The sequence below is a fragment of the Heterodontus francisci genome, chromosome 18, assembly GCF_036365525.1.
Source record: "Heterodontus francisci isolate sHetFra1 chromosome 18, sHetFra1.hap1, whole genome shotgun sequence".
In the NCBI taxonomy this organism is placed as follows: Eukaryota; Metazoa; Chordata; class Chondrichthyes; order Heterodontiformes; family Heterodontidae; genus Heterodontus; species Heterodontus francisci.
The window spans coordinates 52,505,961-52,578,049 of record NC_090388.1 but is presented as its reverse complement, the minus strand read 5'-3'; the positions used below and the strand labels follow the sequence as shown (position 1 = coordinate 52,578,049).

The 72,089-nt window shown below is 44.1% G+C and overlaps 1 protein-coding gene across 2 annotated transcripts; it reads left to right on the top strand.

The window, feature by feature from the left end:
• The first annotated feature begins 12,083 nt into the window (after nt 1-12,083).
• Nucleotides 12,084-71,414, top strand: il17ra1a (interleukin 17 receptor A1a). Of its 2 annotated transcripts, none has more exons than XM_068050765.1 (13): nt 12,084-12,440; nt 29,190-29,214; nt 34,191-34,337; nt 35,804-35,928; nt 43,509-43,635; nt 44,793-44,840; nt 47,453-47,610; nt 48,726-48,800; nt 60,001-60,085; nt 61,377-61,403; nt 64,912-65,016; nt 66,720-66,752; nt 68,792-71,414. In XM_068050765.1, the coding sequence occupies exons 1-13, from the start codon at nt 12,339-12,341 to the stop codon at nt 70,243-70,245; spliced, it is 2,511 nt and encodes an 836-aa protein (XP_067906866.1). In that variant the 5' UTR covers nt 12,084-12,338; the 3' UTR covers nt 70,246-71,414. The 2 variants fall into 2 exon arrangements, with proteins under 2 accessions (XP_067906866.1, XP_067906865.1); XM_068050764.1 differs by having other exon boundaries at nt 60,001-60,091.
• Nucleotides 71,415-72,089: the final 675 nt, after the last annotated feature.

The window sequence follows — 72,089 nt, the reverse complement described above, 5'->3', positions numbered from 1 at the left end:
ATGAGAAAGTATCTTGAGCATCAGAAAGGTTTTCTCATAGTGGCCTGTATTACAGGAAGTGCTGTAGCATGTCATTACAAAACATAAGTAAATGCAATATAATAAAAGCAAAATACTGCAGATGCCGGAAATTTGAAATAAAAACAAGAAATGCTGGAAATAATCAGCAGGTCAGGCAGCATCTGTGGAGAGAGAAGCAGAGTTGACGTTTCAGGTCAGTGACCTTTCATCAGAACTTATATAAGTAAATGCAACTTTATTACACTGCAATGACTAAACTTTGCACCCACAAACACACAATGCAGCAGGCATCATTGGATTGTGATTAGGAGGAGAAACTTGATTTACTGTTTGATTAGACCATTTTACTGATTTTCTCCTCTTCCTCTCCTGAAGGCAGTAATTTCTACTTGGCTATAGTTCCTTGGAGCTGTCACTGTTCTGGTACTCCTGCCCAAGTTGTTATTTATGTGTGAGTCACAGACTATTTAACCAAAGCTAATCTTGATCCTGTACTAATATTGGTGTAACTCTGTATTCACTGTCAAATACAGAATGATCCCTGATTATTCCCTCTGACCTTATATGATTGGCAGCTGCATGAATTTCTTTACTGTTGCTTCTCTCCTCTCTGCCCTTCCCCTTTATTCCACTCCCTCTCCATTAACTTCCCCTCTGCATCTCTTTACTACCTTCCTTCCGTCGACCTTCGTATCCCTTTCTTGTTGCCCCATCTTTCTCCCATCCCTCTCAGCTCCCTCATTCCTATCCCTTGCTTCCTTGTCCCCTTCTCCCTCACTCTCCTGTCCCACACCCTTTCTCCTTCCTCTCCCCTCTTGCATATTCTCCCTCTTCTTCCCCACCTCCATCAGCCTCCTCTCCCTTCCCACAGCCTAATTCAATTACCTCTTTCTGACTAATCCTGCTTCATTTGAAAAGTTCTATTGTTCTTAATTCCCCACTAATTGGGCAGAATTTTGTGCAAGTGTTTAAAGCATGGGGACACAGAATTGCGTCGGAAGCATCCGCCCGGAAATCCAGCATCGTGACGCCGGTTCCAGATTTTGTTAGCAGTAAGAAAGCAACAAGGCAGAATTGACACCCCAACGCGACAGGAACGCATTTTAAATTGTAGAACACTTACATTAAATACATAAGCATCTCATTTGTCACGATTTAATGGGGGGCTTGGGATTAAGTGGACAGCAGGCGGCACTCACATGCCTTTGGGTTCACAACGGTTGAAAGCTGGTAGTACCGAGGAGGCTTCATTGCCACGATGGATAAGTAGCTGTGACCAGCACTGTATGGGGGGAGAGGGTGTTGCAGGGGCCATTTTTGGACTGCAGTGCTGAGCGCTCTGCGGGGATTGGGGGGGTGGAGTTTGGGGTCTTGGGGTCTCTGCAAGGAGATTCGGGGTCTCGGAAGCTCTCCAAGGGAGTGTCGAGATAGCAGAATCACAGTCGCCTTTACATGGGTGGGGAGAGAGAATCAGGATCATCTCTCTTACATGATGCCACATGATACAAACTTTATTCAATGTAGACTTTTTGAAATTGACTTTTCCTTTAAAAAAGCAGACAATGTGCTGCAACATGGCCGCCAAAGGTCAGATGAACTGGCCTGTTTTCAAACACTGCTTCACAGTCTCAAAAGGACAAAAGGATACATTTCAGACTTAAAGGTGTCGACCACCCATCCTGAAACCATCAAGGGACATTCCTGAATTGAATGGAATTTTTCTGAGACACAGAAAGTGTGAAGTGGACACATCATAACAGAATGATACTCATCGAGACATCAATAGATAACCATGGATTCCACATCCTGGCCGATTGTGTGGTCACACAATGAGAAGGCCATGTGTCAACTAACAAAGATTCTAATTTGATGGATTTGTGACCTTAAAAGTTAACCCTCTGGACAGAGAGTGAGATCACAGTAAAGCAGTCCAGCCAAGGGCTGTGGAAAGATCCCGCCTAAAGAACAAGAAGCCCTGCTGCTAATTCTACATTTCAACTTCGTGTAGCGCAGAACTGAAGGTGACCGCCACCTCCAGTCTGAAATATTAACCACCAGAAATCAACAACACCTCAAAAAGTTCAAGACGACAAACACCCAGGCCTGCACCTTTAAAAGAGACTGTCCTACTTAGAAGATTCAACAGGTTTATCAGAAACCACGAACACCTATCACAACTTGAACTCTTACGCTTTACCTTCTATCTATCTTCCCTTGACAGTGCATGTGAGAGTGAATGCATCCTTGAGTGGTGCTGCGAACATTTCAGGAATGATTATTGTTCAATAAATACTTAATATTCTGTTTTAAACCTACAAGAAAACCTGTCACTGTCTGTTTGTTTGGCAAGCAAAACACTCAGGAGCTAACTCATCATTTTAAACAAAACACAATTGTGGTCAGTTTTTTTTTCATTTGTTTCTATGATGTGGGCATCGCTGGCTAGGCCAGCATTTATTGCCCATCCCGAATTGCCCTTGAGAAGGTGGTTCTTGAACCGCTGCAGTCCTTGTGGGGTAGGTATACCCACAGTGTTGTTGGGAAGGGAGATACAGGATTTTGAAATAGCAACAGTGAAGGAACGGCGATTTAGTTCCAAGTCAGGATGGTGTGTGACTTGGAGGGGAACTTGCAGGTGGTGGTGTTCCCATGCATCTGCTGCTCTTGTCCTCCTGGGTGGTAGAAGTCGCGGGTTTGGAAGCTGCTGTCTAAGGAGCCTTGCTGCATGTTGTAGATGGTGTACACTGCTGCCACTGTGCATCGGTGGTGGAGGGAGTGAATGTTTGTGGATGGGGTGTCAGTCAAACGGGCTGCTTTGACCTGGATGGTGTCAAGCTTCCTGAGTGTTGTTGGAGCTGCACCCATCCAGGCAAGTGGAGAGTATTCCATCACACTCCTGACTTGTGCGTTGTGGATGGTGATTTTGGGGAGTCAGGAGGTGGGTTACTCGCCTCAGGATTCCAAAGGTCATTGATGAAGGAAGGTCATTGATGAAGCAGCTGAAGATGGTTGGGCCTAGAACACTACCCTGAGGAACTCCTGCAGTGATGTCCTGGAGCTGAAATGATTGACCTCCAACAACCACAACCATTTTCCTTTGCACTCGGTATGACTCCAACCAGTGGAGAATTTTCCCCTTGATTCCCATTGACCTAGTTTTGCTAGGGCTCCTTGATGCCTTACTCAGTCAAATGCTGCCTTGATGTCAAGGGCACTCACTTCACCTCTTCAGTTCAGCTCTTTTGTCCATATTTGGACAAAGGCTGTAATGAGGTCAGGAGCTGAGTGGCCCTGGCAGAACCCAAACTGAGCGTCAGTGAGCAGGTTATTGCTAAGCAAGTGCCGCTTGATAGCACTGTCGACAACACCTTCCATCACTTTACTGATGATTGAGAGTAATTGACTGGGTTGGACTTGTCCTGCTTTTTGTGTACAGGACATACCTGGGCAATTTTCCACATTGCCGGGTAGATGCCAGTGTTGTAGCTGTACTGGAACAGTTTGGCTAGGGGTGCGGTACTTTCTGGTGCTCAGGTCTTCAGTACTATTGCCAGAATATTGCCAGGGCTCATAGCTTTGCAGTATCCAGTGCCTTCAGTACTTCCTTGATATCACGCAGAGTGAATCGAATTGGCTGAAGTCGGGCATCTGTGATGCTGGGGACTTCAGGAGGAGGCTAAATGGATCATCAACTCGGCACTTCTGGCTGAAGATTGTTGCAAATGCTTCAGCCTTATCTTTTGCACTGCTGTGCTGGGCTGCCCCATCGTTGAGGATGGGGATATTTGTGGAGCCATCTCCTCCAGTTAGTTGTTTAATTGTCCACCACCATTCATGACTGGATGTGGCAGGACTGCAGAGCTTAGATCTGATCCGTTGGTTATGGGATCGCTTAGCTCTATCACATGCTGCTTATGCTGTTTGGCGTGCATGTAGTCCTGGGTTGTATTTTCACCAGGTTGACACCTCATTTTGAGGTATGCCTGGTGCTGCTCCTGGCATGCCCCCCCCCCCCAACCCGGCACTCTTCATTAAACGAGGGTTGGTCCCCCAACTTGATGGTAATGGTAGAGTGGGGAATATGCCAGGCCATGAGCTTACCAGATTGTGGTTGAGTACAATTCTGCTGCTGCTGATGGCCCACAACGCCTCATGGATGTCCGGTTTTGCACTGCTAGATCTGTTCGAAATCCATCCCATTTAGTACAGTGGTAGTGCCACACAACGCGATGGACGGTATCCTCAGTGTGAAGGCGGGACTTCGTCTCCACAAGGACTGTGCGGCGGTCACTCCTACCAGTACTGCCATGGACCGATGCATCTGCAGCAGGTAGATTGGTGAGGACAAGGTCAAGTATATTTTTCCCTATTGTTGGTTCCCTCACCACCTGCCGCAGACCCAGTCTAGCAGCTATGTCCTTTAGGACACTGCCAGCTCGGTCAGTAGTGGTGCTACTGAGCCACTCTTGGTGATGGACATTGAAGTCCCCGACCCAGAGTACATTCTGCGCCCTTGCCACCTTCAGTGCTTCCTCTAAGTGCTGTTCAACATGGAGGACTACTGATTCATCAGCTGAGGGGGAGGGGGCAGTAGGTGGTAATCAGCAGGAGGTTTCCTTGCCCATGTTTGACCTGATGCCATGAGACTTCTTGGGGTCTGTAGTCGATGTTGAGGACTCCCAGGGCAATTCCTGCCCGACTGTATACCACTGTGCCACCACCTCTGCTTGATCTGCCCTGGCCGTGGGACAGGACGTACCCGGGAATGGTGATGGCAGTGTCTGGGTCATTGTTTGGAAGCTATTCAGTGAGTATGACTGACTATGTTAGGCTGTTGCTTGACTAGTCTGTGGGACAACTTTCCCAACTTTGGCACAAGCCCCCAGATGTTAGTAAGGAGGACTTTGCAGGGTCGACAGGGCTGGGTTTGCTGTTGTCATTTCCGATGCCTAGGTCGATGCCGGGTGGTCGTCCGGTTTCATTTCTTATTGACTTTGTAGCCAGCCACTGAGCTACATGAGCCACCATTGAGCAGGAGATCGGCATGTTGAAAAAGCGCCTCCAATGACTGGATGGATAGGTTGATGCCCTGTACTATGACAGAAAAGGCCAGATCCTTTGTTTGCTGCTCTGCACAACGACGCACCCAATAGGGACCAGGCCTGGCATGATGAGGAGAGACGTCAACAGGATTCCTCCTCAGACTATAAGGACGCTGAGGACCGACAACATGAAAGACACATGGGAGGGCCGATGGCACCCAGGCTCTGCACGTAAAGGCCTGCTCAGGTCAGGAAAAAGAACCCAACCCGAACCACAGCGGACCTGAGCCCCACCCGGCCCGAGTCCCTCCGATTTTCCCCTGAGCCTGACCCCGACTAGATCTGACCCGAGCCCGACCCCACCATCCCTTTACTTACCTTCCTGACACGGACCTGCAGAAAACTGCAGTGCATGCGTAATGACGTCATAGTGATATCACTCGCTCACTGTGCAGACTCAGTTCTGTCACGGACTCCCAGCTCAGGTAAGTTTTTTAATTTCAATACTTGCCGACAGAACATTTACCATGTGTGTCCAGCCCAACCCGACCTGGCCTGACCCGACCCGGGTCCGGCCCGACCTGACCCAAACCCAACACATGTCATCGGGTCCCGTCGGGTTCAGGTCGGGTAGCAGGCCTTTATCTGCACGCAGGTTTAGCAGTGAGCAAGGGATGTACAGAAGTGGTTTATCAGACAAAGGCTGTCTGCTCCATAGGAACTGGCATGAGCTCTGCAAGCCACACGTCACCCTCGCTCACCTGCTGCGCACCAGTCCACATCTGCAGCATCCCTGTGTAAACCATTACAGGCAGCAGGTGACTGAGCCAATGTCCATGGCACTGCATCTGTGGAGATGCTCATGTGCAATGGTGGCATGGCAATGATATTGTATACGTTGGCTCACCTGAAGGGCCAACGCTGCAAAGGGGTGTGACATTGGCGCCACATGCTTGCACACATCATTCGCACAGAGAAAAGGACACACACATTGGTGAGGAACATTTAGTGAAAGACGTATTTATATTGCTGTGAGACCCGTGCATTCCCATTTATGTCAGCGTGTTCTCTGTAAACCTCTGTAATACCTTTTATGGTCTATTTGAGTCTCACATCCTGGAATGTGCAAATTTAAGATTATTCACCCAGCTGTGGCACGCCAACAAGAAGGAATGTGTCACTTGAATGGAAGAAGAGGATCGCAACTTCACAGGACTCTGGGACACAGCAGGGTAAGTATGTGGCAGCAAAGCGGAAAGTGCTGGGGTCATTCAGCAGGTCAGGCAGCATCTGTGGAGAGAGAAGCAGAGTTAACATTCAACTCTCCACAGATGCTGCCTGACCTGCTGGATTTCTGCAGCACTTTCTGCTTTGCTGCCAGATTGACAGCAGCCCCACTCTTCAGCAATCAGGTAAGTATTCTTTGACAGCTGTCAGGCGCTTAAAATAGGGCCCCAGCGCCTGCTGCACAACTGTCAAAAACTCTCTCACTGTGCCAAATGCCCCGCCTCTCCCCACAAAATATGGGGAGGGCGGCTTGGCGCCGTCATTCTAATGAATCCCTGCGTGTAATATTGACCGCCCCGCTGAGTTGAGTTAAAATTCAGCCCCAGGTAGGAACAGCAGATTTCCTTCCCTCAAGGATGTTTGTGAACCAGATGAATTTTACAACAATCGACAATGGTTTCACGGCCATCATTTTTAAAAATTCTACATTTTTATTAATTGAATTCAAATTCCACCTTCTGCCATGGTGGGATTCGAACCCATGTCCCCAGAGCAAACCCTGAGTCTCTGGATTATTAGTCGAATGACAATGTCACTATGCTACCGCCTCCCCCAGGGAGGTGAACAGTGGGAACCACCCACAGCACTTACCACCTGTCCATAACAACGGGGTTTCAAGATTATCGTCCCCTTTACAGAGGGGTTTCAGGATTACCATCCGCTTTACACGGGGTTCAGGATTACCATCCTGCTCAAACAAGGGGTTCAGGATTACCATTCGCCTCACACAGGGGGATCAGAATCAGTGTCTCCTTTACAGAGAAGAGGGGGAATCAGGATCATAGACTCCTTTGCACAGGGGGATCAGGGATTAAAATCCCCTTTACATAGGTGGGTCAGGATCACTGTCTCCTTTACACAGGGGGAATCAGTATTATTGCTCCTTTTACACAGAGGAACAGGATCACTGTCCCCTTTACACAAGGGCATCTGGATTAATGACCCTTTCACACAGGGTATCAGGATTACAGTCAGTTTTACACAGGGGGATCAGGATCACCTTCCCCTTTACACAGAGGGATCAGTATTACCATCCCTTTTACACAGGGGTGCAGGATTACTGTCCGCATTTGATAATTGTCCCTTTTACACAGGGGGATCAGGATCACTGTCTCTTTTACACAGGGTGATCACGATTCCTGCCCCCCTTCACATAGGGAGAATCAGGATCACTCTCCTTTACACAGGGGCATCAGTATTACTGTTCCTATTACACAGGGAGATCAGGATTGTTGTCCCCTTTACACAGGGATATCAAGACCCCTGTCCACTTTACACGGGGTACCTGGATCATTGTCCCCTTTACACAGGGGTACCTGGGTCACTGTCCCCTTTACACAGGGGTACCTGGGTCACTGTCCCCTTTGCACAAGGGTTTCTGGATTACTGTCCCTGTTACACAGGGAGATCAGAATTACTGTCCCCTTTACATGGGGAAATCAGGATTACTGTCACCAGAGAGAGAGAGAGAGAGAGAGAGAAAACACAGCGGGAGCAGAGCCAGGGGAAAATCGAAAAGTGACATCAGAATGACGTCACAATCAACAGAGCGATCAGGGAAACAGAGAGCTGTCGGGGTGATTATACAGGTAAGCTGGGTTAGTAACTAAAGTAAAGAGAAAGGTAAGGTCTACAGGTTTTTTATATAGCAAGTAGTGTTTTTCAGGGAATCAATGTCCCTAGTGTAAATAATCTCTAATGTATGAGTAATTTAAGGGAGTAGGTTAAGGGTAAGTCATGGCAGGGCCGCTTGGCAGCATGCAGTGCTCCTCCTGTGCAATGTGGGAAGTCAGGGCAAACGGATGTGTAGGAAGTATCTCCAGCTGCAGCTACTCGAAATCTGCGTTTCGGATCTGGAGCGGCGGCTGAGGACACTGTGGAGCATCCGCGAGGCCGAAATCATCCTGGATAGCACGTACAGGGAGGTGGTCACACCGCAGGTAAAGACTGCTCAGGCAGAAGGGAATGGGTGACCACTAGGCAGATGGTGCAGGAATCCCCTGGGTCCATCTCCCTCTCTAACAGATTTTCCGCTTTGGATACTGTTGGGGGAGATAGCTTCTCGGGGGAATACAGCAAGAGCCAAGTCTGTGGCACCACAGGTGGCTCAGCTGCACAACAGGGGAGAAAAAAGAGTGGGAGAGCTATAGTGATAGGGGATTCTGCAATAAGGGGTTCAGATAGGCGTTTCTGTGGCCACAAAGGTGACTCCAGGATGGTATGTTGCCTCCCTTGTGCCAGGGTCAAGGATGTCATGGAGCTGCTGCAGGACATTCTGAAGGGGGAGGGTGAATAGTCAGAGGTCGTGGTTCACATTGGTACCAACGACATAGGTAGAAAGAGGGATGAGGTCCTGCAACAAGAATTTAAGGAACTAGGTAGCAGATTAAAAAGCAGGACCTCAATGGTTGTAATCTCTGGATTACTCCCGGTGCCACGTGACTATATGAATATGAGGCTAGAACAGATTAATTCGTGGATGAAGAGATGGTGCAGGAGGGAGGGCTTTAGTTTCCTGGATCACTGGGTCTGTTTCTGGCGAAGCTGAGACTTGTACAAGTTGGACGGGTTGCACCTCAACCGGAATGGGACCAAGATCCTTGCAGGGACGTTTGCTCGTTCTGTTGGAGGGGGGGGGGTTTAAACTAATGTGGTAGGGGGGTGGGATACAGAGTGGAGGTACAGTAGGGGGTGATGCACAGCCAAATATAGAAGAGAAATTAAGTCAGTCCGGAAGGCTGAGCAAATATAGACCTGTTAAGGCAAAAGCGAATAATGCAAGGCTAAATTGCATCTATTTAAATACAAGGAGACTTACAAGTAAGGCAGATGAATTGAGGGCATTGATTAACACATGGGATTATGATATTATTGCTATTAATGAGACATACTTGAGGGAAGGGAAGGACTGGCAGCTCAATATTCTAGGGTATAGAATCTTCAGGCGTGACGGGGTGAGGGGGGGAGGGTGGTGTAAAAGAGGAGGTGAAATTGCACTATCGATCAAGGAGTCAATTACTTCAGTAAGGAGGGATGATATCGTAGAAGGTTTCTCAAATGAGGCCATATGGATAGAACTTAAAAACAAAAATGGGGCAATCACTTTGCTGGGAGTGTACTACAGGCCTCCAAACAGTCAGGAAGAGATACAGGAGCAGATATGTAGGCAAATCTCAGAGAGGTGTAAAAATAATAGGGTAATAATAGTAGGGGATTTCAACTTCCTCAATATTAACTGGGATAGTCTTAGAGCAAAAGGCCTAAATGGGGCGGAATTCTTAAAGTGCATCCAGGAGAGCTTTTTGAGCCAGCACGTAGAAAGTCCTACAAGGGAAGGGGCGGTACTGGACCTAATCTTAGGGACAAATGGTAGAAGTGTCGGTGGGGGAGCATTTCAGGGATAGTGACCATAACTCTGTAAGATTTAAGGTAGTTATGGAAAAGGACAAAGATGGACTGAATTGGGGTAAGGCCAATTTCAATATGATAAAACAGGATCTGGCCAGAGTGGACTGGGAGCAGCTACTTGTAGGAAAGTCTACATCAGACAAGTGGGAGTCATTTCAAAAAGGAAATTGTGAGAGTTCAGGGCCAACATGTTCTTGTAAAGCTGAAGGGTCGGACCAACAAGTCCAGGAGGGAACCCTGGATGTCAAGGGATATAGAGGATTGGATAAAGAAAAAAATAAGGCTTATGGCAGATTCAAAGGGCTGAAAACAGCGGAGGCCCTAGAGGAGTATAGAAAGTGTAGGGGGGTACTTAAAAAAGTAATTAGGAGAGTGAAAAGGGGGCATGAAAAAACACTGGAGGGCAAGATAAGGGAAAATCCTAAGGCATTTTATAAGCAAGAGGATAACCAGGGAAAGATAAGGGCCTATTAGGGACCAAAGTGGCAATCTGTGTGTGGAGCCAGAGGACAGAGATGAGGTTTTAAATGATTACTTTTCATTTGTGTGCACTATGGAGAAGGATAGTGTAGGTGTAGAGATCAGGGAGGGGGATTGTGATATACTTGAACAAATTAGCATTGAAAGGGAGGAGGTATTAGCAGTTTTAGCGGGCTTAAAAGTGGATAAATCTCCAGGCCCAGATGAGATGTATCCCAAGCTGCTATGTGAGGCAAGGGAGGAGATTGCAGGGACTCTGACACAAATTTTCAAATCCTCTCTGGCCACAGGAGAGGTACCAGAGGACTGGAGGACAGTGAATGTGGTACCATTATTCAAGAAGGGTAGTAGGGATAAACCAGGTAATTACAGGCCAGTGAGCCAAACATTAGCGGTAAGGAAACTTTTGGAAAAAATTCTGAGGGACGGGCTTAATCTCCACTTGGAAAGACAGGGATTAATCAGGGATAGTCAGCATGGCTTTGTCAGGGGGAGATCGTGTCGAACTAACTTGATTGAATTTTTCAAGGAAGTGACGATGTGTGTAGATGAGGTGTGTTGATGTAGTCTACATGGACTTCAGTAAAGCTTTTGATAAGGTCCTGCATGGGTGATTGGTTAAGAAGGTAAGAGCCCATGGGATCCAGGGCACTTTGGCAAATTGGATCCAAAATTGGCTTAGTGACAGGAGGCAGAGGGTGATGGTCAAGGCTTGTTTTTGCAATTGGAAGCCTGTGACCAGTGGCGTACCGCAGGGATTGGTTCTGGGACCCTTGCTGTTTGTGGTGTACGTTAATGATTTAGACATGAATATAGGAGGTATGATCAGTAAGTTCGCAGATGACACAAAAATTGGTGGTGTCGTAACTAGTGAGGAGGAAAGCCTTAGATTACAGACGACATAGATGGGCTGGTAAAATGGGCGGAGCAGTGGCAAATGGAATTTAATCCTGAGAAGAGTGAGGTGATGCATTTTGGGAGGACTAACAAGACAAGGGAATATATGATGGATGGTAGGACCATAGGAAGTACAGTGGGACCTTGGTGTACTTGTCCATAGATCACTGAAGGCAGTTGCACAGGTAGATAAGGTGGTTAGGAAGGCATATGGGATACTTGCCTTTATTCGCCGAAGCATAGAATATAAGAGCAGGGAGGTTATGATGGAGCTGTATAAAACGCTAGTTAGGCCACAGCTGGAGTACTGTGTACAGTTCTGGGCACCATACTCTCGGAAGGATGTGATTGCACTGGAGAGGGTGCAGAGGAGATTCACCAGGATGTTGCCTGGGCTGGAGCATTTCAGCTATGAAGAGAGACTGGATAGGCTAGGGTTGTTTTCCTTAGAGCAGAGAAGGCTGAGGAGGATCCTGATTGAGCTATACAAAATTTTGCGGGGTATAGATAGAAAGAAACTTTTTCCCTTAGCGAAGGTATCAATAACCAGTGTACACAGATTTAAGGTAAGGGGCAGGAGGTTTAGAGGGGATTTGAGGAAGAATTTTTTCACTCAGAGGGTGGTTGGAATATGGAACACACTGCCTGAAGGGGTGGTAGAGGCAGGAGCCCTCAAAACATTTAAGAAGTATTTAGATGAGCACTTGAAACGCCATAGCATACAAGGCTATGGGCCAAGTGTTAGAAAATGGGATTAGAATAGATAGGCTTGATGGCAGGCACAGATATGATGGGCCGAAAGGCCTGTTTCTGTGCTATGTAACTGCGACTCAGTCCTCTTTACACAGGGAAACTCAGGATCACTGTTCCTTTCACAGGGTGATCTGGATTACCATCCCTTTTACACGGAGGTGTGAATGTTACCGTCCCCTTTACACGGGTGGTGCTGAATGCCCCGCCCTCGGAACGGCGGATTTGCCTGAGCGGTTCCAGGAAGCGGCGAGGGCTTGGCGGCTGCAGCGCAGCCCGACCCGGCTCGGTGAGCGATCGGGATCAGGCCTCCGGTCGTGTGGCTCTTACTCCTGGTTCACTCAGTGTCTGGGCTGCTTCCCTCCCCGGTACCGCGAAGGCGGGGCCTCTGGAAAGTGCGAGCTCTCGGGCGACGGGTGAAGCCTGGGCCTGGTGGTGACGGAGTTCTCGGCCATGGCGGTCCGGGACCTGCTGCCGTCACTCGGTGCCTTCCTGCTGCTGCTTTGGGCCCCTCGAGTGCTGGGTTTGGAGATTCTGGGGAACTGTTCACAGCCGGTAAGATTCATTTACCCGGGGTCAGGGATGTAACCTGGGTTTGTCTCTGCCGCTAATGTGATCCGCCTTCTAGCTCTTAACTGAGAACAACTGTAACACAGCAAATTATATAAAAACGGTGTGAACGCAGTGAATTAGATACACTTTTTGGTAATTATGAATAATACCTGTCTCTTCACTCTTGTTTCCGGCTACGTCGTTATAATTTTTCGAGACTTGGAAATGCCATTAATAGGAAGTGAACCATGTCTTTCCATGTCTGTTGAAATATTAGGTTATGTACTGAAGTCTTGGTCTGGGATATTGGAGTGTCCACGCACAGCTTCTGATTCTGAAATAAAAATGCCACCAACTGAGCTCAACTGACATTGCAGATCAGACAACGTGTAATCGGTTGGGAGAAATCAATTTCTGCCCCACAAGTAAGGTTGTCAAAGTTTGTCGGAGCAAGGGTAGGATATTGCATACAAGTAGGTCTTAGAAGGATAAATTTAAAGGGAAGTAATCACTTGAAGGTAAATAGCTACAAAAACAAAATATTGTTAGCCATTTATTTTTAATGCATAATTTAGGCCTGGCAGAGCGTGTTTGGGTTTTTAAAAAATCACTGTCAAAACCAGTGGCTGGTGCAGTGCATGTGAAGGTGGGAATCAAAGTCTGCAATTATCTGTGTTACCAACTCGCAGGACAGCAGTCTGGCGTGTACTCTGTCTTTAATGAAAATGACTCTGATGGCTGCCCCCAGTCAGAATGCCTTATGATATGACGACAACAAGCCAGGAGGCACATGAGTACACTATTGCATTTCTATCCCAAACATCCCCCTTTTAAAACAAAAAAATTGCAGGCATCATCATTTACACTACGAGTTTCCCAAGTTACCCACTTTGCACACAACTGTTCTCATGCATTAGTAGTTCGTCATTCTTGTCAGTCTCTGCACATGCATTGTACACACAGTCATTAAATTGTGCCGGTCTCTTAATGGTGCGTGTTGTCATTGGTTGTTCATCTGGTTCATTTTCCTTCTCCGGCGATTGTCGTTCCCTGTTGCTTGTTGCCACGGTAACTGTTCCATTTCCATTGTTGGGGTGCTGTGGACCTCTGGGGCTGATGGTTGCTCTGTGGTCTGTGCAGTTGGTGAGTTCACATCTTCCTGATTGGCCGCCTGTTTTGACGGAACAGCTTCTCCAGTTGTGTTTATGTGCCTGCGGTTGCGACGGTATATCTGGTCGTTCACTTCCACTGCATACGATCAAGGTGACATCTGCTCTACGCAGGTCCCAAGTTGCCACTTGGGCCGACTCTTGTTGAGAGCATTGAAAGTTTGTACCCTGACTGGCTCTCCAATGCTCAATTCTGGCAATGGTTTGGTAGTTTTGTCAAAATGAAATTGGACTTTCTGCCGTTTCACCATGATTTTGTCACTCACACTTGTTACTACTTCTGGCATCAGTAGCTTTTTTGCTATTGGAAGAGTAGTTTGGGTGCGGCGTGACATTAGTCTTTGTACTGGACTACTTTCCATGCCCTCGGTAGGTGTGTTTCTCCACTCGAGGATTGCCTTGTATACGTCTATGCCGGATTTACTCGATTTCTTTATGATTCCTTCGTCGATTTTCACTGCCGCCTCAGCCTTTCCATTGGACTGGGGATAGCGTGGAGATGATGTATGATGGTGAATTTCCCAATCCTTTATGAAGCTGCTGAATTCTTCACTCGTGAACTGAGGTCTGTTGGTCATCACAATGTCTGGAATGCCGTAATGACTGAAGTGTGCTTTCAGGCACTCTACAATCTCACTGGTAGTCATTGAGGTGAGGTCTATATCACTGAGGTCTACCTCTCAGTAATCAGAATAGTAATCTACGGTGACAAGATAATCAGTTCCTCCGAGAGTGAAGAGGTCTACTCCCAGCTTCATCCAAGGTCTGTCTGGGATGTCATGTGTCATCAGCTGCTCTTTAGCTTGCTTAGCTTGGTATTCATTGCACACACTGCACTGGCTGATGTGGTCCTTGATTTTGCTCATGTTTGGCCAGTGGAGCACTTCTGTTGCCTTCCTCAGACTCGACTCAATTCCTTGGTGGCTTGCATGGACGCGCTTTAGCGTCTCTCCTCTCAACTCTTTAGGGATAATGACTCTATTTCCTTTGTACCAGATGCCATCTTGGGCTGTCATTTCATCTCTGTAGAGGTCACATGACTATGACCAGCCAGGAGGCACATTAGTACAGTATTGCATTTCTACCCCAAATAATCTGCCTGCTGTAGTGCAGGTGGTGGTTGTGAGGTCTCTGTCGGACAGCATGGCAGCAGAATTAAAATGGGATGAGGAACACAACTTCAGGGTGCAACTGACTATTATTGTAACTAGCAGTTCCAACCCCTATGGTGCAGAGTGGCTGCAGGTGTCCTTGCTATAGATGACTTAGTTCTGCATCAGGCTGTCTGCCTATCCAAAGCCTATGTAGTCAGTTCTATATATTCGTTGCCTGCTTATTGTACTTTTTAACCTATAAATGGGGATATAAAGATTACCTGTAAATGGGGGAAAGATCACCTCTGCAGTTTGACCTCCTTCTCCCTCTAAGAAATGTAGGTAAACAGGGGAAACCCATTGTTCCGATATTGTTGACATACCAAGCATGGCAGTGTAGGAACACTTGCCACAAGACTTTTCTATTAAAAAAACACAAGAGAAAAAGGTTCAGAACAAGCCGCAAAATATTGCTACAGATCTTTAAAAATAGGGCTCCTCAACTGCATTGCCATAAGCAGCACATTGTAACAAGCCTGGTTATCCATCTTGTATGGACTGGTAGATGACTGAGCACTAGCTTTAAAGTTGTAAACACTCAGAAATTGAGTGAACTTATAAATGACGGAGATTAATTTTAATATAAACAAATTCTCACTTCGAGAAGCATGGGCTAATGAGGACAGCCAGCATGGATTTTTTTAAAGGCAAATCGTATCTGAAAGAGATCGAATTCTTTGAAGTAAGAGAGACGGTTGATGAAGGTAATGCAGTAGATATTGTATACATCGACTTTCAAAAGGGCATTTTAGAAAGTACCTCATAACAGATTTATTTAGAAAATATTAAAGTATTAAAAGGGTGGTGGTAACTTGGGTACAAAATTGACTGAGATAGGCATTGAGTAATGGTTAATGTTTTTATGACTGGATAGAAGTAAGCAGTGGGATTCCCCCAGGGGTCAGTATTGGGGCCATTGCTTTTCTTGTACATAAAGGACTTGGGTTTTTTTTTATTTGTTCAGAGGATGTAGTCTTCGCTGGCTAGGCCAGCATTTATTGCCCGACCCTAATTTCCCTTGAGAAGGTGGTGGTGTGCTGCCTTCTTGAACCACTGCAGTCCTTAGGGTGTAGGTACACCCACAGTGCTGTTAGGAAGGGAGTTCCAGGATTTTGACCCAGCAACACTGGAGGAACGGTGAAATAGTTCCAATTCAGGATGGTGTGTGGCTTGGAGGGGAACTCGCAGGTGGTGGTATTCCCATGCATCTGTTGCCCTTGTCCTACTTGGTGATAGAGGTCGTGGGTTTGGAAGGTGCTGTTGAAGGCGCCTTGGTGAGTTGCTGCAGTGCATCTTGTAGATTTGTAGATGTTACACACTGCTGCTACTGTGTATCGGTGGTGGAGGGAGTGAATGTTGAAGGTGGTGGATGGGGTGCCAGTCAAGCGGGCTGCTTTGTCCTGGATGGTGTCGAGCCTCTTGGATATGAGGAGTACAATTTTGAAGTTTGAAAACAATGCAAAATTTGGTAACATAATAAATAGTGAGCATGATGACATATCTCAAGAGAGCATAGACTGACTCAAAATGGGCATATGTTTAGCAGATACAATTTAGTGCGAATAATTGTGAAGTGATGCACTTTGGGAGAAACAACTTGGAGAGGCAGTGTAATCTAAATCGTATTATGTCGAGGGGAATGCAGGAACAGAGGAACCTGGGGATGCATATTCCCTAATGTTTGAAGGTGGCAGGGCAAGTTGATAAATCAGATTCAGTAGGAACTTCTAAAAGGCAATTGGACATGTACTTGAACAGAACTGATTTGCAGGATTATGAGGGGAATAACTGTGTTGTGGGACTAAATTAGACAGCTCTATCAAAGAGCCGGCACAAGCGTTATGGGCCAAATGGTTTCCTTCTGTGTTGTAAGATTGTATGATTGTAACATGTCAAGGCTTCTGCCACTAATACAAAACCTGATTGTAAAAGTAAATGGGAAGCTAAATGGATAGAAATCTGTCAGATGTATTTCCACCCATTTTTTTGACTAGTCATGTCCATATGCTTTTTACCGAGCATATCCAAATAGAAGTAAATGGGTGTGATCTAATTGCCATTATGGAGACATGGCTTGCTGGGTGACTAAAGCTGGGAACTGAATATTCAAGGGTATTCGACATTTCGGAAGGATAGGGAAAAAGGAAAAGGTGGTGGGGCAGCGCTGTTAATAAAGGATGAGATCAGTATATTAGTGAGAGGGGATCTTAGATCGAAAGTTCAAGATGTAGAATCAGTTTGGGTGGAGCTAAGAAACAGCAAGGGGCTATTGGTGGGAGTTGTTTATAGGCCACAAAACAGTAGTGGTAATGTAGGGCATGTTATAAATCAGGAAATTGGAGGTGCATGTAACGAGGGTAATATGTAATCATGGGAGGCTTCAATCTACATATAGACTGGGTAAACCTAATTAGCACTAATACTGTAGAGGATGAATTCCTGCAATGTATATGAGATGATTTTCTAGAATAGTATGTTGAACGAAGTAAAGAACAGGCTGTTTTAGATCAGCATTGTGCAAGGAGAAAGGGCTAATTAGTAAACTAGTAAAGGAGCTTTTGGGAAGAGTGACCATAATATGATACAATTTTACATTAAGTTTGAAAGTGATGTAGTTCAATCCAAAACTAAGGTCTTAAATCTAAACAAAGGAAACTACGAAGGTTTGAGGGGCAAGTTGGCTGTGGTAGATCGGGAAACTATTATAAGGTATTACAGTAGACAGGCAATGGCTAGCATTTAAAGAATTAATACATGGTTTACAACAAATCTGCATTCCTTTGAGGCACAAAACCCCAACAGGAAAAGTGATCCAACCGTGGCTAACAGGAGAAGTTAAAGATTGTATTAGATCAGAGGAAGAGGCTTATATCGTTGCCAAAAAAGTAGTAACGCTGAGGATTGGGAGTATTTTAGAATCCAGCAAAGGAGGACCGAGAAACTGATAAAGGGAAATTAGAATATGAAAGCAAACCGGTGAGAAGCATAAAAATGGAGTGTAAAAGCTTCTATAGGTATGTAAAAAGGACAAAATTAGCAAAGACATTACAGGCAGAGACAGGAGAATTTATAATGGGGAACAAGGAAATGTCAGAGAAACTAAACAAATACTTTGGCCTGGATTTTATCCAGGCGACGGGGGTCTTGACATCTGGCAAAAGCGCCCCTTCTGTGGGAGACCCGCAGAATCAAGTGCCAGTTAGGTGCTTAACAGGACAGCAGTGAACCTTCCATGGAATCAAGGACCCAGCGATGGAAGTCCTGCCCTCAGAGATGCCAGCCAATCAGAGGACGGCCGCTCTTTAATTGAGCAGCGCCTCTGTGGAGAGGGTGGCTGCTGCCGGTGGAGCACCCGCCCAGGGTATTGGGAGCGGCGCTGGACCCAGTGGCTGTCAGATGGCACCCCCTTCCTGATGCCAGTCCCTCGTTCAGGCACTGTGCCTTTTAATGAGGAACACCCCCACCCCTACCCCACCTTCCCCCTCCCACCCCAAGCTGGCAAGCAACCTACATGGGTTTTCTTGCCATGCTTCCTGTGCGGCAACAGGCCCACTCGCCGCTCAGCTAATTGCGCATGTGGGCTGAGACCCTTAATTGGGCATTAGTTGCCCACTTAAGGGCCTCAATTGGCAGGGTGGGAAGGCCATTCACAGGCCTTCCTGCCCAGGACTTAAATTCCATGGAGGCAGGGAGGTGGCAAGTTTGCCGATGGCACAAAACTCGGTGGGAATGTGAGGTGTGAGGAGGATGCAAAGAGGCTTCAAGGGGATTTAGACAGGCTCAGTGAGTGGGAAAGAACATGACAGATGGAATATAATGTGGAGAAATGTGAAGTGCAGAGTATTTATTAAATGATGAGAGATTGGGAAGTGTTGCTATCCAAAGGGACCTGAGTGTCCTTGGCCATGAGTCACTGAAAGCTAACATGCAGGTGCAGAAGGCAAATGGTATGTTGGCCTTTATTGCAAAAGGATTTGAGCACAGGAGTAAAGATGTTTTGCTGCAATTGTATAGAGCCTTGGTGAGACTGCACCTGGAGTATTATGTACAGTTTTGGTCTCTTCCTAAGGAAGGATATACTTGCCATAGAGGGAGTGCAACAGAGGTTCACCATACTAATTGTATACTAATGGCGGGATTGTCCTATGAGGAGAGATTAAGGAGGCTGGGCCTGTATTCTCTAGAGTTCAGAAGAATGAGAGGTGATCTCATTGAAGCATACAAAATTCCTGGTGTTAATTTTTCAAAATTCACTAGATTCTGGAAAGGTTTCATCAGACGGAAAGTAGCAAATATAATTAATTCAGCTAATTCAAGAAGTGGGGGAGGCAATGTTAGAATCGATCATTCAGGAGGCCATAGCTGGATACTTGGAAAAACTCAAGGTAATCGGGAATAGTCAGCATGGTTTCGTAAAAGGGAAATCACGTTTAACCAATTTATTGGAGTTCTTTGAAGGAGTAACATGCGCTGTGGATAAAGGAGAGCCTGTTGGCATACTGTACTTGGATTTCCAGAAGGCATTTGACAAGGTGCCACATAAAAGGTTATTGCGCAAAGTAGGAGCTCATGGTGTCGGGGGTAACATATTAGCATGGATAGAAGATTGGCTGGCTGGCAGAAAACAGAGTATGCATAAATGGTCCTTTTCTGAGTGGCAGGATGTGACGAGTGGAGTCCTGCAGGGATCTGTGCTGGGGCCTCAACTTTTTATAATTTATATCAATGACTTAGATGAGGGGAGCGATGGCATGTTAGTTAAATTTGCTGATGACACAAAGATTGGTAGGAAAGTATGTTGTGAAGAGAACATAAGGAGGTTGCAGACTGAAATAGATAGGTTGAGTGAGTGGGCAAAAATAGGGTAGATGGAGTATAATGTGGGAAAATGTGAAGTTTGGCAGGAAGAATAAAAAAGCAGAGTGTTACTTAAACAGAGAACGAGTGCAGCATTCCGAGGTGCAGAGGGATCTAGGTGTTCTAGCGCATGAGTCACAAAAGGTTACTATGCAGGTACAGCAAGTAATAAAGAAAGCTAATGGAATGCTAACCTTTACTATGAGAGGGATTGAAAATAAAAGTAAGGATGTTATGCTTCAGTTATACAGGACATTGGTGAGACCACATCTCGAACATTGTGTGCAGTTTTGGTCTCCTTATTTAAGGAAGGATGTAAATGTGTTGGAGGCGGTTCAGAGGAGGTTTACTAGTTTGATACCTGGAATGAGCGGGTTGTCTTGTGAAGAAAGATTGGACAGATTCACTGGAGTTTAGAAGAGTGAGGGGAGACTTGATTGAAGTTTATAAGATCCTGAATGGTCTTGACAAGGTTTCTGTGGAAAGGATGTTTTCTCTTGTGGGTGAGTCCAGAACTAGGGGGCATTGTTTTAAAATTAGGAGTTGCTCTTTTAGGACAGAGATGAGGGGAAATATTTTCTCTCAATGGGTTGTGTGACTTTGGAACTCTCTGCTTCAGGAGGTGATGGAGGTGGGATCACTCAATATTTTTAAGGCAGAGGTAGATAGATTCTTGTTAGGCAAGGGAATCAAACGTTATCGGGGGTAGATGGAAGTTGTGAATTCGAGACACAAACAGATCAGCCATGATCTTACTGAATGGTGGATCAGGCTGGAAGGGCCGAATGGTCTTCTACTGCTCCTATTTTGTATGCATATAAATAAAATTGTCAGCAATCTTACCTTTGGGCTGCGATCTTCCTCGTTTCCTCACCATTTTCTGGTGATGTAGAGTTACTGGGTTGGGCATAAGTTTTGTTACTGGAACAACACAAGCTTCTTTGTGTCCTCATAGTCTTGGAGAGTGGAATAACATCACTTTTCATCATACTATAAGTTAAGATATTGTTTATGAATCAGTTTTATTCATAGTGCAAATTAAATTTTTCATTGTAATTTTTAAAAACATAAGTAAAACCCATGACACTCACTCGCCTTCACTTTCCCGTCCAGGGAAAGCTGGCGCCAGTGTGGTGGGGAAGGTGGGGGCTTATGATTTTTAGGGTGGGGGGGTGGTGGTGGTGAGCGAAGGGAGGGAACGGGGGCAAATGTAAATTACTAGTGTAGGGGAGGTGGGCAAGGGTGACCTCTGCACTTTGATTAGTTTGAGGGGGGGAAAGGTCAAGTGTTGAAGGTATGTGTATGCGGGGGTGGGGGGGTGGTGGAAGAGGGCAAATATTGCATTTAATTGTTATTGGGGGCAGGGAAGGGGTGATAGATTATAATGCAGTACATTGAGGGAGGAATATTCCGTTAAAATTTAAAATGAGCCGGCAGGGCTGGCTGCTCTTTAAAATGGCGCCAGCACTTGCGCACAGGCAGCTGATGCCAGTGTCACAGAGCCCGCTCCCTCCATGTGATTTGGGGCGGGAGGGTGTGGCCCGACCAGCTTATTATCCAGGGCCGCCACTAGAAAGATCATGGCAGCATGGTGGTGCATTTCCGCCCACCCCCGCTCCAGGAAGCGGGAGAAGAAATTGCAGCCCATTTTCTGGTGATGTAGCGTTACTGGGCTGTGCATAAGTTTAGTTACTGGAACAACACAAGCTTCCTTGTGTCCTCTTAGTCTTTGAGAGTGGAATAACATCATTTTTCAACATACTCGAAGGTATTGTTTGTGAATCAGTTTCATTCATAGTGCAAATTAAATTTTTCATTGTAATTTTTAAAAACATGTAAAACCCATCTGTTTTTCTAATTTCTTCCCTTTGACTTGTTTCCCTTGCCTCTGTTTCTTTCTTTGCTCCTTTTTTTTAAACTCCACCCAAATTTTTATTTGGACTCTCTCTAATCTCCCTCTTCCCCAAAAGCAAGCTGTTATCCTCTACTCTGCAATTCCTAATAATGAATACTGTAGGCAGTTAGATTGCAAATGACCTTGGTCACCAAGCAGGAGAGGACACATAAAGCTGTCAGTAACACAGCATGCAGAACAGATCTGAACTCGCTACAACACACTGATTCTGATTGATGTGTTAGGAGATAGCAGGTGGGAAATTTCAATAAGCCTGTCACTTGGGGGGCTAATGTTGTAGTGTCTAGACAATCCAGATGGAGAGATGCAGTACTTTTATCTCCAACGATTTTGGGCTGTCATCTCACTTTGCTGTGACCAGATAGCTTGTGAATTCAGTAACGGAAATTGAAGAAAATTGTACTCAGAATAATGGTCGACAGCAGCTATGTGCTGAAAGATACAATGAATAACTACAGTAGGGTAATTACACAGCCAGCGTATGTAAAGAGAGAGGGGACAATTGTCTTCATAGTTCACCTGAATTTTTAGTTAAGAATAACGGTAAGGCTAACAGTGCTCACGGTTATGGAGTAAATCGGACAGTAATTTCTGGAAATTACACTAGTGAGGAAATCTGGAAGTTGTTATCCGATTTGCCCTGCTCCTCCATAAGCTGCGCCGTACTGGTATCTCGTTGATAAGATCCGGCATTAAAATATGTGTAAAAGTGTGAAGTTGCTGTACTTTACCACTTGTTACCCACTGAACATGCCAAATAATAATGGCTGGTGCAGTCAGGTGTAAGTGAATTTTTAACAGCATGATAATCTTTATTGCCAATCCCTCTGGCACTGAAAATGTAATTATATGTTTGGAGTTGCATTCCTTCAAAATGTTATTGTTGGAGATTTTATAAAAGTTAAAATAACTTTTTTTCTTTCAGTCTTTCTTCTCGCTGTTAATTCCATCTCTCCCTCACTTAATTTTACTTCGAATTAAGTATTCTAATTTATACTTGCTGGTCTCTGTCTCAGTGAGGATTCTTCAATCTGGTTGAAGAGCCATGCTGTTGCTTGCCCTGCTGACACATCACAAATCCCTAAAGGGGGCGTTGCACTGGATCAGATACCCGATGACAGCAAGTTGCCACGCAAATGCACGCAAGCGGGCAGTTGTAAGCGTAATGAATGGCGAGCAGTGTTCCTTCACCGCTGACTGGAAAATCTGGGCCAAGGTCTTCCCTCTTTTCCTATCCTTCCTGTCGTCATATGTGTACTCCACAGGAGTTCCCAGCTGTCCAATGTTCTTTTAGTGAAATGTTCCTGAGTAGTTTTCAGCACTTTCCTGTGTACTGTCCATAACTTGACACTGATCATTAAGTATGACAGCATTGTATATATGCCTCCATTTTAGTCAATTAGTAAACCTAGTGTTTCACAAATAATTATGTGATGTATGCCCATCTCCAGATCTCACAGAGCCCATTCCACCTGAAGTGTACTGCTCATGTTTCCTTAAGAGGATATAATCTGACTCTGTAAAATTCCATTCACCCACTCACTCAGAGTGATGCAGTAAACTTAATGGCTGTGAATTATGAAGGGGAATTTAAGAGATGCTAGATATGCAAATCAAGGAAACTCTGTAATATAGTGTTTCATTATCTCGCAGTTGAATCAGGCTTAATCCAGTTCATCTATTTCTCTATGGTACTGAGAAAGTTCCCCGCTCCTTCTCTATTTTTAGCAAAGATATATCAGAATTTACATTTGCCAAGACTTTTTAATGGGAGTCTGGATTTATCTCACTCTGTCAACCAACATAAACCCAACAGAGTGAACTTCATTTAGCGACCAACAGGAATATGGTATATTACATATAGCAAGGGCTATGGGCCCTGACAACATAGTGCTGAAGACTTGTGCTGCAGAGCTAGCCGTGCCCCTAACCAAACTATTCTAGTACAGCTACAATACTGGCATTTACCTGACAATGTGGAAAATTGCCCAGGTTTGTCCTGTCCACAAAAAGCAGGATAAATCCAATCTGGCCAATTACTGCCCCACCAGTCTACTCTCAATCGTCAGCAAAGTGATTGAAGGTGTTATGAGTGCTTGCTTTTTTCAATTATGGGGAGTTGTATGTTAAAACTGAAAAAAGGTTCCATAGATTCTGGAGCTTTGTGTTTTTTTTAAAAAGAGGTCATCAGAAGGTCTTTTGGACTGAGCTTGGTTTGAAAACAAAAAAATTATTGGAAGAATCTAGGAGTGCTTAAAAACAAGCCCTTACTGGATGGCATCTGTTTTCAGATAATCACCTGGCAGGGTTTTTCTTTGACTTGGAGAAAGATGTTTATGAAGAAGTGACAGGTCAAGATTTATAGAGGTCAGGACGTTTGACCCTTGTGACATTGTTTTTGATTTCGCTTTGGACAGTGAGTTGGTGATATGGACAGTGTAAAAAACATAGTTGGAGAAAACTTGCCAAAGGAGCAAACCCCAACCCAGCTTGTTCCATCTCTTTTTTTTTAAAAAAAAGCCTGTTTACTTTTCCATCTCTAAGAAGCGCTGAGAAGCAAGTGTAAGAAACTGCCTGAAACCCCTGTTGCTGCATTTTCCTGGAAAGCCTCCCCAAACTGATCTTCAACATTGTCTGACAAGAACTGTTCTAGGAATATCCCAGTGACAGCCGTCTACGTGTATTTGGGATGCTAAACCAAACAAAGGATATCTGACATCTTTCCATATCGTCTCTTTATTTTTTGTTCATGAATTAGCAAGTATTTAGCCAAAGTATTCTTTTTGTCTTGTTTTTTGTAATAGAGCTCTAAAGCGTAAATCTCTTTTTTCGGTTGACTGGAGTGTGTGTGTGTGTGTGTGTTTGTGTGTGGGGCTAAGGTAAAAAGGGAACTCTTATGTTTCAATCTGTGTGTTAATACTTTGCATCGCTACTGGTTAGGAATTGTTTTACAATAAACTGATAATTTTGTTTATTAAAGAAACCTGGTTGGTGTATTTTATACTGGGATAAAAATAGAGTCCTTATTGTTAATTGGGGAAAAATTTAAATATATGCTGTGACCTGTGGAGAAGTGGAACTAGAAAAACCTTGCACTCCTCCCGCCTTGGTCGTAACATAATGTAGAATCGTAGACTGGCTACAGCACAGAAGGAAGCCATTTGGCCCATTGTGTCCGTGCTGGCTCTCTGCAAGAGCAACTCACGTAGTCCCACTCCCCCGCACTTTCCCTGTGGCCCTGCAAACTTTTTCTCTCCAGATAATTATCCAGTTCTCTTTTGAAGGCCTCGATTGAATCTTCCTCCACCACACTCTTGGGCAGTGCATTCCAGATCCTAACCACTCACAGTATAAAAAAATGTTTTCCTCATGTCGCCTTTGGCTCGTGTACCATTCACCTTAAATCTGTGTCCTCTGGTTCTCAAACCTTACACCATTGGGAACAGTTTCTCCCTATCTACTGTGTCCAGATCCCTTATGATTCTCAATACCTCTATCAACTGTCCTCCCAACCTTCTCTTCAAGGAGAACTGCCCCAGCTTCTCCACCCTATCCATGTAACTGAAGTTCCTCATCCCTGGGACCCTTCTCCTGAATCTTTTCTGCACCCTCTGCCTTCACATCCTTCCTAAAGTGTGGTGCCCAAAACTGGACACACTGTTCCATTTGAGTGTTTGTTTCTACAGGTTTGTCATAACTTCCTTGTTTTTGTACTCTGTACCCCTATTTATAAAGCCTGGGATCGCGTATGCTTTATTAAATACTTTCTCAACCTGGCCTGCCACCTTCAATGATTTGTGCACATAAATCCCCAGGTCCCTCTGCTCCTCCGCTCCCTTTAGAATTACAGCCTTTAGTTTATATTACCTCAGCTCATTCTTCCTACCAAAATGTGTCCCTTCACACTTCTCTGCATTAAATTTCATCTGCCACTTGTCTGCCCGTTCCACCAGTCTGCCTATGTCCCCTTGAAGTTTATCACAATCCTCCCTATAGTTCACAATATTTCCAAGTTTGTGTCATCCACAAATTTTGAAATTGTGCCCTGTACACCCAAGTCTCGATCATTAATATATATCAAGAAAAGTAGGGGTCCTAACACAGACCTTTGGGGGAACCCCACTATATAGTTTTCTCGAGTCCTAAAAACAACCGTTCACAACTACTCTCTGTTTCTTGTTACTCAGCCAATTTCTTGTCCGTGCTGCGACCTGTACCTTTTACTCCTTGGGCTCTAACCTGGCTGATAAGCCTGTTGTGTGGCACTTTATCAAATGCCTTTTGGGAGTCCATGTACACCACATTACTCTCATCAACCCAACTCATCAAAAAATACAAGTTAGCTAAACACAATTTGCCCTTAACAAATCCGTGTTGACTTTCCTTAATTAATCCACATTAGTCCAAGTAACAGTTTTGGCCTGGATTATCATTTCTAAAAGCTTTCTCAGCACTGAGGTTAAAGTGACTGGCCTGCAGTTGCTGGGCTTGTCATTACGCCCTTGTTCAAAAAAGGGTGTAACATTTGCAATTCTCCTGTCCTCTAGCACCACCCCTACATCTAAAGAGGATTGGAAGATTATGGCCAGTGCCTCCGCAATTTCCTCCCTTACTTCCCTCAGTATCCTTGGATGTATCTCATCTGGTCCTGGTGACTTATCAACTTGAAGTACAGCCAGTCTATCTAGTACCTCAATTTTTAGCCCTTCCAGTGCCTCAACTGCCTCCTTTTTCACCTGAGTTTAGCAGCAGCATCTTCCTTGGTCAAGACAGATGCAAAGTACTCATTTAGTACCTCAGCCATGCCCCGTGCCTCCATAGGTCGATCCCTTTTTTGGACCCTAATTGGCCCCACTCCTCCCCTTTAAAATGATTTTACTATTTATATGCCTTTGGAAGATGTTTGGATTCCCTGTAATGTTAGCTGCCAGTCTCTTCTCATATTCCCTCTGCTTTTATTTGCTTTTCACTTCCCCTCTGAACCTTCTATACTCAGCCTGGTTTTCAATTGTATTTTCCACCTCACATCTGACATATGCACACTTTTGCTGCTTCATCTTACTCTCTATCTCTTTCGTCATTACCTTCCCCTCCTCATGGGAATATACCTTGACTGCACCCGTACTTTTTTTTTCATTCGTTTGTGGCATGTGGGCATTGCTGGCTAGGCCAGCATTTATTGCCCATCCCTAATTGTACTTGAGAAGGTGGTAGTGAGCTGCCTTCTAAAACCACTGCAGTCCTTTGGGTGTAGGTACACCAACAGTGCTATTAGGAAGGGAGTTCCAGGGTTTTGACCCAGCAACCGTGAAGGAACGGCAATCTAGTTCCAAGTCAGGATGGTGTGTGGCTTGGAGGGAACTTGCAGGTGGTGGCATTGTTCTTGTATGTGGTAGAGGTTTGGAAGGTGTTGTGGAAGGAACCTTGGTGAGTTGCTGCAGTGCATCTTGTATATGGTACACACTGTTGCCACTGTGTGTTATTGATGGAGGGAGTGAATGTTGAAGGCGGTGGATGAGGTACCAGTCAGGCAGGTTGCTTTGTCCTGGATGGTCGAGCTTCTTGAGTGTTGTTGGAGCTGTACCCATCCAGGCAACTGGAGAGTATTCCATCACACTCCTGACTTGTGCCTTCTACATGGTGAACAGGCACTGGGGAGATAGGAGGTGAGTTACTCGCCGCAGAATTCCCAGCCTCTGACCTGCTCTTGTAGCCACAGCATTATGTGGTTGGTCCAGTTGTTTCTGGTCTCTTCTTTAAAGTCAGCCCATTGCTCAGTTACAGTTTTGCCTGCCAACCTTTGATTCCAATTTGCTTGGGCTAGATCCATTCTCACCCCATTGAAGCTGACCATCCCCCAGTTAATTATCTTTATTATGGATTGTGCCTTATCCTTTTCCATAACTAACCTTAACTTTTTGATGTTACGGTCCCCTACTGACGCTTTATCCACTTGACCCACCTTATTCCCCAGAACCAGATCCAGCAATGCCTCCTATTTCAAAGCTTTTAAAATGACAGCAAGAAATAGGAGCAACAAAAAGGGAAAACCCAGGAACGCTGCAATGCTAGCCTGTCTTGTGTGGTTGCACATGGGGAATCTAGAGTAAGTGTAGACTTCATTTGAAGCAGGAATAAGAGGAAGGGGACCTGGAATTTTGGAGTGGCACTTTCCTGCTCTGTAGGGGCACAGACCTTCTAGCAGAATCACAGGATTCCTCAAGAAAAGGCTGTAATTTTGTCATTAGGAAACTGGCACTGTGAGCCTCACCTTCCACCAGCACGATATTCTGCTAACACAAGTTTGCCTGCATCTTGCAGATTTAATTTGCGCTTGGGGCAAAAAGGCAGAACTGTCAGGATGTCTGCCATGTGACAATGTCATGCGAGGTCTATCTCTTATAATGCTGACACAAAGGGTGTGGCACCCACTCCACTCTGTTAGAATTTTTAAATTAACTTTTCTTTAATAATGCAGAGACCTGGTGGAACCTTTTACACCCCAAATTCTGGTCCATCTTGCCCAAATTGCATCTGCAGTGTGCACCCAGGAACCAGTGTCTTCAAACTTGCCAACTATGGTAATACACTTGCTGGGAGTGACCAGTGCAGAAAAATGCCCATAGTTGGTATCTTTTTTTGGAAGTGTTTTCACAATGAGGGTACAATTTAGAAAGGACTGCATTCTTGACCCTTTCCTACACGTTGGTGCTGTTCATGGAATGGAGAAGAGGTTGCTCCAAAGAAGTTGACGCATACTTCCTTAATAACGATGTCCCCCACAGTCTCAACAGCAAACAGCACACCAAGTCAGGGATACATAGATTTAACGCAGCTATTTTTCTCTGATTGGGTCTAAGACTGGCTTCATTGTAACATGGATATTAGGTTAGTGACATTTGTGATGAAAAGGAGGGTCCATTTCCCAATAATGCATTCCTGGCAAGTGCAGATTTGGGCAATTCACCCCTTGTATTTTATCACACCAGAACAATTCTCTGAAATGGGTTGGGAATTTTCAACATCAGTAGTGTGTGTGTCATCAAAGATGATGATTATTGTGCAATGTTGTGGTTTTCTGGAGCATTGTGCTTTGTTGAGTTTGCACCAGAAGCTCATTTAAAACCGGTTTATCAAGAAGGTCTAAATTTCTTAATAAATTCCCTTATAAATCTTTTGTTCCAAAATGAATTGTTTCAGGTTGGCTCAGTGAGTAGCTGTCTCTCCTATGGATCTGGAAGTTGGCGGTTTGACCATTACTCCAGAACTTAAATGCATTAACAAAGCTGCTGCTCCAGTAAAGTACTGAGAAGAAAACAGCCAATATTCCTCTTTAGGCCAACACCATCAAAAGCAAATGAACTGGTTGTTGTTGTTTATAGGACATTGCTCACAAAGAATTGGGTGCTTCATGCCAAACAATATACTGTATTATATATCTGGTGAGCAAAGAAAACAGGAAATAAATGCATATCGTACAGATAATGTAAATATACTTCCTATTAAAATAAGGAGGCCATGAGCAATGCCTTGGAATATCAGTTGATATGTGACTCCTTAGCATTTCTGTTCATGGTCCATAACTGCATTCAACATAGTGTTGAGTTTGCTCATACATGAAATGTCATTATTAAAATGTTTTTCTTTTCTCAAACAGGGCCTGAATTGTACTTTTCAATCCAGTAAGTACAGATAACATTTTAAAATGATCTTTTATTTGTTAGCAAGGCCCAGCCTTGAAAGGCCTTCAAATCGGAAGGCAGTTTGGGTCTTCTATTTCATAAGAATTGTTTGTACAACTGACTGGTTTAATAGGCCACTTTAATAATGAACATTTTTAAATTTCAGTGTGCTGCTCTGCTTTCTAGCTTTGTGTTTAAAACCCCATGGAATAGACATGTGAGACTAATACTAATAGAACAAAATATGTGGTGATGGCAAAGTGATCCAAGAGTCTGGACTCCAGCATGCTTTTCAGAGAGTGGAAAAACCTATTTTCATACACTGCAAGTGCCTTATCTGCAGCCCCCAGGCATTTTTGGACAGGTGCCAAGCAGAGGCAAATTCCCTCTCTTCCATGGGAGGAAAAGTGGAGCAGAGTTACTCTGGCATTTTTTGTGCAAGTACTAGTGGCTGGCTCTGGAGCAGCATGTGGAAGTACTAGAACCCATACCCCTCCCCCTGCCCCAGCTCGAAGCCCATCATGGTGAGCGCACAGAGGAATTTCAATAGAAAGAAGATAATACTGATATTTTGTCAGCATCCTCTTAGTAAACACCAATTCAAAGTACTCATTGAATATTCTTGTCATGCCCTGCACCTCTAAGCATATATCACCACCTTTGACCCTAATAGGCCCCACCCTGCCTCTTACTACCCGCTTACTCCTTACATGCCAGTAGAAGATTTTTGTGTTCCCTTTTATGTTAACGGCCATTCCGTTCTCGTATCTCTTTCCAGTCTTATTTTCCTCTTCACTTCCCCCTTTCATCTTATTGTATTTGCCTTGGTTCTTGCTTGAAGAATTCACCTGACTTGCATCATACGCCCTCTCTTTTTATTTTATCATATTCTCTATCTCCCTCATCACCCAAGGAGCCCTGGATTTGGTTACCTTACCTTTTACCCTTGTTGGAATGTACCTAGCCTGTACTTGAAACATCTCCTCCTTTAAAGATCAACCATTGTTCTGTTCCTGTGTTTCCTGTCCGCCTTTAGTTCCATTTTACCCAGGCTAGATCCCTTCTCATCCCATTGAAGTTAGCCTTCTTCCAATGTAGAAGTTCTACTTCAGATAGTTCCTTTCTCTTCTCCATTGCTAATCTAAATCTTATGATACGATGATCACTCTTACCCAAGTGTTCTGCTCCAGGCATTTGGTCCAGATGACCCACCTCATTTCCCAGCACCAGATCCAGCAATGCCTCCTTCCTATTTGGACTTAGAACATACTGGTCAAGAAAGTATTCCTGAACGCATTTCAGAAATTCCTCCCTTCCTCTCTTTTCCCTTTACTCTAATACGATCCCAATGGCTATTTGGGAAATTGAAGTCCCCTAATATCACCAGTCTATAGTTCTTGCACCTCTCTAAGATTTCTCTGCAGATTTACTCCTCCCTCTCTCTCACACTATTTGGAGGCCTGTAGAACAGCTCCCCTTTTGGCTTCTCAACTCTAACCAAATGGATTCTGTCCTTGCCTCCTCAAAGAATCCGACATTAAAATGTCTTCCCTAATCAGTACTGCAACCCCACCTCCCTGTTTCCCTTCTCTAACTTTTCTCTGAACACTTTGTATCCTTGAATATTAAGCACCCAATCCTTACTATTTTTAAGCCACGTTTCCATTATTGCCACTACATCACGGCTGTTTGTACATGTAGCTCACCAGCCTCATTCACCACACTTTGTGCATTTGCATTCATGCATTGTAAACCTGCCTTTGTGTTCTTCGTAGTCCTTCTTAATTTGCTCTTATCTAATATGGTACTACTTCTTTCTCTAGTACTATCCAACACTCTCACTCCTTTATGCACATTATTCCTCTTTCTACTTCTATATATGCTGGTGCCCATCTCCCTGCCAATTTATTTTAAACTCTCCTCAACCACACTATTGAACTTCCCTGTGAGGACATTGGTCCCAGTCCTGTTGAGGTCCACCCATCCCTTTTGAATAGGTGCCTCCTGCCCCAAGAATTTGAAGTCCTCCCTCCTGCAGCATGCCTCAAGCCAAGCATTGATTCTCCCTATCTTCCTATTTCTACTTTCGCTGGCACTGGAAGTAATCCAGAGATTACTAACTGCAAAGTCCTACTTCCTCCCTAGTTCCTGAAAGTCTGACCATAGGAACACAATATTTGCCCGATCTATGTCATTGATACCGACATGTACCACAACTTCTGAAGCACTCCCCCCTGCAGAATATTCTGCACCCTCTCTGTGATGTCATTTACCCTGGCACCAGAACGCAACACACCGTGCAGGACTCAGAATGACGGTTACAGAAATGCGTGTCTGTCCTCCTAAATATGTAATCTCCTGTAATGACTACATTTCTACTCTTCGTTCTTCCCTCCTATGCAGCCCCTGGCTCATTGGTGCCATGATTTTGACTGCATTTCTTTAAGGTGTTGTCACTCCTAGCAGTGTGCAGTGCTGAGTACCAGTTTGAATGGCACATACCCCGAAAGCTCTTGCATTTCCTGCCTCTTCCTACTCTTCTGGATAGCCACCCATCATCTACCCTGAACTCTCACTGCCTGTGGGATGTCCACATCCTGGAATGTACGATCCAGGAAACTCTCATCCTCCCTGATGATCTGCTGTGGACTGCCCCTCAAGCTTGGAAATCCTGAGCTCAAGGAGCTATAGGCACTTCCTACACATGTGTCTTGAGGGACCCCACATGAAGTGTCCTGAAGTTTCCACATGGTGCAGGAATTGCAAAGAACAGGTATCAATTGCCCATCCATGGTCTAAAGAAAAACTTTATATTCCCTCTTTTAGAATCTAGTTACTGCCTTGTTTAAACTATTAATTTTAATGAATGCCTCTAGACCTGCTCTGTGCTAATAGATTTATTATTAATTCACTGTTATACTTATCCTGATGGAAATTTTTAATTTCCTGGCTCCAAGTTTAAGCGAATGCCCTAGTTTAGGGAGAGAAAATAAGAAATACTCACCAACCAATCACATAATTGCTTTTCTGTGATGTCTCACTTTTTCTAATTTTTTTCGCATATGCTCACTCTGACTCCCCACTCCCACTTTTAACAGTGGGTTTCTGACACTGTTCTCTCTCTCAGGCTTGCGCTCAGTCTTTCTGTCTAAATTATTAATATAAATTGAAGTAGCTGAGGTCCCAGCACTGATCCTTGCGGCACTCTACTATCCATGAAAATTACTCTATGGATTCACATTTGCAACACACACACATCCTGTGAGGCATGTCAAATCTAGTCGTTCTCACCACTTGTCAGTAGTAGTTGTTACTGCAGGCGTGTGGCATACAGATGAGATCTTTCCATCTTTTATTTCTCTTTTAAGATTTTGTTATAGGATAGCACAGTTGCAACAGGTTCACTATTATTTCTTAAAGGAGAAAGGAAGTGTAGGGAAAGTACTCTTTAATTAAAATTAGTCCCCTCATGTCTACCAAGGAAATGAATGGCCTTACCAGATTTTTTTGATTTTTGTTTTTTAAAAAATAGCTTTTATTGCTGGAGACCTTTTGAGCAGTATCTTCTCCTTGCTAAGGTGCTTTAGTGATGTAAGTTATGAGAGAAGGTCTCAGCAGAGCCGACCAAAACAAGCAAGAGATGCAATTTCAGAATTTCCCAAGAGGCAATCCAAATCTGATTCCAGGGGATCGTGCTGTTGACTGGGGATGCAGGGCTTTGTCGGAGTCATTGTTAAAACGGCTGATTATAATGCATAATGTTATCTTGGAGCTACGTCACATAAAACGCACATTCTGTAAAATGTGTCAGCTGCCACAAAAAATGCAGCGCTGCTTTTTATCCTGTCAGAAATGAAGTTTTTTTGTTGCATTTTTTTCCATGTATGCATTTTCCTTTTATCTTTTTCCTCTTTCTCACTATGTATGACTTTGTGAGTCTCGCCCTATCTTGCTCCCACCCACATGTACATTCAAGGTCTTGTGACCCAGTTTTCACTTTTTGCTAAATGTGTACTTTTCTAATTGGTAGAATGATTCAGTCATGCACAGCAAAGTTTCTGACTTGTAAAGTGCAATCCTGTAGTCACAGAGATCACATTATGTGGGAAGTATTTTGATGAATGTAACTATATTTGATGGTATCCACACACTTGCTAGGTCAGAATGGTCTGCTAGAAGCTTCTGTCTGACTCATGTCAGTGCTCCTCTGTGATCAAGTGACTGCAGCACTTGTGATGTATCCTAGTTATGACCTGACAAATTGGAGTCAGGGGCAGCCCAAGTTGTTTTTCCCCTCATTGGGCGGCGCAGTGGTTAGCACCGCAGCCTCACAGCTCCAGCGACCCGGGTTCAATTCTGGGTACTGCCTGTGTGGAGTTTGCAAGTTCTCCCTGTGTCTTTGTGGGTTTTCTCCGGGTGCTCCGGTTTCCTCCCACATGCCAAAGACTTGCAGATTGATAGGTAAATTGGCCATTATAAATTGCCCCTAGTATAGGTAGGTGGTAGGGAAATATAGGGACAGGTGGGGATGTGGTGGGAATATGGAATTAGTGTAGGATTAGTATAAATGGGTGGTTGATGGTCGGCACAGTCTCGGTGGGCCGAAGGGCCTGTTTCAGTGCTGTATCTCTAAATAAAAATTTTTTTTAAATAAAATTGTTTCATCATCTCCACCTCTGCCTCTGAAGACAGCATGGGCAGCTAACCCATGGAGGAGTACCAATGCCTATCCTGAAATACTGACCAAAGATACAGAAGAGGATATCTGTGGGAATCTTCCCCATGCTGTGAGGAGAGGCCTGACCAACCTCAGTACTTCTGTGCAGCAGTTGTGTTTCAGTACACCAAGACTGCCCAGTCGTACAGTCAGAAACTGGAGAGTGGCTTGTTTCTAAAAGTAGATTTTTTTGCAGTTTGGAGCTGACTAACAAAGGGGAAGAAACATGTTGCTTTTTCTTCGTCCTTCCCATTATTAGGTGGCTGTTTGGATAGCAGTTGGCTGGAATCTTCCAAGTGGACGCCTTCATTTCCCAAGGACCTGAAAGTTAATGTAACCAAGCAAGAGGATGCAACTGGAGTCTCAGTGCCTGTACTGTCCATCAGATGGGGATTGGGAACAGATGGTAAGCATGCAAAATGAAAAGATTTTTGGGGGAAGAGCAGGTTTTAGTGAGTTTCTCCTCTTTTTTTGTATTCTTCTCCCGCATTGTCTATCTGGCTTGTTGCATGTAGTTGAATGGATGGTTGAAGTGACGTGACAATGGGCTGCCACTCTCCAGCCAGCTACAGGGATTGCTCAGGAGTGACGTTCATCTCCTTGAGTGAGGATGCTAGAAGAGGGTGTGGATTATTTTGGGGTTGTAATATGAACAGGCTGATCCATGAACCCAGAGATATGGACTTTGAATTAAGAAATAAAACATTTTTCAGATTAACATGGAGACATTTTACCTACATTCTGTACAGTAGAAAGAATATTTTTCCTGTACCTCTGGGTGTGATATACTTCCCAATAACTAATTAGGGCTTGGTATCTTACCAACCTTACTGCCACTGTAGTTTCACAGCATTGAGATGACAGCTACAGACTTTCTCTTGGACTTTGTCCACACCTCATGGGACCCTGCTCCATTTTTGTTGCCCATTGCCCCCAACCAGTGAAAAAATTGAAGAATTTTTTAAAAATTGAAGAATTTTAAGCAAAAATTACATTCAGTGCAAATTGAAATTCCACAATCTCCTGTGGTAGTTTAAGAAACTAGACGTTTGCCCCTCTCACAAAACTAGTCTAGCCCCAAGATCAAATTAATCACTGTTGTGAGTTTCTGCTTAACACACTTGATTTTGGGCCTCCAAGGAGACTGTAAAAACATTTAAGCTGGTATTTCTAGGTGCAATGATGCTAATAGTCATGTTTTAAAAGCTTTTGAATCTAATTTTTTTTCATTTACTGAAAGAGTGACTTCTGTACGAGCTAACTAATAAATGCTTCTGTATAGTTTGCTAAAGTCACTTTATTATTTAAAATCGGTTGCTCACTAATGGTGGACTAGACACTGATTAAAATGCTTTTTTTGTAATAAATCCATTTTCAGCTGTATTAATCAAACTGCACAAATTACTCTTAAATATATCAAGGAATTTTTTAAAGCACATTTTTAAAAATTGTTTCGAAACACAGCCGAATTGTGCTGTCTCCTGGCAGATTTTATGTTTGCCGATTTGCAAAAGAGCTTGAGTGCAAATTCATGGGAGAAAACAAAACATTACTCAAAACTACTGCAATTTTGGTTACTGCACCAAAGCAGAAACTCTGTCCCAATCTTTGATTACATCACCTGTCCATCTTGACTCATGTAAACATGTGACCAGTTATATGTGATGTACATGATGCTGACACTGAGCCCAGAATCTGAGGAAAAAAATAACTACTGCACTGATGTCTCTCACTTTAATGACTGCAAGTTTCATCCCTGTTTAATAGCAGCACCCTTAAGCCTCAGCACTGTTGTTGGGTGATTGCTACAACTGTGTAAAGTTCTGGTTTTACGACATTCCTTAATCAGTTTGGTACATTTGGGTTTTGCAGCCAGTATAAGGTATTATCGAGGAGTAGAGATCTTTGTGACAAAACCGAGCAATGGAGAGGAGAGATGTGTTCAATACTGGTTCAATAACGAGATAAAAAGCCAAGTAAATCCACAAGGAAACAAGGTACGTACTGCATGAAGCCTTGTAGACGTTACGGCTCAAGTTTTCTCCTTGTGCTTGCATATTCCATAGCTGACCAAGTCTACTATGATCTGAAGCCTGTAGGTAGGCAAACACAGTACGAGCGCATAGGGCGGCACAGTGGCGCAGTGGTTAGCACCGCAGCCTCACAGCTCCAGCGACCCGGGTTCAATTCCGGGTACTGCCTGTGTGGAGTTTGCAAGTTCTCCCTGTGTCTGTGTGGGTTTCCTCCGGGTGCTCCGGTTTTCTCCCACAAGCCAAAGACTTGCAGGTTGATAGGTAAATTGGCCATTAGCAATTGCCCCTAGTATAGGTAGATGGTAGGGGAATATAGGTTGTGGGTAAAATGTTGGAAAAGGTTATAAGAGACAGGATTTATAATCATCTTGAAAAGAATAAGTTCATTTGCGATAGTCAGCACGGTTTTGTGAAAGGTAGGTCGTGCCTCACAAACCTTATTGAGTTTTTCGAGAAGGTGACCAAACAGGTGGATGAGGGTAAAGCCGTGGATGTGGTGTATATGGATTTCAGTAAGGCGTTTGATAAGGTTCCCCACGGTAGGCTATTGCAGAAAATACGCAAGTATGGGGTTGAAGGTGATTTAGAGCTTTGGATCAGAAATTGGCTAGCTGAAAGAAGACAGAGGGTGGTGGTTGATGGCAAATGTTCATCCTGGAGTTTAGTTACTAGTGGTGTACCGCAAGGTTCTGTTTTGGGGCCACTGCTGTTTGTCATTTTTATAAACGACCTGGATGAGGGTGTAGAAGGGTGGGTTAGTAAATTTGCGGATGACACGAAGGTTGGTGGAGTTGTGGATAGTGTCGAAGGGTGTTGTAGGGTACAGAGGGACATAGATAGGCTGCAGAGCTGGGCTGAGAGATGGCAAATGGAGTTTAATGCGGAGAAGTGTGAGGTGATTCACTTTGGAAGGAGTAACAGCAATGCAGAGTACTGGGCTAATGGGAAGATTCTTGGTAGTGTAGATGAGCAGAGAGATCTTGGTATCCAGGTACATAAATCCCTGAAAGTTGCTACCCAGGTTAATAGGGCTGTTAAGAAGGCATATGGTGTGTTAGCCTTTATTAGTAGGGGGATCGAGTTTCAGAGCCACGGGGTCATGATGCAGCTGTACAAAACTCTGGTGAGGCCGCACCTGGAGTATTGCGTGCAGTTCTGGTCACCGCATTATAGGAAGGATGTCGAAGCTTTGGAAAGGGTGCAGAGGAGATTTACTAGGATGTTGCCTGGTATGGAAGGAAGGTCTTATGAGGAAAGGCTGAGGGACTTGGGGTTGTTTTCGTTAGAGAGAAGGAGGAGGAGAGGTGACTTAATAGAGACATACAAGATAATCAGAGGGTTAGATAGGGTGGATAGTGAGAGTCTTTTTCCTCGGATGACGATGGCAAACACGAGGGGACATAGCTTTAAGTTGAGGGGTGAAAGATATAGGACAGATGTCAGAGGTAGTTTCTTTACGCAGAGAGTAGTAGGGGCGTGGAACGCCCTGCCTGCAACAGTAGTAGACTCGCCAACTTTAAGGGCATTTAAGTGGTCATTGGATAGACATATGGATGTAAATGGAATAGTGTAGGTCAGATGATCGGCGCAACATCGAGGGCCGAAGGGCCTGTACTGCGCTGTAATATTCTAATTCTAATAGGGACAGGTAGGGATATGTGGTAGGAATATGGAATTAGTGTGGGATTAGTATAGATGGGTGGTTGATGGTCAGCACAGACTCGGTGGGCCGAAGGGCCTGTTTCAGTTCTGTATCTCTAAACTAAACTAAACAGTACATTAAAGCAGCTTCAGGCCAGGAATTGTTCCGTCAGGCCATCAGGGTGGGGGAAGGGGGAGGTTATTTGACCATTAGGAACAGGAGTAGGTCAGAGTTTGGACCTGGTCGTCTGGAAGAGGGAATGAAGGGGTTTGTCAGGTGCAGCCAAAGCAACTCCTGGTTCTGAGAAGTGGCCCCTTATGGCCACAAGGGGGTCATAGCAAATTAGAGTGGTCTGGAATGGACTCTTCAGATGAAGCAGTAGCAGAGCAGAAGTCTTGCCCGGTCAAAGTGGGCATTCTTAAATTCAGTTTTGGGATTTGTGTGTTGCTAGAAGGGCTGGCTTTTATTGCCCATCCCTGCCTGTAACTGCCTTTTTGAAAGCGAAGGTGAGCTGCCTTCTTGAAACGCTGTAGTCCACGTAGTGAAGTTGCTCCCGCTACCTAGTAACACTAGGTAAAAGAAATGGTGATATCTGTCCAAATCAGGATAATGTGAGACTTGAGAGAGCAACTTCGAGATGATGGTGTTCCTATGCACCTGTTGCCCTTCTTCTAAGTGGTAAGATTGTGAGTTTGAGAGCAATATCCAAACAAGCTGACTATTAACAACCCTGGGCTATTCAAATATAAATTAGTAATTTTATATCCAGATGCTGATGAGAAATAGCAAACAGGTTATCCAATTCAATTCGAAGTATCTTGCAAAATTGACTAAAATGGTGGCCCAATCTTAAGAAATCAAAGACGTAGGTTCTCACAGCCTTTGTTCTGACCCATCTTTGGAAGGTCTTATAATAGGCTGGTCAAAATTCTGCTGTTGATGAAAAATCCAAATCAACTAGATGGTTTGATTTTTAATGACAGCTGCGTCTCAGACCTGTGAGAAAGGGAAAGGTTAATAATTGACTAGAAATCTTGGTTGACAACTCTATATAGAACATAGAACATAGAACATAGAAAAATACAGCACAGAACAGGCCCTTCGGCCCACGATGTTGTGCCGATCCTTTGTCCTCTGTCAAGGACAATTTAATCTATACCCCATCATTCTCCTTTATCCATATACCTATCCAAAAGCCTTTTGAAAGTCCCTAAAGTTTCTGACTCAACAACTTCCCCGGGCAAGGCATTCCATGCCTCGACCACTCTCTGGGTAAAGAACCTTCCCCTGACATCCCCCTTATATCTCCCACCCTTCACCTTAAATTTATGACCCCTTGTAACGCTTTGCTCCACCCGGGGAAAAAGTTTCTGACTGTCTACCCTATCTATTCCCCTGATCATCTTATAAACCTCTATCATGTCACCCCTCATCCTTCTCCTTTCTAATGAGAAGAGGCCTAGAATGTTCAGCCTTTCCTCGTAAGACTTATTCTCCATTCCAGGCAACATCCTGGTAAATCTCCTCTGCACCCTCTCCAAGGCTTCCACATCCTTCCTAAAATGAGGCGACCAGAACTGCACACAGTACTCCAAATGAGGCCTTACCAAGGTCCTGTACAGCTGCATCATCACCTCACGGCTCTTAAATTCAATCCCTCTGCTAATGAACGCTAACACCCCATATGCCTTCTTCACAGCCCTATCCACTTGAGTTGCAACTTTCAATGATCTATGCACATAGACCCCAAGGTCTCTCTGCTCCTCCACATGCCCAAGAACCCTACCGTTAACCCAGTATTTTGCATTCATGTTTGTCCTTCCAAAATGGACGACCTCACACTTTTCAGGGTTAAACTCCATCTGCCACTTTTCAGCCCAGCACTGCAACCTATCCAAGTCCCTTTGCAGACGACAATAGCCCTCCTCGGTATCCACAACTCCACCAACCTTTGTATCATCTGCAAATTTACTGACCCACCCTTCGACTTCCTCATCCAAGTCGTTAATAAAAATCACAAACAGGAGAGGACCCAGAACTGATCCCTGCGGCACGCCACTGGTAACTGGGCTCCAGGCTGAGTATTTACCATCTAAGACCACTCTCTGCCTTCTATCAGTTAGCCAATTCTTAATCCAATTGGCCACATTCCCCACTATCCCATGCCTCCTGACTTTCTCCATAAGTCTACCATGGGGGACCTTATCAAATGCCTTACTAAAATCCATGTACACCACATCCACTGGTTTACCCTCATCCACTTGCTTGGTCACCTGCTCAAAGAATTCAATCAGGCTTGTGAGGCAAGACCTACCCCTCACAAAACCGTGCTGACTGTCCCGAATCAAGCAGTGTCTTTCCAGATGCTCAGAAATCCTATCCCTCAGCACCTTTTCCATCAACTTGCCTACCACTGAAGTAAGACTAACTGGCCTGTAATTCCCAGGGTTGTTCCTATTCCCTTTCTTGAACAGGGGCACAACATTTGCCACCCTCCAATCACCTGGTACCACCCCCGTCAGCAGAGAAGATGAAAAGATCATTGCCAGCGGCTCTGCAATTTCATCCCTTGCTTCCCATAACATCCTTGGATATACCCCGTCAGGCCCGGGAGACTTGTCTATCTTCAAGTTATTCAAAAACCCCAACACATCTTCCCTCCTAACGAGCACTTCCTCGAGCTTACCAGTCTGCTTCCCACCGTCCTCTTCAGTAATACACCCCTTCTCATTCGTAAATACCGAAGAGAAGTACTCATTCAAAACCTCACTTATCTCTTCCGGCTCAACACACAGTCTCCCGCTATTGTCCTTGACCGGACCTACGGTCCCCCTAGTCATCCTCATATTTCTGACATACGCGTAAAAGGCCTTGGGGTTTTCTTTTATCCTACCCGCCAAGCATTTTTCATGCCCTCTCTTAGCTCTCCTAATCCCTTTCTTCAGATCCTTCCTGGCCATCTTGTATCCCTCCAGAGCTATGCCTGTGCCCTTTTTCCTCAACTTTATATACGCATCCTTCTTCTTCCTAACAAGACTCTCAACCTCTCTTGTCAACCACGGTTCCCTCACATGACCATCCCTTCCCTGTCTGACAGGGACATGCTTATCAATGGCCCCTACTATCTGCTCCTTGAAAAAGTTCCACATTTCGACCGTGCCCTTCCCTGCCAGCATATGCTCCCAACTTATGCTCCTCAGTTCCTGCCTGACAGCATCATATCTACCCTTCCCCCAATTGTAAACCTTGCCCTGTTGCACATACCTATCCCTCTCCATTACCACAGTGAATGCTACAGAATTGTGATCACTATCTCCAAAGTGCTCGCCCACCAACAGCTCTATCACTTGCCCTGGTTCATTACCTAGTACCAAATCCAATATTGCCTCCCCTCTGGTCGGGCAGTCTACATACTGAGTCAGAAAAGCTTCCTGGACATACTGCACAAACACTACCCCATCCAAACTATTCGATCTAAAGAGTTGCCAATCAATATTTGGGAAGTTGAAATCCCCCATAATTACTACCCTGTGACTTCTGCTCCTTTCCAAAATCTGTTTCCCAATCTGCTCTTCCACCTAGAGGCCTTTGGGGTTGAACTGTTGCCTGAGCTTGGCTAAGCAGTTTACTACCTATGACCATCAGAAATGATGGCTGGGATTTTATCCGGGCAACAGGGGTCTTGACCATTGGCAAAAGTGCCAGTGAGAGAGCCGTGTTGCCTCCTCCGGGGAAGGCCCGCTGGATTAAGTGCCAATTAGGCACATAAGTGGACTGTGGCGGGCCTTTCCCAGGATCAAGGATCTTGGTGGCGGGTTGAGGCCCTTAATTGCGTATTAATTGCCCACTTACGGGCCTCAATTGGTGGCGGGAAGGCTGTTCAGAGGCCTTCCCGCCCCGGCCTTAATTTGGGTGGAGGCAGAAAGGTGGCGGGATCACACCACCATCCCACCTGATTTATATGCTCCAAACCCATGTGTGTGTTTAATTCTGTAGCTGTGGTTCACCATGTAGGAACAAGCATCTTTTTCAAGGTTCAATGGATATGGAAAGATTACTGCAGCTCAGACACCTTTCTTGTTTTGACATGCCAAGGAGGATAATATAAAGTTCATAATTACTGTAAAATATAGTGTTTATACTGAATTTTATTCATTTACTTGTTCTGCCCACAGCTATGTTTACTAAATATTTTGCATAGGAGGAAGTGCACTTACTGTCACAAATCTTGCTTCCTGTTGTCACAATTTTTGGTCAGACTTGTCAACATTTCGCTTGCTCTTGTTAATTGTAATTATCAATGTGCAGTTGCAGTTTCTGGCCACAATGGTGCTTATCTTCTCTGAAGATGAGTCGTGGTTTTCATTTTATCCATTTTTGAAAATTATGTTTTTCAATTTAACATTTATTTTCATTTTCAGGCTCTTTGCACCTTTCAGCTCCTTATCTCCTTCTCTTGGATGAATTTTTGACCATATAGACTGCACTCTCTCCAAGCCCAGAATTCCTGCCTGTTCTGCAGTACAGTGACCTCTCTCAGTCTTTGCCAGCTTCTTTGGCCTTGCAACTCACATTCATTCTTTTAGCCCTGGTTTCCAGCCCTTCGTGGATCTGCCTGCCTGCTTTCCTCCTTCCTCAGCTGCTTCCCACAGGCCTACTGGTCCTTTTCAGCTGTATCACTTCTTTAAAAATACCAGCTGCATTCCTTCCTCCTCAACTGGTCAAAGTGGGCCAATGACCCCTCTTCTGCTTCTGGACCCACCTCCACTCCTCTTCACTGGTTCCTAGCACTGAACAGGGAACCAACCATTTATTTTTAAAGTGCTTGTAGCACTATCATTTTATTATAGCATTGGAAGTACCTTTCTCGAAAACAAAAAACTCTGATTCCCACGTCAGTGCTGGAAACAGCTTTAAAATGCACTATAGCATAGATGGTATAATGAGCCTCAACTCCTGCCCTCATTCCAGTCCTCACTTTTCTTCAGGTAAGCTTTGTACCTAATACTCCGTGGCCTGGACTCAACTCTACCCCTCTTCACCATTTCCCTCTTGTCCTCCTTCTGTGATGCAGAACTCACCTCCTGACTCCCCAAAGCCTGTTCACCATGTGCAAGATCTGTCAGTAATGTGATGGAGTACTTTCTACTTGCCTGGATGGGTGCAGTTCCAACAACATTCAAGATGCTTGAAACCATTCAAGACAAAGAAGCCCACTTGATCAGCACCCCATCCACCACCTTAAACATTCCTTCCATCAATGTGGCTTTAATGTGTACCATCTACACGATGCAATGCAGCAACTCACCAAGGCTCCTTTGACAGCATCTTCACGTCCTCTACCACGTAGAAGGATAAGGGCAGCAGACGCATGGGAACATCACCACCTGCAAGTACCCCACCAAGTCACATGCCATCCTGACATGGAACAATGTCGCTGGGTCAAAATGCTGGAACTCACTCCCTAACAGCACTGTGGGTGTAACTACACCAGATGGACTGCAGCGGTTCAGGAAACGTGGCTCACCACCACGTGCTCAAGAACAATTAGGGATGGGCAATAAATGCTGGCCTTGCCAGTGATGCCCCCAACCAACGAATGAACCAAAAAAAAGATTGAATGTAAGGCACACATGCAGCTTAAATTATGCTCCAATATTCTACTGCATTTTACAATCTGTCCTTGTGTGTTAAAATTTCAGCTTTTCTGACGACATTGGTCAGCTTTTCCTAGTCTTCCTGCTTGGCATGTATGACATTCAGAGCTATGAGAAAGTCTTAACTAAGACACTAGTAGTGAAATGGTTAAAGGTGATCTCAGTTGCTTGTTCCAGTTCTGGATGTGTAAGGAGTATCGAAACGCTTCTGAAAGCAGTTGATGGTGTCTGCTTTTCCATTGTAGTGGACCTTCTTACTGGAGAGACTTGTGGCAGAACCAGACGAGACCTACAAGGTGTCTGCATGCAGTTTACCAAGAGCCAACATCAATCAAGATAATGATTGTCCAACAATCACTTTTGCTGTGCCTGGTGCGTCTATCCAGTTGATAGTGGTGATTGTAGTGCTATTATTGGGAAATGTCACCGCTTTTGTTTTCTTCATGTCAAATCCCATTATCTATCCTTCCTGCACAGCTCTTGTTGGATTGTGCATCTCCTGTGGCCAGTTGAACAACCTGTTCAGTCTTTGCCAAGGCTGCTGCTCAAAGGATGCGCATAGTTTGCCCAATAGTAACTTTTTGGAAGGCATCTGGTCTCTGGTGTGCTCTCACACAGCATATGATGCCACCTGGGAGGAGTTACTGATTTGCTTAAGCAATAGATAGTCATTAACAAAGTACACCTTAGTGGTTGTGGCATTTCAGCTCCCCTGCCCTATCATGATCTGAACCACCTGCAAAACAACACGCACAATTATGTCAGTGTTCATTTTTTTAAACAAAAAAATCAGAGACACATGCAGGAATAAATAAAGCATGGCAAATTCAATTATTCATAACTTTTAATGTTATCAAGAGTTGTTGGTAGTGAGTCTCTCTGTTCTGAACCTTTAGAGTTAAACTGCGTAGGCCAACATTCTAGTGAATGATTAACTCAGTCACTAGGATCAGAGTCTTATGAAAAAGTTTTGCGTTTGCATTGAAGTTTTTTCTGTATATTGTATTCTTTCACCTGTCCAGTACAGAACATTTCCAGAGATGTTAGAGGCGGTACTTGAGTGGATTTTATTTAGTGATTTAGAAAATTTGAGAGTAAGTCAGTGAGTGTGAGAAGAAGGATTCACATTTATTGTTCAATCTTGTAGCAAGTTATTTTGCTAATGCAACTGTATCATATGAGCTCCATCTTTCAATGTATCTTTTGGGTTTGTTGATGTAAACAGAAGTTTATCAGATAGATATGATTGAGAAATTTGGAATAAGAATTGAGGGAGAATACAGACATCCACATTTCTGACTCTGCGTGATTTTTTTCGGAAGTGAGAAACTCTAACTGATACTAGATGGGAGCCATCTCACAAGAACGGGCATCCTAGTGCATTCCTTTCAAGGCCAGTTGTGCAGTGAAGGCAGGCAACTAATTTCAGCAAAACAGCACTCATTTTCTCATTTTGCAAAGTTTCAGAGCAGCTTGTAATTTACATTTATCCTGGTAAAGGTCAAAGCTAATCTGGACTTTTTCTGTAGGTTGTAAGGATGACCGAATTAAGTACACAGAGCTCTGCAAACGAAGAGGTGAGTGAAGTTTACTTTAAAGATACACTCAGCAAATCTCCACAGCAGCACAGCTAAGATTCACATCTTGATACCTGTGGAAAGTAGCTTGCATTTCATAACATAACTATGCAACCCCACCAGCCCTCCCATGCTTAAAATCTCTAATCCTTTCACTCTTTTATTCTGGCCTTTTTTTGCAACTTCTTCCATCTCTTTCCCCCCCGCCCCCCACATCACTCTGCCCCATCATGGGCAGCCATGCCTTCAGCCAACTAAACCAGTGTTGTCCAGTAGTCTAATTGATGACGAGCCACAAATGTGGCTACGAAGACACCATTGTAGCCACATGGAATAATTTTAGTAGAAAACATCTTGCCTACACTGACACAATGCAGATAAATGTACTTCACATGTATATTGACTTAACTACCACCATTGAGTAACCAAGGAAGTAAAGCACTTGCAACAATTAAAACAATTTTATACTTTTTCACCTTGCCATTTTAACAACAAATGCACCAAAAGGTTAAAGTGTACATAGTATGCTGTGCAAATCTGAGTATTGAGATCACATGCCTAACAGTGATGTCTCTTACTAATCTTTTACTTACTAATCAGAAATGCAATTGGCCACATTTGGATTCCCAATTAGCCACGTGACTAGTGGCTAAAGTATCGGGCAACACTGTTCTAGGACCCATGGTTTGGAATGCCCTCCCTAAATCTTTGTTCCTCTGCCTCCTCCTTCTCCTTAAAGACCCTCTTTGAAACCCACCTGTGACAAAGCTTTTGGTCAGGTCTCCTGATATCATTTTCATTGTCTTGGCATTCATTTTTGTTTGATTACATCTCTGTGAAGCAACCTGGGATGTTTTTCTATTTTAAAACACTGTACAAATGCAAATGTAGTTGCATCCATATACCATGTCTTCACCTCAGATCCACCAGGCAATTTATTCTGTATGTAATTCTGTCTTAAACTTTAAATATTTTTAATGTGATACAATGGGAACACCCCTGAAGATTGCAGATCACTAATTCTTGCACCAGGCATCCAAGATGGGGTCTCCACTTTTGCAAGTTACCATTTAAGGAGCCAAGCTCATCAATTGACTTCCCCAGATTTACTTGGCCAACCAGCAACCAATGTGAAAAGCCAGTTGTTGGTACATTAGAAAATGATAACTTTGAGAGGAGTTCTTTGTTCTGCTGAAAAAACTGAGAGAACTATCAGTTCCGAGACTGTCTGAAAGCGAGTAAACTAACTACCTGATCTTATGGAAGTATAATTGAAAAGAGAGCCAGCACTGGCAACTGAATTATTTAGGAGGGGAAAAATGGATTGAAGTCAAAGCCTGTATAGAGGAGACTCATTAGAAGAAATGTGGGTATTTCTAAATTAAGGGGGTTGGACTGTAGAGAAGATTAATATGCAGTCCATAAGAAGGGATACAAATGGAATTAAGATTTTTGCAAAGACCAGGATAGAATTGAATCTGAGCAGTGAATGCTGGACAACTGACAGGATGGTATGTCATACCTGCATTTCCATTGGTACTATACCATTGTGATTTTAACACTGTGTGATGAACAATAATTGTTAACTTTATAATTCTTGCTGATCACCTATTCCTAAGAGGCTGTGGTCACTGGGCAGGAGGAAGTAGTCTTAACAATATGCAGAAAAGTTGCATGTTTTCTGAAGTCAGAAACTTCATACTAGTAGATATGTAATGCTGGATTTTGGAAGCCCATCAGAGCTGGCAGGCTCGGAATTTCCAACTGCTGCTGGTTTGCTGGCACCTTCCTGCCTGCAGGCCGTTTTTAAGGAAGCAAATCGGGGGGTGCGGTGGAGATGGCTACCCACCCACAAGCAGCAGGTGGCTTGCTAACATAATTAAAAGGCCTATTGTGGCCAATGATGAGAAGTGGACAGGAATTCTCCATTTGGGCTTTGGGCCCCCTGGGGTGTCCAGAACCCGGCAGATGCCTGGAGGGGGGGTGCCTCCAGCACTCCAGGATCAATTTGAGCCCCCCCCCCCTCCCTCAACCCCCCGCAGCCGTCATACCTACGTGGCTATAGCTGCGGCTGCAGGCTGCCCTATGAAGGTGTTCCCTCTCCACAATGGTGGTCTGGCAACGGTGACCATTTAAAAGTGTGTAAAAAGTGCTGAGAGGGTGCCTCCATCTTGAGGCGTACTCTCTCTCCCTTACCTGCAGCAATAGGCTGCAGTTCCTTCAGTGCTGGAGGGCCTGCTAGTGGCCCTCCTGCTTCCAGAGCTTGCCCAACTTCCTTAATTGTACAGAAAGCATGCCCTCTGGCTACTAATTGGCCTTTCATTCACACCGTGTCATGCTGGTGCTGTGCGGGGATGGGAACCTGGAAATTATCTCGATGTCGGGATTCCAACTCACAAATGAAAATCCAGCCCGTCGTGTCTGTTACACTATGGGGGGTATTATACCATAGTCATTGCTGGCCGAGGCTGTAGGTCAAGGAAGGCAGGAGGAAAAGACATGAAGGAAATTAGATTTTGACAGTATCACGTATGATGTCTATGGTTGTTTGGCAGATACTACTACCACAAAAAGGTTTTATTTCACCACCCCTCTGAATTTGCTGTCAACAGGCAGTGTATGGAACCCCAATATCACATACAACACAAGTGAGATGAGGACAACCATCTTCTTCCAGACTGGAAAGTACGCCCACAAATACCTTGTCTTTTTGAGTAGTCATGGCTCAGATGGGAAGCTCTGCAACCGTGTTCATCAAAGTATCTTTGAGGTAAAATCTTTTGCTGAATGTTATGTAGCTTTTGCATTTACTTCAATACCATCAGATTTGTTTGTAAAAAGAAAAACTTCAGATGCTGGAATTCTGAAATGGAGTAAACGCTGGATATCCACAGCTGTTCAATCAGTACCTGAAAGGCAAAAGACAGGTTAGCATTTCAGGTAGAGACCTTTCATCACAACATTGGCCTGTTTTTTCCCTTTCAAATGCTGTGTATTTCCAGCTTTTTTGCTTTACAAAAGATTTAGTTGTAGCAAAAGTCCAATTTTTTACAGTGCTAATGTTAATGATCATTTGAAAAGTTTGACAAAAGCTTTTGTTTGATAAACATCACCATAGTTGATTCAGTGGTTTTGTTGCCCTGTATCAGCTCAATGGAATACTCTGCCTGTCAATCTGCCAGCACAAAACAAAACTAACTCTAACTCCATGGTAAATATGTAAGTCTAAACAAATTTACAGATTCTTGTCTTTATTTTGTAGGGTTCAGCACAGATATGGTATAAAAAATTCCAGGTTTGTCATAGATGAAAGAATACTGACACAGCAACACCCAGTTTACATTCACAAATTTGAATTCCAAGTTCCACTATTATGGAATTTTTTTTTTTTAAAACAAGTTCCAGCCACCTGGAGGAGAATTATGGCCAAATGGGAATCCCTTTTGAGGGAAGTGTTTCAATGAAAAAATGTTTGACGCTTTTTGTATTTGGGAGGACAAGGAGCCAGGATCATCATGGTGACATCATGTACATGTGATCTGATGTGTTTTGACACAGCTTTTACTTCCACTCATTTGGAACTTAGGAACAGGAGTAGGCCATTCAGCCCCTCAAGCCTGTTTTGCTGCTTAATGAGATCGTGGCTGATCTGTAAAGTTTTCTTCTCAAGAAGACATTGCTTTTTAAGCAACTTCCTGATGGTTAACGATCAATTAACTTCAGTTACTTTTGGTGGGGCAAGTGGGACTGTGCTTGTGCTTATGGCTGGAACATTATATCCTCTCTCCAGAGAAAACAAAGAAAGGTCTAGAGGAGACAGCAATTCTCTGGAGGCACATGGAAGTCAGAGTGAATAATCTTATTGTAACTTTTTTTTTGCAAAAGGAATCTGAACAAAAAGTCAATGTAACCTTTTCAACTGAAAACTGGATGCAAAGCTGCAGTGCTTATAGCATTGAGGTAAGAAATTTCAAAGATCCATTCAAGATTTTTAAGTTGAATGTGTTGCTTAATCTCTGGAATCTTTGGTTAAATTCCATAATTATACTGTATTGTGAGATGCTTGGGTGCAGACATTGTTTTGCCAGCATAGAATGTGCCTGAGGTTCTGTAAACTCTGTGGTAAGTTGCTCTGTCAATCTGAAATGGAATTGTTTGTAAGGGGACAGTGCTTGAATCTGATAGCGAGTGACATGGTGGTTCATGGGTTATGATGTTTGGTCTGCCTGTCAAACATCAAACCAAAGGATGAGCCCAAGTTTTCTCTTTTTGGTTCAAAAAGGAATTGTCGAAAATGTTAGAAAATTTATGTTACTAATTGCTGGCTCAAGGGCAGATGCATTGATAGTGGTGTATGTACTCTGACACATTCTTCCATGTTACCTGATTTCCTATGGGATGAATAACGCATCCATAGCGCCACAGTTCATTGAGTAGAGTATGAACTTCTAGATGATTAACAGCACACCAGTACAATGTGTTGGAGCACCAGCATATAGCACTGAGTCACTGTGTCCCAGTGTGAGTCATGTCACTCTGAGTTACAGCTCAGCATGTCCCCAAGGGGAGAGAGGAACTAAATTAGTCATTGCCAGTGCATGGTCTTGTGTAAACAAGGATCTGGCTACTTGGAGGTACCTCTCTGCTGCTAAGGTGATTCCTTCAGTGTGACTCTTAATTGCACTGGTCCATACTAGACCATGATGCTCTTCAGATGCGATAACTAGTAACACATCAAGCATAAGTTATCCTCACATCTGCATGATTTATTTTCAAGATGTGGAGACCTAATACTGTGCAGAATACTTTTCAGATGTTATTTGCAACATACAATCTGCTCTGAAAACTACCAAGGCTGCAAGTAAACTATTAAAGAAGTGAATTTCACTGCTGAGCCATAACATTCAGCAAACCCCGTTAAGACTGACACCACGAAAACATTTCTATTTTTCTTTTATAATATTCTAAGAATGGTAAATCTTACATGCATTTGTTGCATGTTGCACTTCAAGTGTTGTATGTTCTATGTTGGATAGCCCCGGTGTGAACTGGGCACAAGGAACAATTGCTGCTCCAGAACAGATGGGCCTGAGGTACGTTTGATATTTGGTCTCGGAACTTAGTTTAAATTAGATCAGCGAGCTAATGCATATATAGGCAACTAGCCAGCGAAGAGGATTTAGATTTTGGACTACTGCATCGCTGGTAACAAACCCTTAGCTCGTGGGTGGAAGGCAGCAATCAGGTGGGTTTGGCAATGGTCATTGGGACTGCTGTGGAGATGGGAGGAGCACGCCTACCTTTTCAAGGTCAGCTTCTAGCAGTCCCTTTTTTAATGAGCATCAGATAAGCCGCATTGAGACGTGATAATTTTGAATGCAGTTGGTCCCACACCAGTTCAATTCAGGACAGCTCAATAGTGGGGAAGTGTCTTGAAACTGGCATTGAGTCCCTTGTTTTCATATACAAAGGGGCTATTGCCAGTTTCAAGTGCAGGCCTTGAACACCTACACCTCAGCTTTTACCAATACGGCAGGTGCTTCTGGCACATTTGAGCACAACATCAACAAATTTCTACGCCCAAGTGTCATACTCAACTTTATGGCATACTTCAAAAAAAGAGTATAAGTAATCAAAGCAATTCTCCAAGAACACAATACCAGACCAGGATATCTGTAGCTTCTTAAATGACCTCTGTTAACCAAGCTTTTGCTTACAGCAATTAGCTTTTAGCCTTAAGAAGACATGCCCACAGTTCATTTGGTATAATATACCTGAGATTATAACACAGCACTTGCTGTGACTTACATTGAACAAGATTTACTAGTAATATATTGGAAATGGTACATCTGCAACCACAGGCATTACAGCAGACACTACACTGTTACAGATGTGAAGCAATCTGAATATACCTCATGCTTCTGAGCTGGAAATGTAGACTGACAAGCACGTTCTAGTTTGCAGAGTTCCTGACCAAACAAGAATTATCAAGTCTGACTGATCTGTAATTCAATTTTTAATTAATATTTGGACTTTGTGGCTTTAAAAGGGATCCAACTCCACCTTCTAGCAAAGTGGTATCCTTTGCATTGCAGAGTATAATACTAAAATAGTGTATCCTGCAGCCTACGCTGAAAAATATCAGGAGATGAGTTACTAATATATTTTGAATGGTATGCCTATGCTGCATTTTGTTCGGAAAAAAAAAAATTAATCTTAAAATGCAAGTGATACTGAACTGAAACTGACATGAGCATTTCAGTCTGCAAAAACGGCTCTACCACCAAGGAGCAATGGCCCATCAGAAGAACCCCCGTGGAAATTTACCCGCTGCCCCAGTAATCTTGAAACAGAACTAAACCTGTGCATTACATGATTTAATACTCAAGTCATTAAAAGCCAACATATTATCCAACTTATTGTGAGCAACAGGGATACTCATTAGCATATCAGTTTTGAGATTTAAACATCATACTTCAGGTGTCACACAAGCAAATTTCTGGCACCCATCTTAAAAAAAAAGCTTGATTGCGAATTGACCTGAAGACCAACCAGCTCTAATTGACTTTCAGAAAGCTGAGCAATCACAATTTGTGGCTTTAAAAGGACATATCAAATGTGTTACGACCAGGAGAGGAAAGGGTCTCAGGCTTCACTCTTGCCCCTTCTCTGGTTTGGCCATAACAGGGTTTATCTTTCAGAACACAGTGATTTTAGCTTTGCACCTCAGTGAGCCTTTGCTCACTGCACTCTCATTACAATTGCAAATGAACCAATCAGACAGGTTTTCTTAGGTTTAAACAAGAAGGGTGAAAATTTATTAACCGTTTCACTCTAACCCGGTTAAAATTACTAAAATATGCGACGCAACCACGCTCGCATGCATACGAGAGGCGCGCACACACAAATAGATACAGAGGGGGAGAAAGAATTAGTGGGGGGGTGTTGAAGTAGAGTTTGTAATGGAATACAGATACGGTTATTAGTGTCATAGAGCTTTACAGCACAGAAACACGCCCTTTGGCCCAACGCGTCTGCGCCGACCATCACCCATCCAATCTAATCCCATTTTCCAGCACTTGGTCCGTAGCCTTGTATGCGATGGCGTTTCAAGTACTCATCTAAATACTTCTTAAATGTTGTGAGGGTTTCTGCCTCTACCACCCCTCTATACCTCCTGCTCCTTACCTTAAATCGATGCCACCTGGTTATTGATCCCTCCGCTACAGGAAAAAGTTTCTTCCTATCCTATCAATGCTCCTCATAATTTTGTATACCTCAATTAGGACCCCACTCAGCCTTCTCTGCTTCAAGGAAAACAACCCCAGCCCCCTATCCAGTCTCTCTTTATAGCTGAAATGCTCCAGCCCAGGCAATATCCTGGTGAATCTGCTCTGCACCCTCTCCAGTGCAATCACATCCTTCCTATAATGTGGTGACCAGAACTGTACACTGTACTCCAGCTGTGGCTTACCTAGCATTTTATACAACTTCACCATAACCTCCCTGCTCTTATATTCTATGCCTCGGCTAATAAAGGCAAGTATCCCATATGCCTTCCTAACCACCTTATCTACATGTGCTGCTGCCTTCAGTCGTCTTCTTTGGCCTCCTCGTCTCGAGAGGCAATGGGTAAGTGCCTGGAGTGGCTATAAAGGCCAAATCTAGAGTGACAGGTGCTGCAGATAAAATTGGTTGTCGGGGCTGTTACACAGTTGGCTCTCTCCTTGCGCTTCTGTCTTTTTTCCTGCCAACTGCTAAGTCTCTTCGACTCGCCACTCCTCAGCCCCGCCTTTATAGCTGTCAGCCAGCTCTGGCGATCACTGGCAACTGACTCCCACGACTTGTGATCAATGTCACAGGACTTCATGTCGCATTTGCAAACGTCTTTAAAGCAGAGACATGGACGGCCGGTGGGTCTGATACCAGTGACGAGCTCGCTGTACAATGCGTCTTTGGGGATCCTGCCATCTTCCATGCGGCTCACATGGCCAAGCCATCTCAAGCGCCTCTGGCTCAGTAGTGTGTATATGCTGGGGATGTTGGCTGCTTCGAGGACCTCTGTGTTGGAGATACGGTCCTGCCACCTGATGCCAAGGATTCTCCGGATGCAGCGAAGATGGAATGAGTTGAGACGTCACTCTTGGCTGACATACATTGTCCAGGTCTCGCTGCCATAGAGCAAGGTACTGAGGATACAGGCTTGATACACTCGGACTTTTGTATTCCGTGTCACTACGCCATTTTCCCACACTCTCTTGGCCAGTCTGGACATAGCAGCGGATGCCTTTCCCATGCGCTTGTTGATTTCTGCATCGAGAGACAGGTTACTGGTGATAGTTAGCTTAGGTAGGTGAACTCTTGAACCACTTCCAGAGCGTGGTCGCTGATATTGATGTTTGGAGCATTTTTGACATCCTGTCCTATGATCATTTTCTCGAGGCTGATGGTTAGGCCAAATTCATTGCAGGCAGCCGCAATCTTGTCGATGAGTCTCTGCAGACACTCTTCTGTGTAGGATGTTGATGCAGCATCGTCAGCAAAGAAGAGTTCCCTGATGAGGACCTTCCGTACTTTGGTCTTCGCTCTAAGACGGGCAGGGTTGAACAACCTGCCGTCTGATCTTGTGTGGAGGAAGATTCCTTCTTCTGAAGACTTGAATGCATGTGACAGCAGCAGTGAGAAGAAGATCCCAGTGTCGGTGCAAGAACACAGCCCTGTTTCACACCACTCGGGATAAGAAAGGAGTCTGATGAGGCACCGCTGTGCTGAATTGTGCCTTTCATATTGTCACGGAATGAGGTGATGATACTTAGTAGCTTTGGTGGACATCCGATCTTTGCTAGTAGTCTGAAGAGACCACGTCTGCTGACGAGGTCAAAGGCTTTGGTGAGATCTATGAAAGCAATGTAGAGGGGCATCTGTTGTTCGCAGCATTTCTCCTGTAGCTGGCGAAGGGAGAACAGCATGTCAATGGTGGATCTCTCTGCTCGAAAGCCACACTGTGCTTCAGGCTAGACGCACTGAGCCAGCTTCTTGAGTCTGTTTAAAACGACTCGAATGAAGACTTTCCCCACTATGCTGAGCAGGGAGATTCCACGGTAGTTGTTGCAGTCACCGCAGTCGCCCTTATTCTTATAGAGGGTGATGATATTGGCATCGCGCATGTCCTGTGGTACTGCTTCCTCATCCCAGCACAGGCAAAGCAGTTCATGGAGTGCTGAGAGTATAGCAGGCTTGGCACTTTTGATTATTTCAGGGGTAATGCCGTCCTTTCCAGGGGCTTTTCCACTGGCTAGAGAATCAATGGCATCACTGAGTTCCGATTTTGTTGGCTGTTCGTCCAGCTCATCCATGACTGGCAGAGACTGGGCTGCATTAAGGGCGTTATCAGTGACGACATTTTCCCTGGAGTACAGTTCTAGGTAGTGCTCCACCCAGCGGTCCATTTGCTTGCGTTGGTCAGTGATCATGTCCCCTGATTTAGACTTGAGGGGGGGCGATCTTCTTGATATTTGGCCCAAAAGCTCTCTTAATGCCATCATACATTCCTTTGATGTTTCCGGTGTCGGAGGCCAGCTGAATACGACTGCATAGGTGTTGCCAGTAGTCATTTGAACAGTGCCTGGCTGTTCTTTGTGCAGCGCTTCTGGCTACTTTAAGTGCTACAGATGTTAACTCGCTGGGGCTTTCTTGTAGTTCAACAGTGCAATGCGCTTAGAGACTATACAGGTTCCAGCTCTTCAAAGTGAGATTGAAAGCAGTCTGCATTCTACTTCTTACGTTTGCCAAAGGTGGTCATTGCTGAGTCATAGATTGCGTCTCTGATGTGGGCCCACTTGGTCTCTGCATCCCCTGCAGGAGTGTTTTGAAGGGCTTTTTCAAGTGAATTTAGAAACTTATGTAACAGCTGTGGATAAGAAATTCTGTTAGTGTTGATGCGTGGCGGCCCTTCTGCTTGGAGTGATGTAGCTTCTTTGGTTTGAGTCTAACTTTGCTGCACACCAGGTAGTGGTCAGTGTCGCAGTCTGCACTGTGGAAGCTGCGTGTGATGTGGACACTGTTTATTGAGGCTCACCTTGTGACGATGAGGTCCCGCTGGTGCCAACGACGTGATCTTGGGTGCCTCCAAGAAACCTGGTGACGACAGGGTTTAGTATGAAAGAATGAGTTGGTGATGCAGAGGTTGTGATAGGTACACAACTCCAGCAGTCTCTGTCCATTCTCATTCATCCTTCCAATGCCATAGCGCCCAAGGCAGGAGGGCCATGAGTCGTCGTCTGACCCAACCCCTGGCATTAAAGTCCCCCAGCAGGAACAAATGTTCAGTATTAGGAATGCTACTATTGATATTATGGAGTTCCTTGTAGAACTGATCTTTAACTTCAGGTGGGGAGCAGAGTGTTGGAGCATAGATGCTGAGTAGGTGTACTGGACCAGAGGCGGTGAGCAGTCAGATGGACAGTATGCGTTCCGAGCCATTTGAAGGTGGCTCTATCATGCTGAGCAAAGAGTTTCTGATGGCGAAGCCCACTCCATGCTGTATTGGTTCTTCACGATCCCTACCCTGCCAGTAGAAGGTGTAGTCTTGCTCTCTTAGTGATCCGCTCGCAGGGAAGGGTGTCTCCTGAAGTGCTGCAATGTCCACATTGAGTCTACTGAGCTCGTTGTTAATGATGGCGGTCTTCCGAGAGTCGTTGATTTGTGTAAGGTCTTCCGACAGGCCAGGACACACAGTTCTGACGTTCCAGCTTGCAAAACGAAGGGCTGGTACCTTCTTCCCTTTTTTTGTCGTGCTGTTTGGTGCGGTGTTACAGTCCACTTGCTGGGCAATGACCCTGAGCTCCAAGCACCCATTGAAACAGGTGGACTGTGGCGGAACAGAACCTTACTGACCGGGGGCTGCCCGGTTTGAGGTGGGCGTTAGCTGTCCAGTGAGATGCGATGACCTCTCCCATTGACAAAGGCAACCCGTGGCGCCCAATCTCTATACCAATTGAGCTGGATTTATAACCCGTAACTGCTGCCTTCTGTGTTGTTTTGGTCGCTGTGGGACGACTATGGAGTGACCCCTCCATGGCTCATGCCTGGGCAGATGTATGGAGGTTGTGAGTTGCCCAAGCATCAAAACACCCCTCTCGGCCTTCCTGGTGGGTCCCAAAGGAGTGCAGAGCACGACGTTTGGCACCAGTATGGCTGCAGGAACTGCCGGAAACATGCCAAAGGTGACACATGACCACCTGAGGGGCTCTGCTCCAGATTTTCTGTTAGGATTTACTCCCGAGACGCCCACAAGGCAGTGGGGTTGTTGGGGCCCCTGCTCAGGGATAGGAGCTAACAAGTTAACTGCAATTTCATGGAGGGAGGGGGGAGGGGGTGCGAGGAGGGGGTGCGAGGAGGAGGTGCCTTCAGTGATCTATGGATAAGTACACCAAGGTCCCTCTGACCCTCTGTACTCCCTAGAGTCCAACAATCCATCGTATATTCCATTGCCTTGTTAGACCTCCCAAAGTGCATCACCTCATACTTGTCAGGATTAAATTCCATCTGCTGCTGCTCTGCCCATCTTAACAGCCCAACTATATCATCCTGTAATCTAAGGCTTTCCTCCTCACTATTTACGACACCACCAATTTTCGTGTCATCTGCGAACTTACTGATCATACCTCCTATATTCACGCCTAAGTCATTAATGTACACTACAAACAGTAAGGGTCCCAGCACCGATCGCTGCGGTACGCCACTGGTCACAGGCCTCCATTCACAAAAACATCCCTCGACTATCACCCTCTGCCTTCTTCCACTAAGCCAATTTTGGATCCAATTTGCCAAATTGCCATGGATCCCATGGGCATTTACCTTCTTAACCAATCTCCCATGCGCGGGACCTTATCAAAAGCCTTACTGAAGTCCATGTAGATTGTATCAACTGCTTTACCCTCATCTACACATCTAGTCATTGCCTATAAAAATTCAATCAAGTTTGTTAGACACGATCTCCCCCGACAAAGCCATGCTGACTATTCTGATTAATCCCTGCCTCTCCAAGTGGAGATTAATCCTGTGTCTCAGAATTTTTTCCAATAATTTCCCTACCACTGACGATAGATTCACTGGCCTATAATTACCTGGTTTATCCCTGCTACCCTTCTTGAATAATGGTACCACATTCACTGTCCTCCAATCCTCTGGTACTTTTCCTGGATTTGAGGTTTTGAAAATTTGTGTCCGAGCCGCTGCTACCTTGTGGTAGTGTCCTTGATTGAAGTGAAGGTCTTGGAGTTCTTGTTGGAGCCTGGTGCACAATTTCAGACTTGCTTCTTTGGTACCAGAAGGCCAAAGAGAGGCTTTGTCGCCAGCCACCGTGTGTTCCTTGGGACTTTTTTGGAGAGAGAGAGCGATCTCCTTGGTGTTCACATTGCAGTCTGTTCCTTTCTGTGAGGTACAATTTAACAAAGCCCCGGTCTTACCAGAAGGTAGGTCATGTAACCGTCTCTTTTTGAGACACCTCTTCTTGGAGGGTGGTTGGATTTCAGAGCCTCCCAGACATACTCGGGAGTGGAGTTTTATCTGTTATAAAGTCAAAAGCTGTCGGTGTCTTTTGATCATCACTATTGACAAAACCCATCTTGCTAATTGAATCAGTGAGCGCTCGCATTGTCTCTCTATTCACCTGTCTCTCGGCTAGTCCTGGTCTTTTCAGAATGCTAATGTGCAACCATGTTTTCAGCTGTTCAGTTCTGCTTTTTTAAAAGCATTCTTTGCAATGTCCAGTAAAAATGTTTCAAGTAGTGTCCCATTTGATGAAATTACAAAATGACTCCTAACAAAGCAGCGGGCTGCCGACATCATCGGAGCGTTCCGAGCTGTGCACATGCGCAAATGGTCTCCTGCTCTCAGAGATGCTACGTGTGCACAGCCTACATCTCAGCCCTTGCCAGGACTAATTGGCGCATGCGCAGGAAAACTATCCCCGCCACTCACTCTCCCCACTCAGCTACTCGCTCCCGCCCCATTAGCTGCTCTTCTCCCTCAGCAACACGCTCCAGACCTTGATGTTTTCTTCCCACCACCCCCCTCAACCCCTCCGGACTCGCCACTGCTTCTCCCACCCCCCCCCCCCACTCCCCTCAGCCACTCACACCCCACCCCTCCAGCCGCTAGCTCCAGTCTGCGCCCCTTCCTTCCTCTCGGCCACTCGCTCCTACGTTGCCCCATCACCCCTCGCGGCCCACCTTGCTGCTTCGGGTGGCGCGCAGAGAACAATTGAACATGGGAGCGAGTGGCCACGAGGAGGGAAGTGACACAGCCTGGAGCTACTGTCTGGAGAGGTGGGGGAGGGAAGCAGGGAGCGAGCGGCCGGAGCGCGGGGGGAGTAGGGGTGGTGGGAGGAGCAGTGGCGAGGTCTGGAGCGACTGGTTGACGGAGGCGGGGAACCGGCGAGGCTGTAGCGAGTGCGTAAGGGAAGGCAGCGGGGAGTCAGCAGTGAGAAGACAGGTGCAGGAGGGACCGATAGAGAGAAGCTCAATGGCAGGAGGGAGCGGGGGACTGTAGGGAGCATCCTGATGCAGTTCACCAGTCTAGCTCTTTGAATTTTGGCCAGCTTTGACGACAACTAGCCCGTGGGTTTGCCCACCTTTTGCTCGATATCCCTTGAGCCTGTTCTGCCATTCCAATAGATCAAGGTTGATCTGTACCTCAATCCATTTAGCTGCCTTTGTTCCATATCCCTGATATCCTTACCCAAGGAAAGTCTATTGATCTCCATCTTGAAAATTTCAATCTAGCATCCACAGTATTTTGGAGGAGCAAGTTGCAGATTTTCACCACCCTTTGCATGAAAAAGTGTTTCTGGATTTCACTTCTGGGTGGGCTAGCTCTAATGTTAAGATTATGCCCTCTTGTCCTTGACTTCCCATCAGAGGAAATAGTTTCTCTTTATCCAGCCTTAAAATCCCTTCATCTTTCTATAAACCTGTTTAGATAACCCATCAGCCAACTATCAAGCCATCTTTGTGCAGCCATTCCTCACAAATTAATACTTTAAGCCCAGGTACCATTCCAGTGAATCAGCACTGTACCTACTCCAAGGCCAATGGTCAGATTTTGCGTTGATAATAACAGTGAGGCTGTCATTGCTCACCATTATTATGGAGTAAATCAGACAGGAACTTCCGGTGTATGCACGTGCACAATTAAATGTAGAAATCTGCAGTCGCGATCCGAGTTACCCTGCTACTCCACAGACTGCACAATGACAGAGAGATCAGGCATTGAAATCCATGTAAGGGCATCAAGTTGTGGTACTTACCTAATAAACATAGCTGAAAAAGCTTTAAGGTGAGGGCATTCAGGTGCAAGTGAATTTTTTAAGTGGTGTGATAAGTCATGATTATTGCCAAACCAACCTATATGTCCCAGAAAGATTAATTTTACAAGTGTGGAGTCTCATTCCTTCAGAATTGAGTTAGTGTTGGAGATTTTTTTTAAATAAAAAAACTGCAATTTTTACTTTTTTTCTCTCTCAAACCTGTATTTCTTTCCCAACTGTTATTTTGTTTCCTGTGCATGATTTATACTTCCTAGTTTAGACTCCATGATATTCAGTGAGGATTCTTCAATCTGGTTGCAGAACCATGCTGTTGCTTGCCCTGCTCTCACATGCCATCGATCCCCTGTAGAGGGCACCATGTTGGATCAGGTCCCCAATGACAGCAAGTCTGCTCAAAAGCCCAGAGAAACTGTGTGGGCACTTGTCAGCATAGTAAACAGCGAGTGCTGTTCTTTCACTGCTGACCACAAAAGTGAGGTCGATGTGTCTTTCCTGAGATGTAAAACTGGATGCAGTACTCTAGATGGGATCTGACCAACTGAAGTATTATTTCCTTCACAAAGCACTGAAACCAGATTATGTTCAAACACTCTTGGTCAGAGAATGCGTATGACAAGGGACAACTCTGCTTGCTTTCTTGAGCAGCTTGACTTAAGAAATCTGTAACAATAACATCAAGGAGCAATCAGATCTCAAAGTAGCTTTTCAAATGCATATAAAACCCTTTACTCAGCAGAAGCTGTAATGCCTCAATCCCCTCAGCATCTTATTAAAAATGACTCTTCAATTGCTGAAACATCTCTAAATAACAGTTTTGTCTTATTTCAGATTCAGCCATTTTTCATTGACTGCTCCAATGACTGCACAAGGTTTCATAAAAGTATCTTTCAGCCTGCGACAGATGATAATGAAGGTAAAGGTATGTACATTGCTGTCGTAAACTTTGTACAGCCCCTCTTTTTCCCCATCCCACCAACTGGCCAGTTTGAGCAGTGACTCACAGGAAGCACACTCCAAGATTATGAAATTATAGAGAATGAAAATTCAGGAGCAGTTATTCACTTGGATAATACAATGGACCTTGAAACCTATGAGCCCAAAGTCTAGTAAATTGCACCTTCCAGGAACAAAGCTCTTCCTCATCCACATTCTGCTCCTTGATAATGTCATACATAAATTTGAGGTCAGCTCCCACATGTAAGTTTATACTGAACCTGTCCATTACCTCTCTTGGCCCCTTCACTCTCTCTGTGTTTGAAGACTCTTGTCTAATATATCTAGTCTTGGTTGAGTTGCAGTTTCCTCCAATTAAGCATTGGAATGACTGAAGGCATCACATTTGGCACCTGCCACAAATTCATACCCTCACCAATTCTATCCTCCTCCTCAGGCTGAACCATGCTTTTGGAAATCTCCGAGTCTTATTCAACCCTGAGCTGAGCTTCAGACTCCATGTATTTTTCAACACAAAGACCTCCTATTTCTACCTCCATTTGCTGACTAAACCCTCATCCATGCCTTTGTCATTCCCAGACTTGACTATTCCACTGCTCTCCTGGCTTGCTTCCCATCATCCATTCTCCGTAAACTTTAACTCATCCAAAACTCTGCTGTTGTATCCATTATCACAGCAAATCCTGCTTACTCATTATCCTGGTGTTCTTGTGTTAAATTTAGCTTCTCAACTGCGTGTTTAAGCATCCTCATGGCCTCACCCCTCCCTAACTGTTCCCACTTCCAGCTACACCCCTCCCCCAGCCCCGCCCCAAATCCTCTGACTCTGGCCATCATGTGAATTTGTTTCAGCATTCCTGACCATGCCATATCCTCTGGAATTCCCTCCTTATAAAGCCTTCTGCTTCTCAATCTTCCTCTCCTCCTTTGAAGCCCTCCTTAAAACCCACTCTTTGACCAAGCTTTTGGTCACTCCAACCTGTATCTCCTCTGTCTCTGCTGCACTTTTGTGTGATTACAACTTTGTGAAGTGCCTTGGGATGTTTTACTATATTTAAGGTTCTGTTATTGAAACTGTCCGCAACGCATGTCAAACTGAATTCTTAGAGCTAGTAAAGAGAGACTCTCAGCCCATCAATCTGGGTCAGATTCAAACCCAGATCCTAGAGGTGAAAGGACAGTTCTATCTGTGCTGCCCAATTGTATGTTTTTGTATATTTATAACGCTGTTTGGATTATACCTCTTTCAGGAAAATTGCCAACATCAACAACTCCAGGTGAGTTGAAAAAAATTCCTGTTTTGATATGTATAGCATTGAATAAGTGTGTGTAATCTCATCACTTTATCTGTTTGTGAGGCAAACAAACTTATAGTAGCACTCTGTTTCCAGATTTCCAACTATGTAGCAGTTTTCATTTACTCTCATTGTCTTTAACATCATTGCCTTAGTTTTAATCTATGTCCTTCACAAGCTGCTCTACTTATTGAGCATGAAATTTTAGTGCTTGCATGCTGCCTCCATCCATTTGAAGGGCGCTTTAAGTGCAATGAGGATAGTAACAGACGGGCTTGGAAGGTGTAAACAGTGCCTGGTCATTAAATCACGATAGTAATGCCAGCATCTGTTCTTTGGCTTCTCCATTGATGCATTGTACAAGGATAGTTAGCACTGCAAAGTAAGAACTAGAATCATAGAATAATAAGTGCAGAAGGAGGCCATTCAGTCCATCATGCCTGTGCCAGTTTTTTGAAAGAGTGAGCCCACTCTCCTGTTCTTTCACCATAGCCCTGCCAATTTTTCCACCTCGAGGATTTATCCAATTCTCTTTTGAAATTTATTATTGAAATCTGCTTTCACCACCTTTCAGGCAGTGCATTCCAGAACATAACTTGCTGCGTAATTTTTTTCCTCTCATGTCACTTTGGTTCTTTTGCCAATCACTGTAAACCTATGTCCTAGATGTCTTCTGCCACTGGAAATAGTTTCTCCTTATCTACTCTATCAAAACCCTTCATGATTTTGAACACCTATCAAACCTTTAACCTTCTCTGCTCTGAGGAGAACAACCCAAGTTTTACTCATCTTGCCAAGTAACTGAAGTCTTGTACTGTTCTAATAAATCTCATCTGCACCCACTGTAAAGCCTTTGACATCCTGTCCTAAAGCATGGTGCCCAGAATTGGACATAATAATCCAGCATGTTATAAAGGCTTAGCATAACTTCCTTGATTCGTACTCCATACCTCTATTTATAAACCCAAGGATCCCTTATGCCTTTTTAACAACTTTCTGAACTTGTGTATGTACATGCCAGGTGTCTCTGTTCCTGCATCCCCTTTAAAATTGTACCATTAGTTTGCATTTCCCCTCCTCATTCTTCCTATTTCATATTTCTTTATACTAAATTTCATCTGTCATGTGTCTTCCCCTTTCACCAGTCCATCTTATGTTCTCTGAAGTCTGTTACTATCCTGCTCACTGTTTACTCCATTCCTGAGTTCTATGTCCTCTGCAAACTTTGAAATTATGCACCGAGTCCAGGTCATTAATGTATATCATAAAGACGTGGGAAACACAACTGCAGACTTCCCTTCAGACTGAAAAACAACCATTCACCACAACTCTTTGCTTTCTGTTCCTTAGCCAATTTTATATCCATGTAGTCACAGCTCCTTTAATCCCATGTGCTTCAATTTTGCTAACAAATCTATTATGTGGTACTTTATCAAACCCCATTTAAAAGTCCATATGCACATGATCAACCATGCCACCCTCATCAACCCTCTCTATTAGCTGAATTAATTTTAGTCAAGCATTATTTGCCTTTACAAATCCATGCTTTCATTTATGAACACATGTTTTTACAAGTGCCAATTAATTTTGTGTCTAATTAATATCTCTAAAAGTTTCCTCAGCACCAACATTAGATTGATTGGCCTTTAGTTGCTAGGTTTATCCTTGCATCCATGTTCAAAAAAGGGGATATCATATATAGTCCTCCAGTTCTCTGGCACAACCCCCATATTTAAGAAGGATTAGAAGAGTACAGCCAGGACCTCCACAATTTCCTACCTTACTTCCCTCAGCAGCCTAGGATATACCCCATCCTAACTGGGTGACTTTTCTAGTTTGAGCACTGCCAACCTTTTAAGTATCTCCTCTTTATTTTTATCCTATCCAATTTCTCTGTCACCCCCCACCCCCACACTCAAACTTACTGTGGCAGTGGCAATATCTTCTTTAGTGAAGACAGATGCAAAGTCAACCATGCCTTCTGCCTCCGCAAGATGATGTCCTTTTTAGTTCCTAATCAGCCCCACCCTTTCTTTGACTACCATGTTCTATTTACATGTTTATAAAAGACTTTTGCGTTCCGTTTTATGTTAGCTGCTAATCTATTTTCATACACACTACTTGCTCCTCTTTCCCTTTTCAGGTCTCCCTTGTACTATTTGTATTCAGCTTGGTTCTCTCCTGAATTATAAACCTGACATTTATCATAAACCTCTGTTTCTGTTTCATTTTAATCTCTATATTTTAGTCACCCAGGGAGCTGTAGCTTTGGTTGCCTTTCCTTTCCCCCTTATGAGAATGTGCCTAGTCCATACCCAAATTATCTTCTCTTTTTGAAGGCCTCTCGTTCATTTATTATCTTACCTGCCCACCTTTTGATTCCAATCCACCTAGGCCAGATCCTTTTTGAACTCGTCTGAAACTAGCCCAATTCCAGTTGAATATTTTAGCACTTTTATTTTTCCTTTTCCATAGCTACTCTGATATGATCATTGTTTCCCAAATGTTCTCCCATTGAAACATGCTACACTTGCCCCACCCTCATTCCCCAGAACTAGATTCAGCACTGCTTCCTTTCTGGGCTGGAAACATATTGATCATGAAAGTTCTCGTACGCATTCAGGAATTTCTCCCCCATCCGCTGTCCACTCACACAAGGGGAAATTCCACCTCGCTGATATTCCATGGCTGGGCATCTCTGGATATAAGCCCATTCATCTTTCTGGAAAAATATCATTTCTACTCCTACCCCTAATGGTTGATACTTTAGTCACATCACAGAGTGTATTTGCTGTCCAGAAATATCTATATAATGTTGCAGATATTTCAAATGAAACTTTGATTTCCAGTTTGTTGGGAAATCTCTCAGTACAAACCATTTAGCTGGAAATTTAGTCCATCCGGCTCCTTGTTGGTCCCAAATTGTCACTTTAATTTTTGGTTGCAATTTGTATTTTTGCTCATGGAAAACTGCTTTATTCTCCTTAGTTTCAGCCTGCGTATCCATTAAATTCCCTCTGATTATGAATCAATCTTTCTTTGGCATCATGATTTACTTCTTCCAACTCGCCCATAATTCTTACCCTAAGTCACTTTCCAGTTTCATTTGACATAAAAATTGTCTTATTGTTTTTGCTGGCTGTCTTATTGGTCAGAGCTGGGGTGTCGTTGAGATCCCTGCTGTATTATCCTAAACATGCAAAATAGATTTGTAGCTCCTCAGAGCTGCTGTTTCCGGTACTACAGAAATCCCAAAACAAATGCAAGATTACATGGCTTGGAGTTTAAAAGGGTAGTCTACATTCTCTGCATACTATGATCCCACCCATCCATCTCTACAGGTGGGTGGTATAATAAAGCTGCTTCAATATAAGAACTACTTTGAGATACACCATGCATTGAATGACTTGCTCAAAATGTTAGCAGGTTAGTTCGAGTTTTTATCTGTAGTGTTACTTGGAAAGTTTAACCTCTGTTCTGTTAATTGCAGGGGCACCAGCTGAACGAACTGGTTTTTATGCTGCCATTGGTTTTTTGATTTTGGTTGTTGCCTTTGGCTGTATAATTTGGGTACATATAGAATCCAAAACTAATGGTAAGGAATGGTCTAATCTAATCCAGGAATTTTTATATTCCTTTAATTTTTTTTCTTTATTGTCATGACGTTTCTCCTCTCCCAGGTCTCCCCAGGCCATGCACTGTATCTTAGCTGAAAATTTTGGTTGAGTACTTGTTTCCAGCTGTTTACATTTGTGGGATGGCCACTTAGAACTACCTTTTTAGAACTATCCTTGCCTCCGGCATCCAGTTGACACCTACTCCAATGGTACACCTAAAATCCAAGACTTTGTGTGTGGGGGAACCCCTGTGTCCAGTACTGCTGGATAGATTTGATGGAGAGGAATGCAGAGGAAAGGTTGAAATGTTCATTGTTCTGGTTCACTTCTGAGAGGGAGAACAGTGCAGCCCAATCTGTTGGTGGGGGCCTTGAGATGAGGAGAAACAACTTATAAGATGGCACCTGAATAAGTCAGCTAAGATGAAACAGTAGCTGAAACATTCTCTCTGTAGAAAACTCCATCAACATTTGTCTCTTTTCTGACCAACTAGCATGTCACAGTCTCAGTTGCTGCAATGGAGTTGAAGTGAAGATGTTTGGGTGCTTTTTCCTGGAAAGGAAGAGTGTCACCACCCTGGGCAGCTTTTCCAAACTTTCGGGTGATCAGTTACAGCATGCCAGCCCTCTTGGCTAGGGTAGGGGTCTTTCATGGTGCATGTTTGAGGGGAAGGCTGTCAAGTAATAAAAATAGAGCAATGTAATGGAATGTGAAAGCATCGCTGTAATATACAACAAAAACTTAAAGTAAGATGAGCAGCCGCAGGGAAGGTATGAGTGGTGTGGGTAGACTCTCCCCTTTTATGAATGTTCCTATTTTTTCAGTCTTAAACTCCATTCACACCACACCTGAAGTGCAGTTGAGTCCCATGGAATACAGCACATCAATCTGCCCACTTAGATGTGGTGTGAGAGGCACCTCATTTTTCCATGCAACATCTTAGGAGGCCATCGAATAGATAGCCAAATAGACATCCGTTATACAAAAGTAGTAATGGTACCACACCATACAAATTAATTCTTTATAAGCTTTACTTAATGGCTTTGAATTTTGATCGTATTCCTGAAATGTAATTGCATTTCATTATATGATCTAAATTGCTGAGACCAGGACTCAGAGGCTGTGGGTGATGGATGGGCTAAAGTACCTTCAAATTATAGACTGGTACTGGGTTATGGTACAACCAGTACCAGTTACACATAAGCTCTTTGTTGATTAAACTTATTGAAATCCGTTACTTCTGAATCCATGTCCCACTCTGGCATAGAATGTTATGTCACCCCAAGCTATGGAATCAAGTTAATGCTTCTCCATACACGACGGAATTTTTTAAAATGAAAGTCATATATTGTATAGTGCTTTGTTTTGGAGGTATTTCTTACCCAGCAATACTTTTCCTTAAATGTCCCTCCTTTCTTCCCCCATTTCTCACCATTCTGAATTTTAAAAAAAAAATTTGAATACAATGCTCATGCCCCAATATGTGATGGTATGTAGTTCAGCCAAAGAAAGTATTTTACAGCATGCACAGAATTTGTGGTTACATTGTGTTCATTTGGTAACTGAGGAAAAGGGGGAGGTGAGAGAAACAATTTCCTGTTGGGGGTCACATTACATGTTATATAAAAAGCCTATTCTCACTGAAGGCATTAATGTCAAGAATTCTAAACCTTTTTTTCAGAAAGGAAGTTGCCACATAAAATGCCATTGAATGGTAAGTTAGCCAAGCTAAACTAGCTATCATATGTGTGTAATATATATGTATTAGAGGTTACGTTTGTGTGCACTTAATGTCAGTATTTCATTATAAATTTCCATGTTCCCATTTATAATGGAAACTACCTATATAAGCTTGTCATGCTTTCATTGCTTACTTTCCCTCCAGTAAAACACTTGGAACCATCACAGGCAGGAGGGTGTAATTACAATATGGCAAATGTAGTTCCATCATAAGTGTGGGTGTAGGAATTAAATTAAATAAATAAAGTAAGGACAGAAGGTTCACTCTAAAATGATGACTGGTATTTGCAGCCCTAGTCCAAATATCCCTCTGTCCTCTAACCAAATTTCATGTGAAGATTACATTAGATTTTGATTCCATGGGTTGGATTTTATGAGCCACGCAAGGTGGGGCCGGAAGCAAGGGGACACGGAGAATCACGACAGAGGGCCCGTCGCCAAAGCGATCTTACCGGGGGCAGGACAGGTCAATGACGATGGCCTTCCCGCTCAGAGGCCAATTGAGGCCCTTCAGTGGTCTATTAATAGCCAGTTAAGTGCCTCTTGCCACAGCAGAGGCCTCTGCCAATTTTTTGCCCACGGAGAACCCCCGCCGGGATCTCCCTCCTGCTGGATTGCACGATCACCCACTGTGGCCGCAGCGACCCTGCCTTACCTACCTCTGGTCTGGGGTTCCAGTGCTGGGTCTGGGCGCAGCAGTGGCCACCACTCCCTCTGATTGGCCAGCAGCTTATGGAGGTGGGATCCCCATCTTTAAAGAGTCAGGGATCCCAGCTCATGAAACTTTGATATAAAAAGACTGGAGGATTGTTCCAGGGGCTAGGAAAAAGGCGAGCCCCGCCTTTTTGGCCTGGCACTGGGGGCCCCGCCTCCTACACAAAATCCAGGCACATTTATGCAGTTGACACATATTTCCAATCATGTAAATATGCAGTGTATCAATGTTTATTCATGCTGTGTCATAGATCAGTAGAACATGTCTCTGTTACTGATTTGCTTCTGCTTGCCACTTCCCCCCACAAAGATCACAACATAGATGCAGATGAAAAAAATCATTTGGCCCATATTAAACGATTCCAGAATTATTGCCTTCTCCACGTAGTCTGAAGGCCACTTATTGATCACTCTGCGAAGAACTTCCTAACATCAATCTTCAATTTGGCTTTTACTAGTTTGAACTGGTGTTCCCTTGTCCCACTGCCCTGTTTTAATTTCAAGTGACCATCAAGTGATCTGCAAGATGCGCTGCAGCACCTTCCAAACCTGCGACCTCTACCACCTAGAAGGACAAGGGCAGCAGATGCATGGGAACATCACCACCTGCAAGTTCCTCTCGAGCCTCACACCATCATGCCACACGCCATCGTGACTTGGAACTATATCGCTGTTCCATCACGGTCGCTGGGTCAAAATCCTGGAACTCCCTTCCTAACAGCACTGTGGGTGTACCTACACCCCAAGGACTGCAGCAGTTCAAGAAGGCAGCTCACCACTACCTTCTCAAGGGCAATTAGGGATGGGCAATAAATGCTGGCCTAGGCAGTGATGCCCACATCCCATCAAAGAATTTTTAAAAATCTGGTTTTTACAACTTGCCAGTATCTGTGTGCCTGTATAAAGCAGCTTTCATTCATTCCCTCACATTGAGTTCCCCCACTTCTGCTGACAGCCTCCAATTTCTCAAAGATGCTGGCTGAAAACCACATACAGATATTCAACTACAACCTTTATAAAGTCAATTAATAACATTTGTCAATGTCATGTGGTCCGAATGTCATGATCAAACTTCCCGAAATGCCTCCAACCAAAGTTGGCAACCCTGGTCCACATAAATATTGGGCAGTGTTTACTGAATAGAGAATTCTGCCAAATTTATCCTCTTGATCTTCCCTCAGTCTGACTAGCTGCAATAAGTTCACTCATCAAAGTCCAGTCTGATTTTACTTAACTGGTTGAATATCTCATTTGTGTCTGTTTTTATATAAATGAATGAAACTGTCTAATTTGTTCCAGATGAACCAACAGTTGTACACCCAGAAACTCCACAGGTGAAAAAGAAAGTTCTGATCATCTATTCATTGGACCATGACCTCTACAAGAACGTTGTCCTGGCATTTACAGAGTTCCTAATGACTGTCTGTGGTACCAAAGTAACTTTAGATTATTTGGAGATTAACAAGGTTGCTGAAGTCGGGCACATCAATTGGCTCTCATTGCACAAAAATGAGTCGGACAAGATTATAATTTTATGCTCCCGTGGGACGAAGGTAAAGTGGGAAGCCATGCTACGGGTTGGACAGAACCAGATTTTGCTGAAAAGCGATGAACGCTCACCAATGCGTGACATGTTCACTCCAGCCATGAGCCTGATTTTGCCGGACTTTAAACGGCCAGCTGCATTTGGGAAGTACATTGTTGCATATTTTGATGATATCAGTAGTGAAGAAGATGTACCCGATCCATTTAATGTTGGTGTGAAGTACAAACTGATGAAACAGTTTGAGGAAATACACTTCCGAGTGCAGGACTTGGAGAAATATGAACCAGGAAAGACTTATCGTGTGGCAGGAATAACAATGGATGATTATGACAAACACCCATCTGGTAAGAAATTGAAAAATGCAATTCAGAAGTTTAAATTATTGCAAATGGAACAGCCTGACTGGTTTGAGAAAGAATGCATCATCTCCCCAGAGGAAGCAGAGGCTGAGCTGGACTGGAATGTAGAACCTTGTGGTCCGCTATCAATTGGACAAAACATCCTGCAGTACAAGCCCCTAGATGATATGCCCTGTACAGTGAATAAAGTGTATATGGCCAAATCGAACGATGAGACAGTTATGAGATGTCCAGTGGGATTTGAGCATAGACTCCAAGACATCTGTTTGTCCCAAAATATTATTGGAGTAAATGGCGAGGCACAGATGCTAAACCCAACATATACGCTGGAACCATTGTGCTGCATGTCAATATCTGGCTGTAGTCAGAATGTGTTAAACCGACCCAGCTTTGAGTCTGCTAAAGCAGAAGGGGAACCATTGTTGCAGAAGAATTGGATGCTGAGGAATGATGTCAGGGACTTTCCTCAGCACAGTTGCGAAGGTGACATTTCAGTGAATGAAATTGGTGTGCATTCAGGTGATGACCAGACAATGTCTATTTCTCATGATGTAAAGAAGAGACTTGAAGAGCTTCAGCAGGTGCTGCTGCTTCAGGGTTCAATGTCTTCAAAGGACTCAGCCAGACCATGTCATTTGCAAAGTGAGGTTATTGGATATCCCCAATCGCTCTCTCTCCTTGCAAAAGAAGAGAATGTAGATTCAGATCAAGGCTATAGCTCCAAACAGTCCTCCTCAGTGGATGAAATCCCATCAGCAGGTGTGAGCACTTCTTCTGAAGCACTTGAAGCATTAAAAATACTGCAGATGGCCTTACTTGATGAAAGCATGAATAACAGTGGAAGGTGATGCATGGTGCAAAATTGCACAATGCTTGTGACTTATAAACAACCTACCGTGATGACTCAAGACAGTAAATATCAGCTCTGTATATGGATGAGGCAGGTCTTTTGGAATTTTCCTGCCCTCTCTAAGTCACACAAAATCAATATGTAAACCATTGGATAAATGATTTAAAACATATAAGCAGATTTAAATTGCTCATCATGTTTGTACACTTCCATTCTGAGTGTAGAAATGCATATTATAACTGATAAAGTGGGCTTGTTAAAATCTATGATCAAGAACATTGCAGTGGATTCAGAACAAAATCTGAGTATGGATCGGATTATGTGAAAGGATTCACTCTGAATTTCAGTCCAATGGATCATTTTTAACAGGTGTTAAAGCATTAGTAATCCTGGTCGTTCTAGTTTGTAAGTTTAAGGTGTTGTCAGCTTTTTTAAAAAATAACCAATATCCACATCTATCTCCGGATGCCAAAGTTGTTCCATTGTGTCATAAGTTAGGGATGGAGAGTGGCCAAGGAATTTAAGCAGTATGAACAGTTTATTCACAACCAAAGGGATTTCACACAACTTGCTCCCTGCCACATGATGTAAGAGTGCCATTAAGCACTGTAGCAGGTTCCTTACATCAAAAGAATATTTTGTCAAGGATGGCAGCAGTCAGAGTGAGTTAGCAGCATCCAGAATTTATGGTCCCGTCCTCTGGAAAACGTAGGACCTTGTGCTTCCTAAACTTTCTCACTGTAAAAAGTTATTTTCAGTTGTGTGATTGAGGGCTTTTCTGCTATTGTGAAAACTAAAATTAGTGCATTGTAGGACCTGACTTCAAATAAGGCTCCTATATTAAATGAGTGTAGTCAGTTCCTAGTAAGCCAGAGTGCTGTATATTACAAAATGTGCATGTTTAACTTCAGTGCCTTGAACAGCAGGCATAAAACCAAAGTGGAAAATGTGTCTTTCTAAAAATGAAATGAGGGATGATGAAGTGTTTGGGAATCATTTGATCCCAACAGAACTGTTAAGGAGGTTCCAGTGAATGTACGATAACACAATATTTTTCACGTTGTGGACTGTTCCTGTTTATAATGTGCAATGAAAACTAAAACTATTAGCATAAATCATGTTTTCTTACTAATTTGTATCATGTTAATAAATGTTCTTCTAAATTTATTTGAGGTTTCAATTTCATAGAAAGAAGTAACTTTATGTCCCAAAACATTGTTGTTAGACAGACACAGTAAGGACCCATTTGTTTTTTGGCAGTGTAGGTTGATGGAGGAGTGATCAGGACACCTCTTTGCTCACTTTTGAGGCATGATTGCTGCCACTCTACCAAGCTGATTTGTATCAGCACAAAGAGCAGCAACTGCCTGTTAAAGCATTTCTTAGAATTATCCTGTCTCTGTATTGGCTGTCCACCTCCCCACCCCACTTCGACTTTCCTGAAGTTAGATTCAGGATGTGGTATGCTTCTATGGATGTGTATCCCAAATTGCCATTCATCATGTACAAGCCTAGATTATGTCACCAGGATATTCCCAGACATTGCCACATGTTCACTGTCCATGTAAGTCATGATGTAGTGCCACTGACACAGTAGTAGCACCCTAATTGATCACTAAACTGGTTTAAGACTGGCACCTTTCTGATCTCCATTTACTCATTTAGCCATTGGAGTTTTTGTTCTTGATTGACATATTCCAGAGAGCTCACATGGTAAAGTCACCTTTTTAAAGAAAAAACAAAGCAAAACAAAAAGTCCCCCGTTCTTACAACAGAAAAGTAACTATTTGCAGATATGATCAACTACTTGCAGATTATTTTTCACTATTCTTCACACTGCAG

Bases quoted from the DNA above. Each gene is read 5' to 3' on its own strand.
- il17ra1a (XM_068050764.1), top strand. From the start codon at position 12,339: ATGGCGGTCCGGGACCTGCTGCCGTCACTCGGTGCCTTCCTGCTGCTG. The intron at 43,636-44,792 runs GTGCGTCTATCC...CTTTTTCTGTAG, and splicing joins AATCACTTTTGCTGTGCCTG to GTTGTAAGGATGACCGAATT. The intron at 65,017-66,719 runs GTAAGGAATGGT...CCTTTTTTTCAG, and splicing joins TATAGAATCCAAAACTAATG to AAAGGAAGTTGCCACATAAA.